Source organism: Coffea arabica, chromosome 6e (genome assembly GCF_036785885.1).
Source record: "Coffea arabica cultivar ET-39 chromosome 6e, Coffea Arabica ET-39 HiFi, whole genome shotgun sequence".
NCBI lineage: Eukaryota > Viridiplantae > Streptophyta > Magnoliopsida > Gentianales > Rubiaceae > Coffea > Coffea arabica.
In genome coordinates this window covers 40,273,913-40,346,001 of record NC_092321.1, presented here as the reverse complement: position 1 = coordinate 40,346,001, position 72,089 = coordinate 40,273,913, and positions in this window count along the sequence as shown.

The following is a 72,089-nucleotide window of genomic DNA, read 5'->3' as shown; positions in this document are numbered from 1 at the left end:
GAGTCGGTCAAATTCCAACCTAAAGTTGCTGCTTCACCCAGTAACAGACAGAACAGGTATACAGTTTCAGTCAACTTTGAAAAATCATAGATATTCATGGAAATTGAGAACAATACTGATACTCTGAATCTAGTTTCAAACATAATAAAACTCAATTTTGACTTTTCTACATCAAGATATAACAAATTCTGTAAAACCTTCCAAGGTTCCCTGCGGAAAAAATTTTCAGCGGCACATCCTTTGTGTTTACTAACTTTTCCTAGCCCATTCAAGGCTTCATTCTTCCCATGAAATAGCTTCAACTCAAGCATATAAATATCAAGCCCACAACTCACTACATCAAGCATATAACCGTCTCTACTCAAGTTTAGCAAAATGAAACCCGAAGCTGAAATTCTTAATCACAAGCTTGAATTTTCTTTAGGCAAGTCATAACAAAGCTATCAGACCATGGTCAGTACTTAAGCATGACGTGTGGTAGAAAATTCACCATAAAACCATAAATTACCATAACACTAGTTCAACCCATGAAATTTTCCATAAAGCTGCCAAAAGTACTACCTTAATCCACTAGTTTTCCTATATTGGTAGTAGAGGAAAATTGCTAGCCAAAGTTACCTTGTAACCTCAAGAAAGATGGAAATCCAGGGCTTCTTCCTCAAAAATCGCTCCACCAATACCTTGAAATCTTTCTTAGTTAACATTTCCATGGAGTAACTTCAGATTCAAGTACAAAATTGAGGTTGGAGTTGGAGGTCTCTCTTTGGTTTCTCTTCTCTCTTGGTTCGGCCAAGTAAGAGGGAAGATGAAGACAATTCGGTCAAATTGTTGATTTAGTCAAGGTGAAAAATGTGACGCAAACCTTAATCTCGATAGAAAGAAGAGTTACAACATGGTTACTATTCTTGCTAGCTCTTTAACCCATACACTCTGTACATTAAATCATTTCTTCCCTTCGAGCGACAAACGATAAATTTTTAACTCAAAGACCAAAGTAGGGCAATAAACTCAGGGATAAGGATCCAATATTGCACCACCACCAATATTTCATAGCACTTATTAAAACAGCAGGTACCAAGTCCACTGTTCCTAAGGGAATACATCTTGCTATATAAAAATGTCACTATGCATAGTCCAATGATTATAACTTATCCAGGCAAAAACCTCATTAATGGCTATTCAACTTGGCAAATGTACTGGTACAAACTTATTCTGTACCTCTTCTGGAACCCCTTCATATTTCCTTTCAATCGTATGTTCTGATGCAATAGTTCAATGTTCTCTAGGTATTTTGGTTCCCATCATCTTTCCCAGTACTCAGTTCATCTCTTTTGGAACTCTATTTCTTTTTTAATAACCTCTATTTTCTTATGCAGATCAGTCACATTTGTCATCTCACTAATTCACTTATCTCGATAGTAGCTTGCCAGTAAATCAAAGGAGCAAAGTAAGTAACTAATTACAATTGGAAACTCTAGTCATATAACTTTTAAATTCATTCTCCTCCGATCCTACCACAAGGAATTAAACGTAGCTATCCTCAAGTGAGATAGACAAGATAATAGAATACAGGTAGGCTAATAGCTCAGAATACAATGCCACTCATTCTTATTCGGGAATTTCAATACGAGAGTATCCTTATCACTTATGCACATAGCAACCCTAAAGCGTACTTTATGTGTCGGAACTTCTACCTCCTATCTCAATCTCTTGCATACAGGTATAGAATCCAATTCTTTTCTCAAATTCCCATGCATAATTCCAAAACTCACGATCTCGCCACGATCATAATCGAGTCAAGTCCATACTTAGACATTAGTGGATAGGTGTCAAGGAAGCATAGGAAAGAATGTCACAAGAGGAGTAGAAATATCCATATAGTTGTAATCAAACCGCCCCACATTCGAAATAAACACTTATCATGTCTTCACAGTCATGGGTGAAGGAAACAGATCTTCAGTGCAAATTTCTCGACGTACAGTATAATCTAGCCACCATCTATAGAAACCCTGTCAGACTATTTTGAGATTAGTCCATGATAGCTTCCGAGATTTATTCCCTCAATCAGTCCAATAACTAGGTCAAATATTAGGATCCTTCGCGCCTTGACTTTTGCCATTAAAACTTGTCTCAAGTGCAATCAAGATACAGGCCCTTATTCTAGGGCTCTCCACTTTTTGGTACTCAAGTACAAGAATCCACAATAAGGTAATTCACAACTCGAGCCGGCCGGTCCTAAGAGTAAATCACCCATATTACAGATTCGTACCCGACGTACATATCTATTCCTCCCAAGTATCCTGATAAAGGGTTTACGCTTATAACAGTCATCATTCATAGCTTACGCCCAAAAAGAGCACCTAGTCCTTTCCACTGACTCACATAATCGAAACATTAACACCACTTGGCCCCAAGCTCACTTCGCGCAGAGACCACGCGAAGCAGTAAAATATCTTCCATTCTTTCAAACCAGTTCTCGGCAATTTCGGGATCTAGTTCTCCAAGAAATTTAGGAGGTGTGAACTTTTGGAACTGATTTAGGACTCTATCTTCACTTACTTCAAGGTTCCTTTACTAGTTACCCGGTGTTTGACCTTGTTGGTCAACTGAATGGCCAGTAAACAGTAGATCCGTCATACGATTGATAGCTGTAGCTACCTGGTCCCCTACTCCACCTCCGGGTCCCTGGTTCTAATTGACTACAAACCTTTATTCCTCTTCTTGGTCCTGGACCTATTCTCCTTTATTACTCACTGGTCTAGGGTCCAAGTATTTTAACCAATGGGTAAGTACGTGTTGGTACATGATAGATGATTATTCCTTTTCAAAAGTCAAATAAAATGAAATCGGAGTCACAATAAGCGAGTGAAAATATAAAGCAATTAAATGCCAATGTCGTAATAAAGTCGAGGTCAAAGTCACCGTAACAGTCACAGTCCAATTCACAGTCACAGTCAAAGTCAAAGTATTATACATTCCAAGGCTCATAGTAGTTGTTTGTAAGATAACTAGACCAAAAGTATCAGGTACGAGACTCACAGATACAAATACAGTCATACAGTCATATCAAGGAAAAATCCAGTGCAAGTAGTCAAAAGAAAATTGTACAACCACCGAGTCACCACATCCCTTATCCTTTCTATGTATAGTAGTCAAAATCATCCAAAGTAGTAGCCTAGAGGTGTAGGCTTAGTTTGATGCGGGACTAGCTGACCCTCCTCCGGTCTAGGCAAGGTCAACACTTGCCTCGTCTCCAATGTTAGAGACTTCACCACTTAAGTCTACTGAAGTCCCCAAACAGGTCATCACAAACATTCAGGTTTGACTCGACTCTATTCCTCACTTTTATTGCCCCCTAAACGCGTTCCTGAGCTTCTCCAAGTTACATACAAAGATTTACCAATCCTTTGATGGCCTTCAACCATATCATACCTGTGCTCCTTAATTCGATCGGCTTGCATTTTAGTAGTTTCCTTTAGTTGATTGACTTCAGCTTTAAACCTAGCATTGTCCCGGGCAAGCAACTTTCGCTCCTTCACAACGGCCAACACTACTCCATTAGAATAGGTAAAATTTGCAGACACTCACACCACTTGTAGTGATTAGATAAGCCCCAATAGGCTCTAGGCCTCCGGGTCTGATTTGATACTTAATCATCGGTAAGTCCCCACGGGATGGCTCGCCAACCGGTCTATTACTAGGGCCGCCAGATTCATCCAGCCTACACAAAGTGTAGATAAACTTAAGTACTCTTAAGGGAAAATAATCAAATATAATCCTCAAGTCGAAAATTCCTAACTCGCCCAAACCAATTCAAACCTAGGCTCAAAATTTTTTTTTTCCTTCCAGTGATCACTTAACTTTCAAACCAATCCCACAGTCCAGCATCCTGAGCTTTTATGTCTAGGATACTCTACAAAGATCTGAAGCCTAAGCTCTGATACCAACTGTGACAGCCCCACCTCTCCCTAGGGCAAACCCCAGGGTGTCAACGGACTGCCTGCCCAACTCTCGCCAGGACTCAGTCGTTCAAAGTACTAATATCATCAATGAAACGAATGTAACATTTGACAATGCAGGGGATTGAAACACTAACTCAAACATAATCACTAATTCAACAATTCAGCTTAGTACATATATCATCGTATGCCAACTTACCACGCTTCACTCAAAATTACATAATATAAATCACCCTTAAGAATTTAAGCTTACAAGTCTGCTTAAACGAAAGTTACAACCTCAAAACGCAAGAACGGCAAAATAAAGCTAAGAAAGCCCTCGATCAAATCCCTTCCCGATCTGTTAAGGAAAACAAAGGGAATGGAGTGAGCTAAAGCCCAGTGAGGTTCCAGGTAAACAAGTAAACACATAGCCACATAAAATCACAAAATAGCCAACTAAACACCGTACAGTAAAATAACAGTTCAATTCAAGGATACGGGTGGCTTTCAAAAGCCAAAGGTCCACTTGAGCTTGATCATAATTGCCTCCTGTTGACACTCCGCCAACACTTGTAACAGTATATAGGTCCGTACAACACCACTTTCACCAGTCTCCGTCCACCAAACAACCCCCCACCGGGCCCGCACTCCATAAACAGTAGTTTGGTAATACTCGAGTATACCAGGAATCCGAGTTTCCAATGCTCAAGGATTCCAATGAAACAGTATCAAGCCGAGGATCACAACAAGCAAGCACAGCGGCTATGCTTCACCAGGGACCTCCAAGCAAGATTCAATTTCCAGTGAACAGTAAACAGTCCTCAAGGTTTATCGGCCTTCTTGACCAAGCCCTTGCTGGCTCGATACAACCGACTCACCTATGAGGTTGGGTACCCAAACAGTAACAGTAGTTGGTGGAATGTCATCCACGCAACTTAAGCACAGTCATGTATAGCAATATCTCATTTCATGTTAATTCATTCAGTAAGTAGAGCCTCAGTGAAAAGAAAAAATAAGAAAGGTCGAGTGCGATAAAGTACACACTCGCCTCAATTTTAATTAAAACAGTGTTTGGCTCAAACAATAACAATTCAATACTTTCAAGTACACGAATATTTCTCATAACAAGTAGCAGGTAGTGGAACACTCACCTGTCAAGCAAAAGTAATAATCGACGTCAAACGTCTCAGTTACGATCACCGTCGTTGCCCAAACCTAGGTCAACGAGTGAAAACATTAATAATTGGATTCGTTCCCTACTAAAGTATAGGTTCATTAAGAGGCCAAGTGAGTAGCTTAAGCTACTTAATCCGGCATGCAAATAGGGTCTAAACCACGGTGAAAGTTCATGGAAAACAAGTCTAGTATGTACATGAAAGTTTGGCAAAAGAAAAGTTTCACTACAGCTCAAAGGCTTCATTACGGGTTAAACTGTCTCGCCCGGCCAGCCTCGGGGAAACGGTCATTGCTCATTGTGGGAAAGTCAGAATTTGGTTCCGTCAGTTGCATTGGAAACTAGGTTCATAAGGCTAAATTTGTCTAGAAGAAACCATTTCCAAAATCCCAACATAAGTGGCTCAAAATTAAGAAACCAAATGAACTTTCTGGACTGTCTCGGATGAACAGTACTTCCCGGACAGCCAACTTTCCAGACTCGCCATGGATCGCTCGGGATGAACCAGAAAATGAGCTTTGTACCGTTTTAAAGCTCTAAGAGTCTACTTTCAATTGCCATAAACGGCACTCAATTCTGATCAGTGAGTAACACGTTATGACCTTAACAAGATGGCTGGACAGAAAATTTCTGGACCTAGTCCAGTTTTCCTCCTTTGTTTATAATTCAACCAAATTGGCTAATTTTTTTGTAGACAACCTCCACACACATAACCCAACATATAATACTCACATTTGTAGCCAAAATGTGCATGAAAATATCAAGGAAAAACCGGGCAGCAAGCTTAAAAAGTTTCGGTCAGCACACTTTAAAAAATTTCTAACTTCTACTCTTCTTGTTATTTTCATTCCTTGCACATACCAAGTATTAGATCCAACTAAATAGGGGTTTAAAACATATCAATACTTCATAAACACACATGAATAAGGGTTAGACATTTCATCAAACACTTGGTATGCATATTAGTAAACCTAACCATTACTTGATTAACTCAAGAAACTAACCCCAAATTCAACCATAACAAGTTGTTTTCACCATTTCAACCTCAAGTAGATGATATAACATCATAAACCCAAATTTTAAAGATTACATACCTTACTTACAAGTTGCTTTGGTCACCAAACAAACCACCACAATAGAAGCTTTAGGCTTGAAACAACCTCAAAGATTGAAGGAAATTTTCTCACAAACTCTAGATCTTTCTCTTTTGGTTTTTGTTCAAGATCAAGCTAAGGTTGTCATAGCAAGAAGATGGAGTTTTCTTCCTTCCCTTGGAAGCCCTTAAGGTGGACGAAATTTTGGAGGAAAATGAAGCAAAGTTGGTTTAAAATTCCTCTAATCCTTTGGTCAAACAAGATACATGGCTAGGGTTTTGCCACATGGCTCCATTATTGTCCTAACCTTTCTTAATCTTTGACTAATGCCATTCTTACCTTTCCAAATGCACCAATAATTATTCAACACCTCTAATCTCTCACATAAAGTCTCTACCACTAATAAAAGAACACTTGGACAATTACAAGTGGTGAATTATTTACAACCTAGCTCAAGGAAATATTTTACTTCAAGTAAAATGAATTGAAATGAAATGCATGGAAATTATTATAACACATAGAAAATAATTTGTAAGGGCATATATTAAATGGTCTAGATCTTATAATAAGGCATGTAAGTAAGAAAATTGTGTTTTAAAGTGAGGGTCAATACAAGGGATTTGTTGTAACACATTGTGAAATATAATGCCAGGGCATATAAGAGGTGGTTTAAATCTTGGTGCAAGGCATGTAGTTTGGGGAAATTGTATTTTAAAAATGAGGGTTCTCACACTCTCTCCCCCTTAAAGAATTTCGCCCTCGAGATTCTCAGCTTGATTACTGAGTAGTTCAAAATATTTTCGATGAATATCCTTTTTAACTCTCTCGAGTCCTGTGAGCGCATGCTTTAGTAAGACCAGCAATACAAAGCCATATTATGTAGGAATTGAAGCTACAAATCTTTATTTAGAACATGTTTCAATTTACAAGTTTCATAGTTGTATAACCTATCGAAATATAATACTAGCTTGTTCCCATCGAAGAATAATCCTTATGTCCTTACTAATCAATGTTGCAAAAGTCATTTAGAGCAGAAAAGTATCACTTATAGCCAAACGTTTAGAGAAAGTAGAAAAGACGTTCAAAATGCAAAGTTGTAAACTGTCCGACCTAAGGTGGTTTGAAGAACTCATTTTCCTTTCATTTAAGTCTCGTTTCTACTCATAAACCAACCTCAAAATAGTTTACCAACTCCAATCCTAAAGTTGGGAATGTAAGTAGGAATAATCCTAGGAAAAATAGAAATTTTTTTAGTTTTGCGTGATCTCATTTGAAAATCTTATCTCGAGCTTCTTATGTCCAAAACTTAAAAAACTTTATACCGTCGGAATATGGATTCAAATTGTTACAACTTTCTAGAAGGTACCATTGTAAGATCCAATCCACGAGTCGGTCAAATTCCAACCTAAAGTTGCTGCTTCACCCAGTAACAGACAGAACAGGTATACAGTTTCAGTCAACTTTGAAAAATCATAGATATTCATGGAAATTGAGAACAATACTGATACTCTGAATCTAGTTTCAAACATAATAAAACTCAATTTTGACTTTTCTACATCAAGATATAACAAATTCTGTAAAACCTTCCAAGGTTCCCTGCGGAAAAAATTTTCAGCGGCACATCCTTTGTGTTTACTAACTTTTCCTAGCCCATTCAAGGCTTCATTCTTCCCATGAAATAGCTTCAACTCAAGCATATAAATATCAAGCCCACAACTCACTACATCAAGCATATAACCGTCTCTACTCAAGTTTAGCAAAATGAAACCCGAAGCTGAAATTCTTAATCACAAGCTTGAATTTTCTTTAGGCAAGTCATAACAAAGCTATCAGACCATGGTCAGTACTTAAGCATGACGTGTGGTAGAAAATTCACCATAAAACCATAAATTACCATAACACTAGTTCAACCCATGAAATTTTCCATAAAGCTGCCAAAAGTACTACCTTAATCCACTAGTTTTCCTATATTGGTAGTAGAGGAAAATTGCTAGCCAAAGTTACCTTGTAACCTCAAGAAAGATGGAAATCCAGGGCTTCTTCCTCAAAAATCGCTCCACCAATACCTTGAAATCTTTCTTAGTTAACATTTCCATGGAGTAACTTCAGATTCAAGTACAAAATTGAGGTTGGAGTTGGAGGTCTCTCTTTGGTTTCTCTTCTCTCTTGGTTCGGCCAAGTAAGAGGGAAGATGAAGACAATTCGGTCAAATTGTTGATTTAGTCAAGGTGAAAAATGTGACGCAAACCTTAATCTCGATAGAAAGAAGAGTTACAACATGGTTACTATTCTTGCTAGCTCTTTAACCCATACACTCTGTACATTAAATCATTTCTTCCCTTCGAGCGACAAACGATAAATTTTTAACTCAAAGACCAAAGTAGGGCAATAAACTCAGGGATAAGGATCCAATATTGCACCACCACCAATATTTCATAGCACTTATTAAAACAGCAGGTACCAAGTCCACTGTTCCTAAGGGAATACATCTTGCTATATAAAAATGTCACTATGCATAGTCCAATGATTATAACTTATCCAGGCAAAAACCTCATTAATGGCTATTCAACTTGGCAAATGTACTGGTACAAACTTATTCTGTACCTCTTGTGGAACCCCTTCATATTTCCTTTCAATCGTATGTTCTGATGCAATAGTTCAATGTTCTCTAGGTATTTTGGTTCCCATCATCTTTCCCAGTACTCAGTTCATCTCTTTTGGAACTCTATTTCTTTTTTAATAACCTCTATTTTCTTATGCAGATCAGTCACATTTGTCATCTCACTAATTCACTTATCTCGATAGTAGCTTGCCAGTAAATCAAAGGAGCAAAGTAAGTAACTAATTACAATTGGAAACTCTAGTCATATAACTTTTAAATTCATTCTCCTCCGATCCTACCACAAGGAATTAAACGTAGCTATCCTCAAGTGAGATAGACAAGATAATAGAATACAGGTAGGCTAATAGCTCAGAATACAATGCCACTCATTCTTATTCGGGAATTTCAATACGAGAGTATCCTTATCACTTATGCACATAGCAACCCTAAAGCGTACTTTATGTGTCGGAACTTCTACCTCCTATCTCAATCTCTTGCATACAGGTATAGAATCCAATTCTTTTCTCAAATTCCCATGCATAATTCCAAAACTCACGATCTCGCCACGATCATAATCGAGTCAAGTCCATACTTAGACATTAGTGGATAGGTGTCAAGGAAGCATAGGAAAGAATGTCACAAGAGGAGTAGAAATATCCATATAGTTGTAATCAAACCGCCCCACATTCGAAATAAACACTTATCATGTCTTCACAGTCATGGGTGAAGGAAACAGATCTTCAGTGCAAATTTCTCGACGTACAGTATAATCTAGCCACCATCTATAGAAACCCTGTCAGACTATTTTGAGATTAGTCCATGATAGCTTCCGAGATTTATTCCCTCAATCAGTCCAATAACTAGGTCAAATATTAGGATCCTTCGCGCCTTGACTTTTGCCATTAAAACTTGTCTCAAGTGCAATCAAGATACAGGCCCTTATTCTAGGGCTCTCCACTTTTTGGTACTCAAGTACAAGAATCCACAATAAGGTAATTCACAACTCGAGCCGGCCGGTCCTAAGAGTAAATCACCCATATTACAGATTCGTACCCGACGTACATATCTATTCCTCCCAAGTATCCTGATAAAGGGTTTACGCTTATAACAGTCATCATTCATAGCTTACGCCCAAAAAGAGCACCTAGTCCTTTCCACTGACTCACATAATCGAAACATTAACACCACTTGGCCCCAAGCTCACTTCGCGCAGAGACCACGCGAAGCAGTAAAATATCTTCCATTCTTTCAAACCAGTTCTCGGCAATTTCGGGATCTAGTTCTCCAAGAAATTTAGGAGGTGTGAACTTTTGGAACTGATTTAGGACTCTATCTTCACTTACTTCAAGGTTCCTTTACTAGTTACCCGGTGTTTGACCTTGTTGGTCAACTGAATGGCCAGTAAACAGTAGATCAGTCATACGATTGATAGCTGTAGCTACCTGGTCCCCTACTCCACCTCCGGGTCCCTGGTTCTAATTGACTACAAACCTTTATTCCTCTTCTTGGTCCTGGACCTATTCTCCTTTATTACTCACTGGTCTAGGGTCCAAGTATTTTAACCAATGGGTAAGTACGTGTTGGTACATGATAGATGATTATTCCTTTTCAAAAGTCAAATAAAATGAAATCGGAGTCACAATAAGCGAGTGAAAATATAAAGCAATTAAATGCCAATGTCGTAATAAAGTCGAGGTCAAAGTTACGGTAACAGTCACAGTCCAATTCACAGTCACAGTCAAAGTCAAAGTATTATACATTCCAAGGCTCATAGTAGTTGTTTGTAAGATAACTAGACCAAAAGTATCAGGTACGAGACTCACAGATACAAATACAGTCATACAGTCATATCAAGGAAAAATCCAGTGCAAGTAGTCAAAAGAAAATTGTACAACCACCGAGTCACCACATCCCTTATCCTTTCTATGTATAGTAGTCAAAATCATCCAAAGTAGTAGCCTAGAGGTGTAGGCTTAGTTTGATGCGGGACTAGCTGACCCTCCTCCGGTCTAGGCAAGGTCAACACTTGCCTCGTCTCCAATGTTAGAGACTTCACCACTTAAGTCTACTGAAGTCCCCAAACAGGTCATCACAAACATTCAGGTTTGACTCGACTCTATTCCTCACTTTTATTGCCCCCTAAACGCGTTCCTGAGCTTCTCCAAGTTACATACAAAGATTTACCAATCCTTTGATGGCCTTCAACCATATCATACCTGTGCTCCTTAATTCGATCGGCTTGCATTTTAGTAGTTTCCTTTAGTTGATTGACTTCAGCTTTAAACCTAGCATTGTCCCGGGCAAGCAACTTTCGCTCCTTCACAACGGCCAACACTACTCCATTAGAATAGGTAAAATTTGCAGACACTCACACCACTTGTAGTGATTAGATAAGCCCCAATAGGCTCTAGGCCTCCGGGTCTGATTTGATACTTAATCATCGGTAAGTCCCCACGGGATGGCTCGCCAACCGGTCTATTACTAGGGCCGCCAGATTCATCCAGCCTACACAAAGTGTAGATAAACTTAAGTACTCTTAAGGGAAAATAATCAAATATAATCCTCAAGTCGAAAATTCCTAACTCGCCCAAACCAATTCAAACCTAGGCTCAAAATTTTTTTTTTCCTTCCAGTGATCACTTAACTTTCAAACCAATCCCACAGTCCAGCATCCTGAGCTTTTATGTCTAGGATACTCTACAAAGATCTGAAGCCTAAGCTCTGATACCAACTGTGACAGCCCCACCTCTCCCTAGGGCAAACCCCAGGGTGTCAACGGACTGCCTGCCCAACTCTCGCCAGGACTCAGTCGTTCAAAGTACTAATATCATCAATGAAACGAATGTAACATTTGACAATGCAGGGGATTGAAACACTAACTCAAACATAATCACTAATTCAACAATTCAGCTTAGTACATATATCATCGTATGCCAACTTACCACGCTTCACTCAAAATTACATAATATAAATCACCCTTAAGAATTTAAGCTTACAAGTCTGCTTAAACGAAAGTTACAACCTCAAAACGCAAGAACGGCAAAATAAAGCTAAGAAAGCCCTCGATCAAATCCCTTCCCGATCTGTTAAGGAAAACAAAGGGAATGGAGTGAGCTAAAGCCCAGTGAGGTTCCAGGTAAACAAGTAAACACATAGCCACATAAAATCACAAAATAGCCAACTAAACACCGTACAGTAAAATAACAGTTCAATTCAAGGATACGGGTGGCTTTCAAAAGCCAAAGGTCCACTTGAGCTTGATCATAATTGCCTCCTGTTGACACTCCGCCAACACTTGTAACAGTATATAGGTCCGTACAACACCACTTTCACCAGTCTCCGTCCACCAAACAACCCCCCACCGGGCCCGCACTCCATAAACAGTAGTTTGGTAATACTCGAGTATACCAGGAATCCGAGTTTCCAATGCTCAAGGATTCCAATGAAACAGTATCAAGCCGAGGATCACAACAAGCAAGCACAGCGGCTATGCTTCACCAGGGACCTCCAAGCAAGATTCAATTTCCAGTGAACAGTAAACAGTCCTCAAGGTTTATCGGCCTTCTTGACCAAGCCCTTGCTGGCTCGATACAACCGACTCACCTATGAGGTTGGGTACCCAAACAGTAACAGTAGTTGGTGGAATGTCATCCACGCAACTTAAGCACAGTCATGTATAGCAATATCTCATTTCATGTTAATTCATTCAGTAAGTAGAGCCTCAGTGAAAAGAAAAAATAAGAAAGGTCGAGTGCGATAAAGTACACACTCGCCTCAATTTTAATTAAAACAGTGTTTGGCTCAAACAATAACAATTCAATACTTTCAAGTACACGAATATTTCTCATAACAAGTAGCAGGTAGTGGAACACTCACCTGTCAAGCAAAAGTAATAATCGACGTCAAACGTCTCAGTTACGATCACCGTCGTTGCCCAAACCTAGGTCAACGAGTGAAAACATTAATAATTGGATTCGTTCCCTACTAAAGTATAGGTTCATTAAGAGGCCAAGTGAGTAGCTTAAGCTACTTAATCCGGCATGCAAATAGGGTCTAAACCACGGTGAAAGTTCATGGAAAACAAGTCTAGTATGTACATGAAAGTTTGGCAAAAGAAAAGTTTCACTACAGCTCAAAGGCTTCATTACGGGTTAAACTGTCTCGCCCGGCCAGCCTCGGGGAAACGGTCATTGCTCATTGTGGGAAAGTCAGAATTTGGTTCCGTCAGTTGCATTGGAAACTAGGTTCATAAGGCTAAATTTGTCTAGAAGAAACCATTTCCAAAATCCCAACATAAGTGGCTCAAAATTAAGAAACCAAATGAACTTTCTGGACTGTCTCGGATGAACAGTACTTCCCGGACAGCCAACTTTCCAGACTCGCCATGGATCGCTCGGGATGAACCAGAAAATGAGCTTTGTACCGTTTTAAAGCTCTAAGAGTCTACTTTCAATTGCCATAAACGGCACTCAATTCTGATCAGTGAGTAACACGTTATGACCTTAACAAGATGGCTGGACAGAAAATTTCTGGACCTAGTCCAGTTTTCCTCCTTTGTTTATAATTCAACCAAATTGGCTAATTTTTTTGTAGACAACCTCCACACACATAACCCAACATATAATACTCACATTTGTAGCCAAAATGTGCATGAAAATATCAAGGAAAAACCGGGCAGCAAGCTTAAAAAGTTTCGGTCAGCACACTTTAAAAAATTTCTAACTTCTACTCTTCTTGTTATTTTCATTCCTTGCACATACCAAGTATTAGATCCAACTAAATAGGGGTTTAAAACATATCAATACTTCATAAACACACATGAATAAGGGTTAGACATTTCATCAAACACTTGGTATGCATATTAGTAAACCTAACCATTACTTGATTAACTCAAGAAACTAACCCCAAATTCAACCATAACAAGTTGTTTTCACCATTTCAACCTCAAGTAGATGATATAACATCATAAACCCAAATTTTAAAGATTACATACCTTACTTACAAGTTGCTTTGGTCACCAAACAAACCACCACAATAGAAGCTTTAGGCTTGAAACAACCTCAAAGATTGAAGGAAATTTTCTCACAAACTCTAGATCTTTCTCTTTTGGTTTTTGTTCAAGATCAAGCTAAGGTTGTCATAGCAAGAAGATGGAGTTTTCTTCCTTCCCTTGGAAGCCCTTAAGGTGGACGAAATTTTGGAGGAAAATGAAGCAAAGTTGGTTTAAAATTCCTCTAATCCTTTGGTCAAACAAGATACATGGCTAGGGTTTTGCCACATGGCTCCATTATTGTCCTAACCTTTCTTAATCTTTGACTAATGCCATTCTTACCTTTCCAAATGCACCAATAATTATTCAACACCTCTAATCTCTCACATAAAGTCTCTACCACTAATAAAAGAACACTTGGACAATTACAAGTGGTGAATTATTTACAACCTAGCTCAAGGAAATATTTTACTTCAAGTAAAATGAATTGAAATGAAATGCATGGAAATTATTATAACACATAGAAAATAATTTGTAAGGGCATATATTAAATGGTCTAGATCTTATAATAAGGCATGTAAGTAAGAAAATTGTGTTTTAAAGTGAGGGTCAATACAAGGGATTTGTTGTAACACATTGTGAAATATAATGCCAGGGCATATAAGAGGTGGTTTAAATCTTGGTGCAAGGCATGTAGTTTGGGGAAATTGTATTTTAAAAATGAGGGTTCTCACACTCTCTCCCCCTTAAAGAATTTCGCCCTCGAGATTCTCAGCTTGATTACTGAGTAGTTCAAAATATTTTCGATGAATATCCTTTTTAACTCTCTCGAGTCCTGTGAGCGCATGCTTTAGTAAGACCAGCAATACAAAGCCATATTATGTAGGAATTGAAGCTACAAATCTTTATTTAGAACATGTTTCAATTTACAAGTTTCATAGTTGTATAACCTATCGAAATATAATACTAGCTTGTTCCCATCGAAGAATAATCCTTATGTCCTTACTAATCAATGTTGCAAAAGTCATTTAGAGCAGAAAAGTATCACTTATAGCCAAACGTTTAGAGAAAGTAGAAAAGACGTTCAAAATGCAAAGTTGTAAACTGTCCGACCTAAGGTGGTTTGAAGAACTCATTTTCCTTTCATTTAAGTCTCGTTTCTACTCATAAACCAACCTCAAAATAGTTTACCAACTCCAATCCTAAAGTTGGGAATGTAAGTAGGAATAATCCTAGGAAAAATAGAAATTTTTTTAGTTTTGCGTGATCTCATTTGAAAATCTTATCTCGAGCTTCTTATGTCCAAAACTTAAAAAACTTTATACCGTCGGAATATGGATTCAAATTGTTACAACTTTCTAGAAGGTACCATTGTAAGATCCAATCCACGAGTCGGTCAAATTCCAACCTAAAGTTGCTGCTTCACCCAGTAACAGACAGAACAGGTATACAGTTTCAGTCAACTTTGAAAAATCATAGATATTCATGGAAATTGAGAACAATACTGATACTCTGAATCTAGTTTCAAACATAATAAAACTCAATTTTGACTTTTCTACATCAAGATATAACAAATTCTGTAAAACCTTCCAAGGTTCCCTGCGGAAAAAATTTTCAGCGGCACATCCTTTGTGTTTACTAACTTTTCCTAGCCCATTCAAGGCTTCATTCTTCCCATGAAATAGCTTCAACTCAAGCATATAAATATCAAGCCCACAACTCACTACATCAAGCATATAACCGTCTCTACTCAAGTTTAGCAAAATGAAACCCGAAGCTGAAATTCTTAATCACAAGCTTGAATTTTCTTTAGGCAAGTCATAACAAAGCTATCAGACCATGGTCAGTACTTAAGCATGACGTGTGGTAGAAAATTCACCATAAAACCATAAATTACCATAACACTAGTTCAACCCATGAAATTTTCCATAAAGCTGCCAAAAGTACTACCTTAATCCACTAGTTTTCCTATATTGGTAGTAGAGGAAAATTGCTAGCCAAAGTTACCTTGTAACCTCAAGAAAGATGGAAATCCAGGGCTTCTTCCTCAAAAATCGCTCCACCAATACCTTGAAATCTTTCTTAGTTAACATTTCCATGGAGTAACTTCAGATTCAAGTACAAAATTGAGGTTGGAGTTGGAGGTCTCTCTTTGGTTTCTCTTCTCTCTTGGTTCGGCCAAGTAAGAGGGAAGATGAAGACAATTCGGTCAAATTGTTGATTTAGTCAAGGTGAAAAATGTGACGCAAACCTTAATCTCGATAGAAAGAAGAGTTACAACATGGTTACTATTCTTGCTAGCTCTTTAACCCATACACTCTGTACATTAAATCATTTCTTCCCTTCGAGCGACAAACGATAAATTTTTAACTCAAAGACCAAAGTAGGGCAATAAACTCAGGGATAAGGATCCAATATTGCACCACCACCAATATTTCATAGCACTTATTAAAACAGCAGGTACCAAGTCCACTGTTCCTAAGGGAATACATCTTGCTATATAAAAATGTCACTATGCATAGTCCAATGATTATAACTTATCCAGGCAAAAACCTCATTAATGGCTATTCAACTTGGCAAATGTACTGGTACAAACTTATTCTGTACCTCTTGTGGAACCCCTTCATATTTCCTTTCAATCGTATGTTCTGATGCAATAGTTCAATGTTCTCTAGGTATTTTGGTTCCCATCATCTTTCCCAGTACTCAGTTCATCTCTTTTGGAACTCTATTTCTTTTTTAATAACCTCTATTTTCTTATGCAGATCAGTCACATTTGTCATCTCACTAATTCACTTATCTCGATAGTAGCTTGCCAGTAAATCAAAGGAGCAAAGTAAGTAACTAATTACAATTGGAAACTCTAGTCATATAACTTTTAAATTCATTCTCCTCCGATCCTACCACAAGGAATTAAACGTAGCTATCCTCAAGTGAGATAGACAAGATAATAGAATACAGGTAGGCTAATAGCTCAGAATACAATGCCACTCATTCTTATTCGGGAATTTCAATACGAGAGTATCCTTATCACTTATGCACATAGCAACCCTAAAGCGTACTTTATGTGTCGGAACTTCTACCTCCTATCTCAATCTCTTGCATACAGGTATAGAATCCAATTCTTTTCTCAAATTCCCATGCATAATTCCAAAACTCACGATCTCGCCACGATCATAATCGAGTCAAGTCCATACTTAGACATTAGTGGATAGGTGTCAAGGAAGCATAGGAAAGAATGTCACAAGAGGAGTAGAAATATCCATATAGTTGTAATCAAACCGCCCCACATTCGAAATAAACACTTATCATGTCTTCACAGTCATGGGTGAAGGAAACAGATCTTCAGTGCAAATTTCTCGACGTACAGTATAATCTAGCCACCATCTATAGAAACCCTGTCAGACTATTTTGAGATTAGTCCATGATAGCTTCCGAGATTTATTCCCTCAATCAGTCCAATAACTAGGTCAAATATTAGGATCCTTCGCGCCTTGACTTTTGCCATTAAAACTTGTCTCAAGTGCAATCAAGATACAGGCCCTTATTCTAGGGCTCTCCACTTTTTGGTACTCAAGTACAAGAATCCACAATAAGGTAATTCACAACTCGAGCCGGCCGGTCCTAAGAGTAAATCACCCATATTACAGATTCGTACCCGACGTACATATCTATTCCTCCCAAGTATCCTGATAAAGGGTTTACGCTTATAACAGTCATCATTCATAGCTTACGCCCAAAAAGAGCACCTAGTCCTTTCCACTGACTCACATAATCGAAACATTAACACCACTTGGCCCCAAGCTCACTTCGCGCAGAGACCACGCGAAGCAGTAAAATATCTTCCATTCTTTCAAACCAGTTCTCGGCAATTTCGGGATCTAGTTCTCCAAGAAATTTAGGAGGTGTGAACTTTTGGAACTGATTTAGGACTCTATCTTCACTTACTTCAAGGTTCCTTTACTAGTTACCCGGTGTTTGACCTTGTTGGTCAACTGAATGGCCAGTAAACAGTAGATCAGTCATACGATTGATAGCTGTAGCTACCTGGTCCCCTACTCCACCTCCGGGTCCCTGGTTCTAATTGACTACAAACCTTTATTCCTCTTCTTGGTCCTGGACCTATTCTCCTTTATTACTCACTGGTCTAGGGTCCAAGTATTTTAACCAATGGGTAAGTACGTGTTGGTACATGATAGATGATTATTCCTTTTCAAAAGTCAAATAAAATGAAATCGGAGTCACAATAAGCGAGTGAAAATATAAAGCAATTAAATGCCAATGTCGTAATAAAGTCGAGGTCAAAGTTACGGTAACAGTCACAGTCCAATTCACAGTCACAGTCAAAGTCAAAGTATTATACATTCCAAGGCTCATAGTAGTTGTTTGTAAGATAACTAGACCAAAAGTATCAGGTACGAGACTCACAGATACAAATACAGTCATACAGTCATATCAAGGAAAAATCCAGTGCAAGTAGTCAAAAGAAAATTGTACAACCACCGAGTCACCACATCCCTTATCCTTTCTATGTATAGTAGTCAAAATCATCCAAAGTAGTAGCCTAGAGGTGTAGGCTTAGTTTGATGCGGGACTAGCTGACCCTCCTCCGGTCTAGGCAAGGTCAACACTTGCCTCGTCTCCAATGTTAGAGACTTCACCACTTAAGTCTACTGAAGTCCCCAAACAGGTCATCACAAACATTCAGGTTTGACTCGACTCTATTCCTCACTTTTATTGCCCCCTAAACGCGTTCCTGAGCTTCTCCAAGTTACATACAAAGATTTACCAATCCTTTGATGGCCTTCAACCATATCATACCTGTGCTCCTTAATTCGATCGGCTTGCATTTTAGTAGTTTCCTTTAGTTGATTGACTTCAGCTTTAAACCTAGCATTGTCCCGGGCAAGCAACTTTCGCTCCTTCACAACGGCCAACACTACTCCATTAGAATAGGTAAAATTTGCAGACACTCACACCACTTGTAGTGATTAGATAAGCCCCAATAGGCTCTAGGCCTCCGGGTCTGATTTGATACTTAATCATCGGTAAGTCCCCACGGGATGGCTCGCCAACCGGTCTATTACTAGGGCCGCCAGATTCATCCAGCCTACACAAAGTGTAGATAAACTTAAGTACTCTTAAGGGAAAATAATCAAATATAATCCTCAAGTCGAAAATTCCTAACTCGCCCAAACCAATTCAAACCTAGGCTCAAAATTTTTTTTTTCCTTCCAGTGATCACTTAACTTTCAAACCAATCCCACAGTCCAGCATCCTGAGCTTTTATGTCTAGGATACTCTACAAAGATCTGAAGCCTAAGCTCTGATACCAACTGTGACAGCCCCACCTCTCCCTAGGGCAAACCCCAGGGTGTCAACGGACTGCCTGCCCAACTCTCGCCAGGACTCAGTCGTTCAAAGTACTAATATCATCAATGAAACGAATGTAACATTTGACAATGCAGGGGATTGAAACACTAACTCAAACATAATCACTAATTCAACAATTCAGCTTAGTACATATATCATCGTATGCCAACTTACCACGCTTCACTCAAAATTACATAATATAAATCACCCTTAAGAATTTAAGCTTACAAGTCTGCTTAAACGAAAGTTACAACCTCAAAACGCAAGAACGGCAAAATAAAGCTAAGAAAGCCCTCGATCAAATCCCTTCCCGATCTATTAAGGAAAACAAAGGGAATGGAGTGAGCTAAAGCCCAGTGAGGTTCCAGGTAAACAAGTAAACACATAGCCACATAAAATCACAAAATAGCCAACTAAACACCGTACAGTAAAATAACAGTTCAATTCAAGGATACGGGTGGCTTTCAAAAGCCAAAGGTCCACTTGAGCTTGATCATAATTGCCTCCTGTTGACACTCCGCCAACACTTGTAACAGTATATAGGTCCGTACAACACCACTTTCACCAGTCTCCGTCCACCAAACAACCCCCCACCGGGCCCGCACTCCATAAACAGTAGTTTGGTAATACTCGAGTATACCAGGAATCCGAGTTTCCAATGCTCAAGGATTCCAATGAAACAGTATCAAGCCGAGGATCACAACAAGCAAGCACAGCGGCTATGCTTCACCAGGGACCTCCAAGCAAGATTCAATTTCCAGTGAACAGTAAACAGTCCTCAAGGTTTATCGGCCTTCTTGACCAAGCCCTTGCTGGCTCGATACAACCGACTCACCTATGAGGTTGGGTACCCAAACAGTAACAGTAGTTGGTGGAATGTCATCCACGCAACTTAAGCACAGTCATGTATAGCAATATCTCATTTCATGTTAATTCATTCAGTAAGTAGAGCCTCAGTGAAAAGAAAAAATAAGAAAGGTCGAGTGCGATAAAGTACACACTCGCCTCAATTTTAATTAAAACAGTGTTTGGCTCAAACAATAACAATTCAATACTTTCAAGTACACGAATATTTCTCATAACAAGTAGCAGGTAGTGGAACACTCACCTGTCAAGCAAAAGTAATAATCGACGTCAAACGTCTCAGTTACGATCACCGTCGTTGCCCAAACCTAGGTCAACGAGTGAAAACATTAATAATTGGATTCGTTCCCTACTAAAGTATAGGTTCATTAAGAGGCCAAGTGAGTAGCTTAAGCTACTTAATCCGGCATGCAAATAGGGTCTAAACCACGGTGAAAGTTCATGGAAAACAAGTCTAGTATGTACATGAAAGTTTGGCAAAAGAAAAGTTTCACTACAGCTCAAAGGCTTCATTACGGGTTAAACTGTCTCGCCCGGCCAGCCTCGGGGAAACGGTCATTGCTCATTGTGGGAAAGTCAGAATTTGGTTCCGTCAGTTGCATTGGAAACTAGGTTCATAAGGCTAAATTTGTCTAGAAGAAACCATTTCCAAAATCCCAACATAAGTGGCTCAAAATTAAGAAACCAAATGAACTTTCTGGACTGTCTCGGATGAACAGTACTTCCCGGACAGCCAACTTTCCAGACTCGCCATGGATCGCTCGGGATGAACCAGAAAATGAGCTTTGTACCGTTTTAAAGCTCTAAGAGTCTACTTTCAATTGCCATAAACGGCACTCAATTCTGATCAGTGAGTAACACGTTATGACCTTAACAAGATGGCTGGACAGAAAATTTCTGGACCTAGTCCAGTTTTCCTCCTTTGTTTATAATTCAACCAAATTGGCTAATTTTTTTGTAGACAACCTCCACACACATAACCCAACATATAATACTCACATTTGTAGCCAAAATGTGCATGAAAATATCAAGGAAAAACCGGGCAGCAAGCTTAAAAAGTTTCGGTCAGCACACTTTAAAAAATTTCTAACTTCTACTCTTCTTGTTATTTTCATTCCTTGCACATACCAAGTATTAGATCCAACTAAATAGGGGTTTAAAACATATCAATACTTCATAAACACACATGAATAAGGGTTAGACATTTCATCAAACACTTGGTATGCATATTAGTAAACCTAACCATTACTTGATTAACTCAAGAAACTAACCCCAAATTCAACCATAACAAGTTGTTTTCACCATTTCAACCTCAAGTAGATGATATAACATCATAAACCCAAATTTTAAAGATTACATACCTTACTTACAAGTTGCTTTGGTCACCAAACAAACCACCACAATAGAAGCTTTAGGCTTGAAACAACCTCAAAGATTGAAGGAAATTTTCTCACAAACTCTAGATCTTTCTCTTTTGGTTTTTGTTCAAGATCAAGCTAAGGTTGTCATAGCAAGAAGATGGAGTTTTCTTCCTTCCCTTGGAAGCCCTTAAGGTGGACGAAATTTTGGAGGAAAATGAAGCAAAGTTGGTTTAAAATTCCTCTAATCCTTTGGTCAAACAAGATACATGGCTAGGGTTTTGCCACATGGCTCCATTATTGTCCTAACCTTTCTTAATCTTTGACTAATGCCATTCTTACCTTTCCAAATGCACCAATAATTATTCAACACCTCTAATCTCTCACATAAAGTCTCTACCACTAATAAAAGAACACTTGGACAATTACAAGTGGTGAATTATTTACAACCTAGCTCAAGGAAATATTTTACTTCAAGTAAAATGAATTGAAATGAAATGCATGGAAATTATTATAACACATAGAAAATAATTTGTAAGGGCATATATTAAATGGTCTAGATCTTATAATAAGGCATGTAAGTAAGAAAATTGTGTTTTAAAGTGAGGGTCAATACAAGGGATTTGTTGTAACACATTGTGAAATATAATGCCAGGGCATATAAGAGGTGGTTTAAATCTTGGTGCAAGGCATGTAGTTTGGGGAAATTGTATTTTAAAAATGAGGGTTCTCACACTCTCTCCCCCTTAAAGAATTTCGCCCTCGAGATTCTCAGCTTGATTACTGAGTAGTTCAAAATATTTTCGATGAATATCCTTTTTAACTCTCTCGAGTCCTGTGAGCGCATGCTTTAGTAAGACCAGCAATACAAAGCCATATTATGTAGGAATTGAAGCTACAAATCTTTATTTAGAACATGTTTCAATTTACAAGTTTCATAGTTGTATAACCTATCGAAATATAATACTAGCTTGTTCCCATCGAAGAATAATCCTTATGTCCTTACTAATCAATGTTGCAAAAGTCATTTAGAGCAGAAAAGTATCACTTATAGCCAAACGTTTAGAGAAAGTAGAAAAGACGTTCAAAATGCAAAGTTGTAAACTGTCCGACCTAAGGTGGTTTGAAGAACTCATTTTCCTTTCATTTAAGTCTCGTTTCTACTCATAAACCAACCTCAAAATAGTTTACCAACTCCAATCCTAAAGTTGGGAATGTAAGTAGGAATAATCCTAGGAAAAATAGAAATTTTTTTAGTTTTGCGTGATCTCATTTGAAAATCTTATCTCGAGCTTCTTATGTCCAAAACTTAAAAAACTTTATACCGTCGGAATATGGATTCAAATTGTTACAACTTTCTAGAAGGTACCATTGTAAGATCCAATCCACGAGTCGGTCAAATTCCAACCTAAAGTTGCTGCTTCACCCAGTAACAGACAGAACAGGTATACAGTTTCAGTCAACTTTGAAAAATCATAGATATTCATGGAAATTGAGAACAATACTGATACTCTGAATCTAGTTTCAAACATAATAAAACTCAATTTTGACTTTTCTACATCAAGATATAACAAATTCTGTAAAACCTTCCAAGGTTCCCTGCGGAAAAAATTTTCAGCGGCACATCCTTTGTGTTTACTAACTTTTCCTAGCCCATTCAAGGCTTCATTCTTCCCATGAAATAGCTTCAACTCAAGCATATAAATATCAAGCCCACAACTCACTACATCAAGCATATAACCGTCTCTACTCAAGTTTAGCAAAATGAAACCCGAAGCTGAAATTCTTAATCACAAGCTTGAATTTTCTTTAGGCAAGTCATAACAAAGCTATCAGACCATGGTCAGTACTTAAGCATGACGTGTGGTAGAAAATTCACCATAAAACCATAAATTACCATAACACTAGTTCAACCCATGAAATTTTCCATAAAGCTGCCAAAAGTACTACCTTAATCCACTAGTTTTCCTATATTGGTAGTAGAGGAAAATTGCTAGCCAAAGTTACCTTGTAACCTCAAGAAAGATGGAAATCCAGGGCTTCTTCCTCAAAAATCGCTCCACCAATACCTTGAAATCTTTCTTAGTTAACATTTCCATGGAGTAACTTCAGATTCAAGTACAAAATTGAGGTTGGAGTTGGAGGTCTCTCTTTGGTTTCTCTTCTCTCTTGGTTCGGCCAAGTAAGAGGGAAGATGAAGACAATTCGGTCAAATTGTTGATTTAGTCAAGGTGAAAAATGTGACGCAAACCTTAATCTCGATAGAAAGAAGAGTTACAACATGGTTACTATTCTTGCTAGCTCTTTAACCCATACACTCTGTACATTAAATCATTTCTTCCCTTCGAGCGACAAACGATAAATTTTTAACTCAAAGACCAAAGTAGGGCAATAAACTCAGGGATAAGGATCCAATATTGCACCACCACCAATATTTCATAGCACTTATTAAAACAGCAGGTACCAAGTCCACTGTTCCTAAGGGAATACATCTTGCTATATAAAAATGTCACTATGCATAGTCCAATGATTATAACTTATCCAGGCAAAAACCTCATTAATGGCTATTCAACTTGGCAAATGTACTGGTACAAACTTATTCTGTACCTCTTGTGGAACCCCTTCATATTTCCTTTCAATCGTATGTTCTGATGCAATAGTTCAATGTTCTCTAGGTATTTTGGTTCCCATCATCTTTCCCAGTACTCAGTTCATCTCTTTTGGAACTCTATTTCTTTTTTAATAACCTCTATTTTCTTATGCAGATCAGTCACATTTGTCATCTCACTAATTCACTTATCTCGATAGTAGCTTGCCAGTAAATCAAAGGAGCAAAGTAAGTAACTAATTACAATTGGAAACTCTAGTCATATAACTTTTAAATTCATTCTCCTCCGATCCTACCACAAGGAATTAAACGTAGCTATCCTCAAGTGAGATAGACAAGATAATAGAATACAGGTAGGCTAATAGCTCAGAATACAATGCCACTCATTCTTATTCGGGAATTTCAATACGAGAGTATCCTTATCACTTATGCACATAGCAACCCTAAAGCGTACTTTATGTGTCGGAACTTCTACCTCCTATCTCAATCTCTTGCATACAGGTATAGAATCCAATTCTTTTCTCAAATTCCCATGCATAATTCCAAAACTCACGATCTCGCCACGATCATAATCGAGTCAAGTCCATACTTAGACATTAGTGGATAGGTGTCAAGGAAGCATAGGAAAGAATGTCACAAGAGGAGTAGAAATATCCATATAGTTGTAATCAAACCGCCCCACATTCGAAATAAACACTTATCATGTCTTCACAGTCATGGGTGAAGGAAACAGATCTTCAGTGCAAATTTCTCGACGTACAGTATAATCTAGCCACCATCTATAGAAACCCTGTCAGACTATTTTGAGATTAGTCCATGATAGCTTCCGAGATTTATTCCCTCAATCAGTCCAATAACTAGGTCAAATATTAGGATCCTTCGCGCCTTGACTTTTGCCATTAAAACTTGTCTCAAGTGCAATCAAGATACAGGCCCTTATTCTAGGGCTCTCCACTTTTTGGTACTCAAGTACAAGAATCCACAATAAGGTAATTCACAACTCGAGCCGGCCGGTCCTAAGAGTAAATCACCCATATTACAGATTCGTACCCGACGTACATATCTATTCCTCCCAAGTATCCTGATAAAGGGTTTACGCTTATAACAGTCATCATTCATAGCTTACGCCCAAAAAGAGCACCTAGTCCTTTCCACTGACTCACATAATCGAAACATTAACACCACTTGGCCCCAAGCTCACTTCGCGCAGAGACCACGCGAAGCAGTAAAATATCTTCCATTCTTTCAAACCAGTTCTCGGCAATTTCGGGATCTAGTTCTCCAAGAAATTTAGGAGGTGTGAACTTTTGGAACTGATTTAGGACTCTATCTTCACTTACTTCAAGGTTCCTTTACTAGTTACCCGGTGTTTGACCTTGTTGGTCAACTGAATGGCCAGTAAACAGTAGATCAGTCATACGATTGATAGCTGTAGCTACCTGGTCCCCTACTCCACCTCCGGGTCCCTGGTTCTAATTGACTACAAACCTTTATTCCTCTTCTTGGTCCTGGACCTATTCTCCTTTATTACTCACTGGTCTAGGGTCCAAGTATTTTAACCAATGGGTAAGTACGTGTTGGTACATGATAGATGATTATTCCTTTTCAAAAGTCAAATAAAATGAAATCGGAGTCACAATAAGCGAGTGAAAATATAAAGCAATTAAATGCCAATGTCGTAATAAAGTCGAGGTCAAAGTTACGGTAACAGTCACAGTCCAATTCACAGTCACAGTCAAAGTCAAAGTATTATACATTCCAAGGCTCATAGTAGTTGTTTGTAAGATAACTAGACCAAAAGTATCAGGTACGAGACTCACAGATACAAATACAGTCATACAGTCATATCAAGGAAAAATCCAGTGCAAGTAGTCAAAAGAAAATTGTACAACCACCGAGTCACCACATCCCTTATCCTTTCTATGTATAGTAGTCAAAATCATCCAAAGTAGTAGCCTAGAGGTGTAGGCTTAGTTTGATGCGGGACTAGCTGACCCTCCTCCGGTCTAGGCAAGGTCAACACTTGCCTCGTCTCCAATGTTAGAGACTTCACCACTTAAGTCTACTGAAGTCCCCAAACAGGTCATCACAAACATTCAGGTTTGACTCGACTCTATTCCTCACTTTTATTGCCCCCTAAACGCGTTCCTGAGCTTCTCCAAGTTACATACAAAGATTTACCAATCCTTTGATGGCCTTCAACCATATCATACCTGTGCTCCTTAATTCGATCGGCTTGCATTTTAGTAGTTTCCTTTAGTTGATTGACTTCAGCTTTAAACCTAGCATTGTCCCGGGCAAGCAACTTTCGCTCCTTCACAACGGCCAACACTACTCCATTAGAATAGGTAAAATTTGCAGACACTCACACCACTTGTAGTGATTAGATAAGCCCCAATAGGCTCTAGGCCTCCGGGTCTGATTTGATACTTAATCATCGGTAAGTCCCCACGGGATGGCTCGCCAACCGGTCTATTACTAGGGCCGCCAGATTCATCCAGCCTACACAAAGTGTAGATAAACTTAAGTACTCTTAAGGGAAAATAATCAAATATAATCCTCAAGTCGAAAATTCCTAACTCGCCCAAACCAATTCAAACCTAGGCTCAAAATTTTTTTTTTCCTTCCAGTGATCACTTAACTTTCAAACCAATCCCACAGTCCAGCATCCTGAGCTTTTATGTCTAGGATACTCTACAAAGATCTGAAGCCTAAGCTCTGATACCAACTGTGACAGCCCCACCTCTCCCTAGGGCAAACCCCAGGGTGTCAACGGACTGCCTGCCCAACTCTCGCCAGGACTCAGTCGTTCAAAGTACTAATATCATCAATGAAACGAATGTAACATTTGACAATGCAGGGGATTGAAACACTAACTCAAACATAATCACTAATTCAACAATTCAGCTTAGTACATATATCATCGTATGCCAACTTACCACGCTTCACTCAAAATTACATAATATAAATCACCCTTAAGAATTTAAGCTTACAAGTCTGCTTAAACGAAAGTTACAACCTCAAAACGCAAGAACGGCAAAATAAAGCTAAGAAAGCCCTCGATCAAATCCCTTCCCGATCTATTAAGGAAAACAAAGGGAATGGAGTGAGCTAAAGCCCAGTGAGGTTCCAGGTAAACAAGTAAACACATAGCCACATAAAATCACAAAATAGCCAACTAAACACCGTACAGTAAAATAACAGTTCAATTCAAGGATACGGGTGGCTTTCAAAAGCCAAAGGTCCACTTGAGCTTGATCATAATTGCCTCCTGTTGACACTCCGCCAACACTTGTAACAGTATATAGGTCCGTACAACACCACTTTCACCAGTCTCCGTCCACCAAACAACCCCCCACCGGGCCCGCACTCCATAAACAGTAGTTTGGTAATACTCGAGTATACCAGGAATCCGAGTTTCCAATGCTCAAGGATTCCAATGAAACAGTATCAAGCCGAGGATCACAACAAGCAAGCACAGCGGCTATGCTTCACCAGGGACCTCCAAGCAAGATTCAATTTCCAGTGAACAGTAAACAGTCCTCAAGGTTTATCGGCCTTCTTGACCAAGCCCTTGCTGGCTCGATACAACCGACTCACCTATGAGGTTGGGTACCCAAACAGTAACAGTAGTTGGTGGAATGTCATCCACGCAACTTAAGCACAGTCATGTATAGCAATATCTCATTTCATGTTAATTCATTCAGTAAGTAGAGCCTCAGTGAAAAGAAAAAATAAGAAAGGTCGAGTGCGATAAAGTACACACTCGCCTCAATTTTAATTAAAACAGTGTTTGGCTCAAACAATAACAATTCAATACTTTCAAGTACACGAATATTTCTCATAACAAGTAGCAGGTAGTGGAACACTCACCTGTCAAGCAAAAGTAATAATCGACGTCAAACGTCTCAGTTACGATCACCGTCGTTGCCCAAACCTAGGTCAACGAGTGAAAACATTAATAATTGGATTCGTTCCCTACTAAAGTATAGGTTCATTAAGAGGCCAAGTGAGTAGCTTAAGCTACTTAATCCGGCATGCAAATAGGGTCTAAACCACGGTGAAAGTTCATGGAAAACAAGTCTAGTATGTACATGAAAGTTTGGCAAAAGAAAAGTTTCACTACAGCTCAAAGGCTTCATTACGGGTTAAACTGTCTCGCCCGGCCAGCCTCGGGGAAACGGTCATTGCTCATTGTGGGAAAGTCAGAATTTGGTTCCGTCAGTTGCATTGGAAACTAGGTTCATAAGGCTAAATTTGTCTAGAAGAAACCATTTCCAAAATCCCAACATAAGTGGCTCAAAATTAAGAAACCAAATGAACTTTCTGGACTGTCTCGGATGAACAGTACTTCCCGGACAGCCAACTTTCCAGACTCGCCATGGATCGCTCGGGATGAACCAGAAAATGAGCTTTGTACCGTTTTAAAGCTCTAAGAGTCTACTTTCAATTGCCATAAACGGCACTCAATTCTGATCAGTGAGTAACACGTTATGACCTTAACAAGATGGCTGGACAGAAAATTTCTGGACCTAGTCCAGTTTTCCTCCTTTGTTTATAATTCAACCAAATTGGCTAATTTTTTTGTAGACAACCTCCACACACATAACCCAACATATAATACTCACATTTGTAGCCAAAATGTGCATGAAAATATCAAGGAAAAACCGGGCAGCAAGCTTAAAAAGTTTCGGTCAGCACACTTTAAAAAATTTCTAACTTCTACTCTTCTTGTTATTTTCATTCCTTGCACATACCAAGTATTAGATCCAACTAAATAGGGGTTTAAAACATATCAATACTTCATAAACACACATGAATAAGGGTTAGACATTTCATCAAACACTTGGTATGCATATTAGTAAACCTAACCATTACTTGATTAACTCAAGAAACTAACCCCAAATTCAACCATAACAAGTTGTTTTCACCATTTCAACCTCAAGTAGATGATATAACATCATAAACCCAAATTTTAAAGATTACATACCTTACTTACAAGTTGCTTTGGTCACCAAACAAACCACCACAATAGAAGCTTTAGGCTTGAAACAACCTCAAAGATTGAAGGAAATTTTCTCACAAACTCTAGATCTTTCTCTTTTGGTTTTTGTTCAAGATCAAGCTAAGGTTGTCATAGCAAGAAGATGGAGTTTTCTTCCTTCCCTTGGAAGCCCTTAAGGTGGACGAAATTTTGGAGGAAAATGAAGCAAAGTTGGTTTAAAATTCCTCTAATCCTTTGGTCAAACAAGATACATGGCTAGGGTTTTGCCACATGGCTCCATTATTGTCCTAACCTTTCTTAATCTTTGACTAATGCCATTCTTACCTTTCCAAATGCACCAATAATTATTCAACACCTCTAATCTCTCACATAAAGTCTCTACCACTAATAAAAGAACACTTGGACAATTACAAGTGGTGAATTATTTACAACCTAGCTCAAGGAAATATTTTACTTCAAGTAAAATGAATTGAAATGAAATGCATGGAAATTATTATAACACATAGAAAATAATTTGTAAGGGCATATATTAAATGGTCTAGATCTTATAATAAGGCATGTAAGTAAGAAAATTGTGTTTTAAAGTGAGGGTCAATACAAGGGATTTGTTGTAACACATTGTGAAATATAATGCCAGGGCATATAAGAGGTGGTTTAAATCTTGGTGCAAGGCATGTAGTTTGGGGAAATTGTATTTTAAAAATGAGGGTTCTCACACTCTCTCCCCCTTAAAGAATTTCGCCCTCGAGATTCTCAGCTTGATTACTGAGTAGTTCAAAATATTTTCGATGAATATCCTTTTTAACTCTCTCGAGTCCTGTGAGCGCATGCTTTAGTAAGACCAGCAATACAAAGCCATATTATGTAGGAATTGAAGCTACAAATCTTTATTTAGAACATGTTTCAATTTACAAGTTTCATAGTTGTATAACCTATCGAAATATAATACTAGCTTGTTCCCATCGAAGAATAATCCTTATGTCCTTACTAATCAATGTTGCAAAAGTCATTTAGAGCAGAAAAGTATCACTTATAGCCAAACGTTTAGAGAAAGTAGAAAAGACGTTCAAAATGCAAAGTTGTAAACTGTCCGACCTAAGGTGGTTTGAAGAACTCATTTTCCTTTCATTTAAGTCTCGTTTCTACTCATAAACCAACCTCAAAATAGTTTACCAACTCCAATCCTAAAGTTGGGAATGTAAGTAGGAATAATCCTAGGAAAAATAGAAATTTTTTTAGTTTTGCGTGATCTCATTTGAAAATCTTATCTCGAGCTTCTTATGTCCAAAACTTAAAAAACTTTATACCGTCGGAATATGGATTCAAATTGTTACAACTTTCTAGAAGGTACCATTGTAAGATCCAATCCACGAGTCGGTCAAATTCCAACCTAAAGTTGCTGCTTCACCCAGTAACAGACAGAACAGGTATACAGTTTCAGTCAACTTTGAAAAATCATAGATATTCATGGAAATTGAGAACAATACTGATACTCTGAATCTAGTTTCAAACATAATAAAACTCAATTTTGACTTTTCTACATCAAGATATAACAAATTCTGTAAAACCTTCCAAGGTTCCCTGCGGAAAAAATTTTCAGCGGCACATCCTTTGTGTTTACTAACTTTTCCTAGCCCATTCAAGGCTTCATTCTTCCCATGAAATAGCTTCAACTCAAGCATATAAATATCAAGCCCACAACTCACTACATCAAGCATATAACCGTCTCTACTCAAGTTTAGCAAAATGAAACCCGAAGCTGAAATTCTTAATCACAAGCTTGAATTTTCTTTAGGCAAGTCATAACAAAGCTATCAGACCATGGTCAGTACTTAAGCATGACGTGTGGTAGAAAATTCACCATAAAACCATAAATTACCATAACACTAGTTCAACCCATGAAATTTTCCATAAAGCTGCCAAAAGTACTACCTTAATCCACTAGTTTTCCTATATTGGTAGTAGAGGAAAATTGCTAGCCAAAGTTACCTTGTAACCTCAAGAAAGATGGAAATCCAGGGCTTCTTCCTCAAAAATCGCTCCACCAATACCTTGAAATCTTTCTTAGTTAACATTTCCATGGAGTAACTTCAGATTCAAGTACAAAATTGAGGTTGGAGTTGGAGGTCTCTCTTTGGTTTCTCTTCTCTCTTGGTTCGGCCAAGTAAGAGGGAAGATGAAGACAATTCGGTCAAATTGTTGATTTAGTCAAGGTGAAAAATGTGACGCAAACCTTAATCTCGATAGAAAGAAGAGTTACAACATGGTTACTATTCTTGCTAGCTCTTTAACCCATACACTCTGTACATTAAATCATTTCTTCCCTTCGAGCGACAAACGATAAATTTTTAACTCAAAGACCAAAGTAGGGCAATAAACTCAGGGATAAGGATCCAATATTGCACCACCACCAATATTTCATAGCACTTATTAAAACAGCAGGTACCAAGTCCACTGTTCCTAAGGGAATACATCTTGCTATATAAAAATGTCACTATGCATAGTCCAATGATTATAACTTATCCAGGCAAAAACCTCATTAATGGCTATTCAACTTGGCAAATGTACTGGTACAAACTTATTCTGTACCTCTTGTGGAACCCCTTCATATTTCCTTTCAATCGTATGTTCTGATGCAATAGTTCAATGTTCTCTAGGTATTTTGGTTCCCATCATCTTTCCCAGTACTCAGTTCATCTCTTTTGGAACTCTATTTCTTTTTTAATAACCTCTATTTTCTTATGCAGATCAGTCACATTTGTCATCTCACTAATTCACTTATCTCGATAGTAGCTTGCCAGTAAATCAAAGGAGCAAAGTAAGTAACTAATTACAATTGGAAACTCTAGTCATATAACTTTTAAATTCATTCTCCTCCGATCCTACCACAAGGAATTAAACGTAGCTATCCTCAAGTGAGATAGACAAGATAATAGAATACAGGTAGGCTAATAGCTCAGAATACAATGCCACTCATTCTTATTCGGGAATTTCAATACGAGAGTATCCTTATCACTTATGCACATAGCAACCCTAAAGCGTACTTTATGTGTCGGAACTTCTACCTCCTATCTCAATCTCTTGCATACAGGTATAGAATCCAATTCTTTTCTCAAATTCCCATGCATAATTCCAAAACTCACGATCTCGCCACGATCATAATCGAGTCAAGTCCATACTTAGACATTAGTGGATAGGTGTCAAGGAAGCATAGGAAAGAATGTCACAAGAGGAGTAGAAATATCCATATAGTTGTAATCAAACCGCCCCACATTCGAAATAAACACTTATCATGTCTTCACAGTCATGGGTGAAGGAAACAGATCTTCAGTGCAAATTTCTCGACGTACAGTATAATCTAGCCACCATCTATAGAAACCCTGTCAGACTATTTTGAGATTAGTCCATGATAGCTTCCGAGATTTATTCCCTCAATCAGTCCAATAACTAGGTCAAATATTAGGATCCTTCGCGCCTTGACTTTTGCCATTAAAACTTGTCTCAAGTGCAATCAAGATACAGGCCCTTATTCTAGGGCTCTCCACTTTTTGGTACTCAAGTACAAGAATCCACAATAAGGTAATTCACAACTCGAGCCGGCCGGTCCTAAGAGTAAATCACCCATATTACAGATTCGTACCCGACGTACATATCTATTCCTCCCAAGTATCCTGATAAAGGGTTTACGCTTATAACAGTCATCATTCATAGCTTACGCCCAAAAAGAGCACCTAGTCCTTTCCACTGACTCACATAATCGAAACATTAACACCACTTGGCCCCAAGCTCACTTCGCGCAGAGACCACGCGAAGCAGTAAAATATCTTCCATTCTTTCAAACCAGTTCTCGGCAATTTCGGGATCTAGTTCTCCAAGAAATTTAGGAGGTGTGAACTTTTGGAACTGATTTAGGACTCTATCTTCACTTACTTCAAGGTTCCTTTACTAGTTACCCGGTGTTTGACCTTGTTGGTCAACTGAATGGCCAGTAAACAGTAGATCAGTCATACGATTGATAGCTGTAGCTACCTGGTCCCCTACTCCACCTCCGGGTCCCTGGTTCTAATTGACTACAAACCTTTATTCCTCTTCTTGGTCCTGGACCTATTCTCCTTTATTACTCACTGGTCTAGGGTCCAAGTATTTTAACCAATGGGTAAGTACGTGTTGGTACATGATAGATGATTATTCCTTTTCAAAAGTCAAATAAAATGAAATCGGAGTCACAATAAGCGAGTGAAAATATAAAGCAATTAAATGCCAATGTCGTAATAAAGTCGAGGTCAAAGTTACGGTAACAGTCACAGTCCAATTCACAGTCACAGTCAAAGTCAAAGTATTATACATTCCAAGGCTCATAGTAGTTGTTTGTAAGATAACTAGACCAAAAGTATCAGGTACGAGACTCACAGATACAAATACAGTCATACAGTCATATCAAGGAAAAATCCAGTGCAAGTAGTCAAAAGAAAATTGTACAACCACCGAGTCACCACATCCCTTATCCTTTCTATGTATAGTAGTCAAAATCATCCAAAGTAGTAGCCTAGAGGTGTAGGCTTAGTTTGATGCGGGACTAGCTGACCCTCCTCCGGTCTAGGCAAGGTCAACACTTGCCTCGTCTCCAATGTTAGAGACTTCACCACTTAAGTCTACTGAAGTCCCCAAACAGGTCATCACAAACATTCAGGTTTGACTCGACTCTATTCCTCACTTTTATTGCCCCCTAAACGCGTTCCTGAGCTTCTCCAAGTTACATACAAAGATTTACCAATCCTTTGATGGCCTTCAACCATATCATACCTGTGCTCCTTAATTCGATCGGCTTGCATTTTAGTAGTTTCCTTTAGTTGATTGACTTCAGCTTTAAACCTAGCATTGTCCCGGGCAAGCAACTTTCGCTCCTTCACAACGGCCAACACTACTCCATTAGAATAGGTAAAATTTGCAGACACTCACACCACTTGTAGTGATTAGATAAGCCCCAATAGGCTCTAGGCCTCCGGGTCTGATTTGATACTTAATCATCGGTAAGTCCCCACGGGATGGCTCGCCAACCGGTCTATTACTAGGGCCGCCAGATTCATCCAGCCTACACAAAGTGTAGATAAACTTAAGTACTCTTAAGGGAAAATAATCAAATATAATCCTCAAGTCGAAAATTCCTAACTCGCCCAAACCAATTCAAACCTAGGCTCAAAATTTTTTTTTTCCTTCCAGTGATCACTTAACTTTCAAACCAATCCCACAGTCCAGCATCCTGAGCTTTTATGTCTAGGATACTCTACAAAGATCTGAAGCCTAAGCTCTGATACCAACTGTGACAGCCCCACCTCTCCCTAGGGCAAACCCCAGGGTGTCAACGGACTGCCTGCCCAACTCTCGCCAGGACTCAGTCGTTCAAAGTACTAATATCATCAATGAAACGAATGTAACATTTGACAATGCAGGGGATTGAAACACTAACTCAAACATAATCACTAATTCAACAATTCAGCTTAGTACATATATCATCGTATGCCAACTTACCACGCTTCACTCAAAATTACATAATATAAATCACCCTTAAGAATTTAAGCTTACAAGTCTGCTTAAACGAAAGTTACAACCTCAAAACGCAAGAACGGCAAAATAAAGCTAAGAAAGCCCTCGATCAAATCCCTTCCCGATCTATTAAGGAAAACAAAGGGAATGGAGTGAGCTAAAGCCCAGTGAGGTTCCAGGTAAACAAGTAAACACATAGCCACATAAAATCACAAAATAGCCAACTAAACACCGTACAGTAAAATAACAGTTCAATTCAAGGATACGGGTGGCTTTCAAAAGCCAAAGGTCCACTTGAGCTTGATCATAATTGCCTCCTGTTGACACTCCGCCAACACTTGTAACAGTATATAGGTCCGTACAACACCACTTTCACCAGTCTCCGTCCACCAAACAACCCCCCACCGGGCCCGCACTCCATAAACAGTAGTTTGGTAATACTCGAGTATACCAGGAATCCGAGTTTCCAATGCTCAAGGATTCCAATGAAACAGTATCAAGCCGAGGATCACAACAAGCAAGCACAGCGGCTATGCTTCACCAGGGACCTCCAAGCAAGATTCAATTTCCAGTGAACAGTAAACAGTCCTCAAGGTTTATCGGCCTTCTTGACCAAGCCCTTGCTGGCTCGATACAACCGACTCACCTATGAGGTTGGGTACCCAAACAGTAACAGTAGTTGGTGGAATGTCATCCACGCAACTTAAGCACAGTCATGTATAGCAATATCTCATTTCATGTTAATTCATTCAGTAAGTAGAGCCTCAGTGAAAAGAAAAAATAAGAAAGGTCGAGTGCGATAAAGTACACACTCGCCTCAATTTTAATTAAAACAGTGTTTGGCTCAAACAATAACAATTCAATACTTTCAAGTACACGAATATTTCTCATAACAAGTAGCAGGTAGTGGAACACTCACCTGTCAAGCAAAAGTAATAATCGACGTCAAACGTCTCAGTTACGATCACCGTCGTTGCCCAAACCTAGGTCAACGAGTGAAAACATTAATAATTGGATTCGTTCCCTACTAAAGTATAGGTTCATTAAGAGGCCAAGTGAGTAGCTTAAGCTACTTAATCCGGCATGCAAATAGGGTCTAAACCACGGTGAAAGTTCATGGAAAACAAGTCTAGTATGTACATGAAAGTTTGGCAAAAGAAAAGTTTCACTACAGCTCAAAGGCTTCATTACGGGTTAAACTGTCTCGCCCGGCCAGCCTCGGGGAAACGGTCATTGCTCATTGTGGGAAAGTCAGAATTTGGTTCCGTCAGTTGCATTGGAAACTAGGTTCATAAGGCTAAATTTGTCTAGAAGAAACCATTTCCAAAATCCCAACATAAGTGGCTCAAAATTAAGAAACCAAATGAACTTTCTGGACTGTCTCGGATGAACAGTACTTCCCGGACAGCCAACTTTCCAGACTCGCCATGGATCGCTCGGGATGAACCAGAAAATGAGCTTTGTACCGTTTTAAAGCTCTAAGAGTCTACTTTCAATTGCCATAAACGGCACTCAATTCTGATCAGTGAGTAACACGTTATGACCTTAACAAGATGGCTGGACAGAAAATTTCTGGACCTAGTCCAGTTTTCCTCCTTTGTTTATAATTCAACCAAATTGGCTAATTTTTTTGTAGACAACCTCCACACACATAACCCAACATATAATACTCACATTTGTAGCCAAAATGTGCATGAAAATATCAAGGAAAAACCGGGCAGCAAGCTTAAAAAGTTTCGGTCAGCACACTTTAAAAAATTTCTAACTTCTACTCTTCTTGTTATTTTCATTCCTTGCACATACCAAGTATTAGATCCAACTAAATAGGGGTTTAAAACATATCAATACTTCATAAACACACATGAATAAGGGTTAGACATTTCATCAAACACTTGGTATGCATATTAGTAAACCTAACCATTACTTGATTAACTCAAGAAACTAACCCCAAATTCAACCATAACAAGTTGTTTTCACCATTTCAACCTCAAGTAGATGATATAACATCATAAACCCAAATTTTAAAGATTACATACCTTACTTACAAGTTGCTTTGGTCACCAAACAAACCACCACAATAGAAGCTTTAGGCTTGAAACAACCTCAAAGATTGAAGGAAATTTTCTCACAAACTCTAGATCTTTCTCTTTTGGTTTTTGTTCAAGATCAAGCTAAGGTTGTCATAGCAAGAAGATGGAGTTTTCTTCCTTCCCTTGGAAGCCCTTAAGGTGGACGAAATTTTGGAGGAAAATGAAGCAAAGTTGGTTTAAAATTCCTCTAATCCTTTGGTCAAACAAGATACATGGCTAGGGTTTTGCCACATGGCTCCATTATTGTCCTAACCTTTCTTAATCTTTGACTAATGCCATTCTTACCTTTCCAAATGCACCAATAATTATTCAACACCTCTAATCTCTCACATAAAGTCTCTACCACTAATAAAAGAACACTTGGACAATTACAAGTGGTGAATTATTTACAACCTAGCTCAAGGAAATATTTTACTTCAAGTAAAATGAATTGAAATGAAATGCATGGAAATTATTATAACACATAGAAAATAATTTGTAAGGGCATATATTAAATGGTCTAGATCTTATAATAAGGCATGTAAGTAAGAAAATTGTGTTTTAAAGTGAGGGTCAATACAAGGGATTTGTTGTAACACATTGTGAAATATAATGCCAGGGCATATAAGAGGTGGTTTAAATCTTGGTGCAAGGCATGTAGTTTGGGGAAATTGTATTTTAAAAATGAGGGTTCTCACACTCTCTCCCCCTTAAAGAATTTCGCCCTCGAGATTCTCAGCTTGATTACTGAGTAGTTCAAAATATTTTCGATGAATATCCTTTTTAACTCTCTCGAGTCCTGTGAGCGCATGCTTTAGTAAGACCAGCAATACAAAGCCATATTATGTAGGAATTGAAGCTACAAATCTTTATTTAGAACATGTTTCAATTTACAAGTTTCATAGTTGTATAACCTATCGAAATATAATACTAGCTTGTTCCCATCGAAGAATAATCCTTATGTCCTTACTAATCAATGTTGCAAAAGTCATTTAGAGCAGAAAAGTATCACTTATAGCCAAACGTTTAGAGAAAGTAGAAAAGACGTTCAAAATGCAAAGTTGTAAACTGTCCGACCTAAGGTGGTTTGAAGAACTCATTTTCCTTTCATTTAAGTCTCGTTTCTACTCATAAACCAACCTCAAAATAGTTTACCAACTCCAATCCTAAAGTTGGGAATGTAAGTAGGAATAATCCTAGGAAAAATAGAAATTTTTTTAGTTTTGCGTGATCTCATTTGAAAATCTTATCTCGAGCTTCTTATGTCCAAAACTTAAAAAACTTTATACCGTCGGAATATGGATTCAAATTGTTACAACTTTCTAGAAGGTACCATTGTAAGATCCAATCCACGAGTCGGTCAAATTCCAACCTAAAGTTGCTGCTTCACCCAGTAACAGACAGAACAGGTATACAGTTTCAGTCAACTTTGAAAAATCATAGATATTCATGGAAATTGAGAACAATACTGATACTCTGAATCTAGTTTCAAACATAATAAAACTCAATTTTGACTTTTCTACATCAAGATATAACAAATTCTGTAAAACCTTCCAAGGTTCCCTGCGGAAAAAATTTTCAGCGGCACATCCTTTGTGTTTACTAACTTTTCCTAGCCCATTCAAGGCTTCATTCTTCCCATGAAATAGCTTCAACTCAAGCATATAAATATCAAGCCCACAACTCACTACATCAAGCATATAACCGTCTCTACTCAAGTTTAGCAAAATGAAACCCGAAGCTGAAATTCTTAATCACAAGCTTGAATTTTCTTTAGGCAAGTCATAACAAAGCTATCAGACCATGGTCAGTACTTAAGCATGACGTGTGGTAGAAAATTCACCATAAAACCATAAATTACCATAACACTAGTTCAACCCATGAAATTTTCCATAAAGCTGCCAAAAGTACTACCTTAATCCACTAGTTTTCCTATATTGGTAGTAGAGGAAAATTGCTAGCCAAAGTTACCTTGTAACCTCAAGAAAGATGGAAATCCAGGGCTTCTTCCTCAAAAATCGCTCCACCAATACCTTGAAATCTTTCTTAGTTAACATTTCCATGGAGTAACTTCAGATTCAAGTACAAAATTGAGGTTGGAGTTGGAGGTCTCTCTTTGGTTTCTCTTCTCTCTTGGTTCGGCCAAGTAAGAGGGAAGATGAAGACAATTCGGTCAAATTGTTGATTTAGTCAAGGTGAAAAATGTGACGCAAACCTTAATCTCGATAGAAAGAAGAGTTACAACATGGTTACTATTCTTGCTAGCTCTTTAACCCATACACTCTGTACATTAAATCATTTCTTCCCTTCGAGCGACAAACGATAAATTTTTAACTCAAAGACCAAAGTAGGGCAATAAACTCAGGGATAAGGATCCAATATTGCACCACCACCAATATTTCATAGCACTTATTAAAACAGCAGGTACCAAGTCCACTGTTCCTAAGGGAATACATCTTGCTATATAAAAATGTCACTATGCATAGTCCAATGATTATAACTTATCCAGGCAAAAACCTCATTAATGGCTATTCAACTTGGCAAATGTACTGGTACAAACTTATTCTGTACCTCTTGTGGAACCCCTTCATATTTCCTTTCAATCGTATGTTCTGATGCAATAGTTCAATGTTCTCTAGGTATTTTGGTTCCCATCATCTTTCCCAGTACTCAGTTCATCTCTTTTGGAACTCTATTTCTTTTTTAATAACCTCTATTTTCTTATGCAGATCAGTCACATTTGTCATCTCACTAATTCACTTATCTCGATAGTAGCTTGCCAGTAAATCAAAGGAGCAAAGTAAGTAACTAATTACAATTGGAAACTCTAGTCATATAACTTTTAAATTCATTCTCCTCCGATCCTACCACAAGGAATTAAACGTAGCTATCCTCAAGTGAGATAGACAAGATAATAGAATACAGGTAGGCTAATAGCTCAGAATACAATGCCACTCATTCTTATTCGGGAATTTCAATACGAGAGTATCCTTATCACTTATGCACATAGCAACCCTAAAGCGTACTTTATGTGTCGGAACTTCTACCTCCTATCTCAATCTCTTGCATACAGGTATAGAATCCAATTCTTTTCTCAAATTCCCATGCATAATTCCAAAACTCACGATCTCGCCACGATCATAATCGAGTCAAGTCCATACTTAGACATTAGTGGATAGGTGTCAAGGAAGCATAGGAAAGAATGTCACAAGAGGAGTAGAAATATCCATATAGTTGTAATCAAACCGCCCCACATTCGAAATAAACACTTATCATGTCTTCACAGTCATGGGTGAAGGAAACAGATCTTCAGTGCAAATTTCTCGACGTACAGTATAATCTAGCCACCATCTATAGAAACCCTGTCAGACTATTTTGAGATTAGTCCATGATAGCTTCCGAGATTTATTCCCTCAATCAGTCCAATAACTAGGTCAAATATTAGGATCCTTCGCGCCTTGACTTTTGCCATTAAAACTTGTCTCAAGTGCAATCAAGATACAGGCCCTTATTCTAGGGCTCTCCACTTTTTGGTACTCAAGTACAAGAATCCACAATAAGGTAATTCACAACTCGAGCCGGCCGGTCCTAAGAGTAAATCACCCATATTACAGATTCGTACCCGACGTACATATCTATTCCTCCCAAGTATCCTGATAAAGGGTTTACGCTTATAACAGTCATCATTCATAGCTTACGCCCAAAAAGAGCACCTAGTCCTTTCCACTGACTCACATAATCGAAACATTAACACCACTTGGCCCCAAGCTCACTTCGCGCAGAGACCACGCGAAGCAGTAAAATATCTTCCATTCTTTCAAACCAGTTCTCGGCAATTTCGGGATCTAGTTCTCCAAGAAATTTAGGAGGTGTGAACTTTTGGAACTGATTTAGGACTCTATCTTCACTTACTTCAAGGTTCCTTTACTAGTTACCCGGTGTTTGACCTTGTTGGTCAACTGAATGGCCAGTAAACAGTAGATCAGTCATACGATTGATAGCTGTAGCTACCTGGTCCCCTACTCCACCTCCGGGTCCCTGGTTCTAATTGACTACAAACCTTTATTCCTCTTCTTGGTCCTGGACCTATTCTCCTTTATTACTCACTGGTCTAGGGTCCAAGTATTTTAACCAATGGGTAAGTACGTGTTGGTACATGATAGATGATTATTCCTTTTCAAAAGTCAAATAAAATGAAATCGGAGTCACAATAAGCGAGTGAAAATATAAAGCAATTAAATGCCAATGTCGTAATAAAGTCGAGGTCAAAGTTACGGTAACAGTCACAGTCCAATTCACAGTCACAGTCAAAGTCAAAGTATTATACATTCCAAGGCTCATAGTAGTTGTTTGTAAGATAACTAGACCAAAAGTATCAGGTACGAGACTCACAGATACAAATACAGTCATACAGTCATATCAAGGAAAAATCCAGTGCAAGTAGTCAAAAGAAAATTGTACAACCACCGAGTCACCACATCCCTTATCCTTTCTATGTATAGTAGTCAAAATCATCCAAAGTAGTAGCCTAGAGGTGTAGGCTTAGTTTGATGCGGGACTAGCTGACCCTCCTCCGGTCTAGGCAAGGTCAACACTTGCCTCGTCTCCAATGTTAGAGACTTCACCACTTAAGTCTACTGAAGTCCCCAAACAGGTCATCACAAACATTCAGGTTTGACTCGACTCTATTCCTCACTTTTATTGCCCCCTAAACGCGTTCCTGAGCTTCTCCAAGTTACATACAAAGATTTACCAATCCTTTGATGGCCTTCAACCATATCATACCTGTGCTCCTTAATTCGATCGGCTTGCATTTTAGTAGTTTCCTTTAGTTGATTGACTTCAGCTTTAAACCTAGCATTGTCCCGGGCAAGCAACTTTCGCTCCTTCACAACGGCCAACACTACTCCATTAGAATAGGTAAAATTTGCAGACACTCACACCACTTGTAGTGATTAGATAAGCCCCAATAGGCTCTAGGCCTCCGGGTCTGATTTGATACTTAATCATCGGTAAGTCCCCACGGGATGGCTCGCCAACCGGTCTATTACTAGGGCCGCCAGATTCATCCAGCCTACACAAAGTGTAGATAAACTTAAGTACTCTTAAGGGAAAATAATCAAATATAATCCTCAAGTCGAAAATTCCTAACTCGCCCAAACCAATTCAAACCTAGGCTCAAAATTTTTTTTTTCCTTCCAGTGATCACTTAACTTTCAAACCAATCCCACAGTCCAGCATCCTGAGCTTTTATGTCTAGGATACTCTACAAAGATCTGAAGCCTAAGCTCTGATACCAACTGTGACAGCCCCACCTCTCCCTAGGGCAAACCCCAGGGTGTCAACGGACTGCCTGCCCAACTCTCGCCAGGACTCAGTCGTTCAAAGTACTAATATCATCAATGAAACGAATGTAACATTTGACAATGCAGGGGATTGAAACACTAACTCAAACATAATCACTAATTCAACAATTCAGCTTAGTACATATATCATCGTATGCCAACTTACCACGCTTCACTCAAAATTACATAATATAAATCACCCTTAAGAATTTAAGCTTACAAGTCTGCTTAAACGAAAGTTACAACCTCAAAACGCAAGAACGGCAAAATAAAGCTAAGAAAGCCCTCGATCAAATCCCTTCCCGATCTATTAAGGAAAACAAAGGGAATGGAGTGAGCTAAAGCCCAGTGAGGTTCCAGGTAAACAAGTAAACACATAGCCACATAAAATCACAAAATAGCCAACTAAACACCGTACAGTAAAATAACAGTTCAATTCAAGGATACGGGTGGCTTTCAAAAGCCAAAGGTCCACTTGAGCTTGATCATAATTGCCTCCTGTTGACACTCCGCCAACACTTGTAACAGTATATAGGTCCGTACAACACCACTTTCACCAGTCTCCGTCCACCAAACAACCCCCCACCGGGCCCGCACTCCATAAACAGTAGTTTGGTAATACTCGAGTATACCAGGAATCCGAGTTTCCAATGCTCAAGGATTCCAATGAAACAGTATCAAGCCGAGGATCACAACAAGCAAGCACAGCGGCTATGCTTCACCAGGGACCTCCAAGCAAGATTCAATTTCCAGTGAACAGTAAACAGTCCTCAAGGTTTATCGGCCTTCTTGACCAAGCCCTTGCTGGCTCGATACAACCGACTCACCTATGAGGTTGGGTACCCAAACAGTAACAGTAGTTGGTGGAATGTCATCCACGCAACTTAAGCACAGTCATGTATAGCAATATCTCATTTCATGTTAATTCATTCAGTAAGTAGAGCCTCAGTGAAAAGAAAAAATAAGAAAGGTCGAGTGCGATAAAGTACACACTCGCCTCAATTTTAATTAAAACAGTGTTTGGCTCAAACAATAACAATTCAATACTTTCAAGTACACGAATATTTCTCATAACAAGTAGCAGGTAGTGGAACACTCACCTGTCAAGCAAAAGTAATAATCGACGTCAAACGTCTCAGTTACGATCACCGTCGTTGCCCAAACCTAGGTCAACGAGTGAAAACATTAATAATTGGATTCGTTCCCTACTAAAGTATAGGTTCATTAAGAGGCCAAGTGAGTAGCTTAAGCTACTTAATCCGGCATGCAAATAGGGTCTAAACCACGGTGAAAGTTCATGGAAAACAAGTCTAGTATGTACATGAAAGTTTGGCAAAAGAAAAGTTTCACTACAGCTCAAAGGCTTCATTACGGGTTAAACTGTCTCGCCCGGCCAGCCTCGGGGAAACGGTCATTGCTCATTGTGGGAAAGTCAGAATTTGGTTCCGTCAGTTGCATTGGAAACTAGGTTCATAAGGCTAAATTTGTCTAGAAGAAACCATTTCCAAAATCCCAACATAAGTGGCTCAAAATTAAGAAACCAAATGAACTTTCTGGACTGTCTCGGATGAACAGTACTTCCCGGACAGCCAACTTTCCAGACTCGCCATGGATCGCTCGGGATGAACCAGAAAATGAGCTTTGTACCGTTTTAAAGCTCTAAGAGTCTACTTTCAATTGCCATAAACGGCACTCAATTCTGATCAGTGAGTAACACGTTATGACCTTAACAAGATGGCTGGACAGAAAATTTCTGGACCTAGTCCAGTTTTCCTCCTTTGTTTATAATTCAACCAAATTGGCTAATTTTTTTGTAGACAACCTCCACACACATAACCCAACATATAATACTCACATTTGTAGCCAAAATGTGCATGAAAATATCAAGGAAAAACCGGGCAGCAAGCTTAAAAAGTTTCGGTCAGCACACTTTAAAAAATTTCTAACTTCTACTCTTCTTGTTATTTTCATTCCTTGCACATACCAAGTATTAGATCCAACTAAATAGGGGTTTAAAACATATCAATACTTCATAAACACACATGAATAAGGGTTAGACATTTCATCAAACACTTGGTATGCATATTAGTAAACCTAACCATTACTTGATTAACTCAAGAAACTAACCCCAAATTCAACCATAACAAGTTGTTTTCACCATTTCAACCTCAAGTAGATGATATAACATCATAAACCCAAATTTTAAAGATTACATACCTTACTTACAAGTTGCTTTGGTCACCAAACAAACCACCACAATAGAAGCTTTAGGCTTGAAACAACCTCAAAGATTGAAGGAAATTTTCTCACAAACTCTAGATCTTTCTCTTTTGGTTTTTGTTCAAGATCAAGCTAAGGTTGTCATAGCAAGAAGATGGAGTTTTCTTCCTTCCCTTGGAAGCCCTTAAGGTGGACGAAATTTTGGAGGAAAATGAAGCAAAGTTGGTTTAAAATTCCTCTAATCCTTTGGTCAAACAAGATACATGGCTAGGGTTTTGCCACATGGCTCCATTATTGTCCTAACCTTTCTTAATCTTTGACTAATGCCATTCTTACCTTTCCAAATGCACCAATAATTATTCAACACCTCTAATCTCTCACATAAAGTCTCTACCACTAATAAAAGAACACTTGGACAATTACAAGTGGTGAATTATTTACAACCTAGCTCAAGGAAATATTTTACTTCAAGTAAAATGAATTGAAATGAAATGCATGGAAATTATTATAACACATAGAAAATAATTTGTAAGGGCATATATTAAATGGTCTAGATCTTATAATAAGGCATGTAAGTAAGAAAATTGTGTTTTAAAGTGAGGGTCAATACAAGGGATTTGTTGTAACACATTGTGAAATATAATGCCAGGGCATATAAGAGGTGGTTTAAATCTTGGTGCAAGGCATGTAGTTTGGGGAAATTGTATTTTAAAAATGAGGGTTCTCACACTCTCTCCCCCTTAAAGAATTTCGCCCTCGAGATTCTCAGCTTGATTACTGAGTAGTTCAAAATATTTTCGATGAATATCCTTTTTAACTCTCTCGAGTCCTGTGAGCGCATGCTTTAGTAAGACCAGCAATACAAAGCCATATTATGTAGGAATTGAAGCTACAAATCTTTATTTAGAACATGTTTCAATTTACAAGTTTCATAGTTGTATAACCTATCGAAATATAATACTAGCTTGTTCCCATCGAAGAATAATCCTTATGTCCTTACTAATCAATGTTGCAAAAGTCATTTAGAGCAGAAAAGTATCACTTATAGCCAAACGTTTAGAGAAAGTAGAAAAGACGTTCAAAATGCAAAGTTGTAAACTGTCCGACCTAAGGTGGTTTGAAGAACTCATTTTCCTTTCATTTAAGTCTCGTTTCTACTCATAAACCAACCTCAAAATAGTTTACCAACTCCAATCCCATGACGTGTGGTAGAAAATTCACCATAAAACCATAAATTACCATAACACTAGTTCAACCCATGAAATTTTCCATAAAGCTGCCAAAAGTACTACCTTAATCCACTAGTTTTCCTATATTGGTAGTAGAGGAAAATTGCTAGCCAAAGTTACCTTGTAACCTCAAGAAAGATGGAAATCCAGGGCTTCTTCCTCAAAAATCGCTCCACCAATACCTTGAAATCTTTCTTAGTTAACATTTCCATGGAGTAACTTCAGATTCAAGTACAAAATTGAGGTTGGAGTTGGAGGTCTCTCTTTGGTTTCTCTTCTCTCTTGGTTCGGCCAAGTAAGAGGGAAGATGAAGACAATTCGGTCAAATTGTTGATTTAGTCAAGGTGAAAAATGTGACGCAAACCTTAATCTCGATAGAAAGAAGAGTTACAACATGGTTACTATTCTTGCTAGCTCTTTAACCCATACACTCTGTACATTAAATCATTTCTTCCCTTCGAGCGACAAACGATAAATTTTTAACTCAAAGACCAAAGTAGGGCAATAAACTCAGGGATAAGGATCCAATATTGCACCACCACCAATATTTCATAGCACTTATTAAAACAGCAGGTACCAAGTCCACTGTTCCTAAGGGAATACATCTTGCTATATAAAAATGTCACTATGCATAGTCCAATGATTATAACTTATCCAGGCAAAAACCTCATTAATGGCTATTCAACTTGGCAAATGTACTGGTACAAACTTATTCTGTACCTCTTGTGGAACCCCTTCATATTTCCTTTCAATCGTATGTTCTGATGCAATAGTTCAATGTTCTCTAGGTATTTTGGTTCCCATCATCTTTCCCAGTACTCAGTTCATCTCTTTTGGAACTCTATTTCTTTTTTAATAACCTCTATTTTCTTATGCAGATCAGTCACATTTGTCATCTCACTAATTCACTTATCTCGATAGTATGCCTTGCACCAAGATTTAAACCACCTCTTATATGCCCTAGCATTATATTTCACAATGTGTTACAACAAATCCCTTGTATTGACCCTCACTTTAAAACACAATTTTCTTACTTACATGCCTTATTATAAGATCTAGACCATTTAATATATGCCCTTACAAATTATTTTCTATGTGTTATAATAATTTCCATGCATTTCATTTCAATTCATTTTACTTGAAGTAAAATATTTCCTTGAGCTAGGTTGTAAATAATTCACCACTTGTAATTGTCCAAGTGTTCTTTTATTAGTGGTAGAGACTTTATGTGAGAGATTAGAGGTGTTGAATAATTATTGGTGCATTTGGAAAGGTAAGAATGGCATTAGTCAAAGATTAAGAAAGGTTAGGGCAATAATGGAGCCATGTGGCAAAACCCTAGCCATGTATCTTGTTTGACCAAAGGATTAGAGGAATTTTAAACCAACTTTGCTTCATTTTCCTCCAAAATTTCGTCCACCTTAAGGGCTTCCAAGGGAAGGAAGAAAACTCCATCTTCTTGCTATGACAACCTTAGTTTGATCTTGAACAAAAACCAAAAGAGAAAGATCTAGAGTTTGTGAGAAAATTTCCTTCAATCTCTGAGGTTGTTTCAAGCCTAAAGCTTCTATTGTGGTGGTTTGTTTGGTGACCAAAGCAACTTGTAAGTAAGGTATGGAATCTTTAAAATTTGGGTTTATGATTTTATATCATCTACTTGAGGTTGAAATGGTGAAAACAACTTGTTATGGTTGAATTTGGGGTTAGTTTCTTGAGTTAATCAAGTAATGGTTAGGTTTACCAATATGCATACCAAGTGTTTGATGAAATGTCTAACCCTTATTCATGTGTGTTTATGAAGTATTGATATGTTTTAAACCCCTATTTAGTTGGATCTAATACTTGTTATGTGCAAGGAATGAAAATAACAAGAAGAGTAGAAGTTAGAAATTTTTTAAAGTGTGCTGACCGAAACTTTTTAAGCTTGCTGCCCGGTTTTACCTTGATATTTTCATGCACATTTTGGCTACAAATGTGAGTATTATATGTTGGGTTATGTGTGTGGAGGTTGTCTACAAAAAAATTAGCCAATTTGGTTGAATAAATTTTGAGTTATAAACAAAGGAGGAAAACTGGACTAGGTCCAGAAATTTTCTGTCCAGCCATCTTGTTAAGGTCATAACGTGTTACTCACTGATCAGAATTGAGTGCCGTTTATGGCAATTGAAAGTTGACTCTTAGAGCTTTAAAACGGTACAAAGCTCATTTTCTGGTTCATCCCGAGCGATCCGTGGCGAGTCTGGAAAGTTGGCTGTCCGGGAAGTACTGTTCATCCGAGACAGTCCAGAAAGTTCATTTGGTTTCTTAATTTTGAGCCACTTATGTTGGGATTTTGGAAATGGTTTCTTCTAGACAAATTTAGCCTTATGAACCTAGTTTCCAATGCAACTGACGGAACCAAATTATGACTTTCCCACAATGAGCAATGACCGTTTTCCCGAGGCTGGCCGGGCGAGACAGTTTAACCCGTAATGAAGCCTTTGAGCTGTAGTGAAACTTTTCTTTTGCCAAACTTTCATGTACATACTAGACTTGTTTTCCATGAACTTTCACCGTGGTTTAGACCCTATTTGCATGCCGGATTAAGTAGCTTAAGCTACTCACTTGGCCTCTTAATGAACTTATACTTTAGTAGGGAACGAATCCAATTATTAATGTTTTCACTCGTTGACCTAGGTTTGGGCAACGACGGTGACCGTAACTGAGACGTTTGACGTCGATTATTACTTTTGCTTGACAGGTGAGTGTTCCACTACCTGCTACTTGTTATGAGAAACATTCGTGTACTTGAAAGTATTGAATTGTTATTGTTTGAGCCAAACACTGTTTTAATTAAAATTGAGGCGAGTGTGTACTTTATCGCACTCGACCTCACTTATTTTTTCTTTTCACTGAGGCTCTACTTACTGAATGAATTAACATGAAATGAGATATTGCTATACATGACTGTGCTTAAGTTGCGTGGATGACATTCCACCAACTACTGTTACTGTTTGGGTACCCAACCTCATAGGTGAGTCGGTTGTATCGAGCCAGCAAGGGCTTGGTCGAGAAGGCCGATAAACCTTGAGGACTGTTTACTGTTCACTGAAAATTGAATCTTGCTTGGAGGTCCCTGGTGAAGCATAGCCGTTGCGCTTGCTTGTTGTGTTGTCCAGCACCACCAGTGATAAAATCCTCGGCTTGATACTGTTTCATTGGAATCCTTGAGCATTGGAAACTCGGATTCCTGGTATACTCGAGTATTACCAAACTGCTGTTTATGGAGTGCGGGCCCGGTAGGGGGTTGTTTGGTGGACGGAGACTGGTGAAAGTTGTGTTCTACGGACCTATATACTGTTACAAGTGTTGACGGAGTGTCAACAGGAGGCAATTATGATCAAGCTCAAGTGGACCTTTGGCTTTTGAAAGCCACCCGTATCCTGGAATTGAACTGTTATTTTACTGTACGGTGTTTAGTTGGCTATTTTGTGATTTTATGTGGCTATGTGTTTACTTGTTTACCTGGAACCTCACTGGGCTTTAACTCACCCCATTCTCTTTGTTTTCCTTAACAGATCGGGAAGGGATTTGATCGAGGGCTTTCTTAGCTTTATTTTGCCGTTCTTGCGTTTTGAGGTTGTAACTTTCGTTTAAGCAGACTTGTAAGCTTAAATTCTTAAGGGTGATTTATATTATGTAATTTTGAGTGAAGCGTGGTAAGTTGGCATGCGATGATATATGTACTAAGCTGAATTGTTGAATTAGTGATTATGTTTGAGTTAGTGTTTCAATCCCCTGCATTGTCAAATGTTACATTCGTTTCATTGATGATATTAGTACTTTGAACGACTGAGTCCTGGCGAGAGTTGGGCAGGCAGTCCGTTGATACCCTAGGGTTTGCCCTAGGGAGAGGTGGGGCTGTCACAGTTGGTATCAGAGCTTAGGCTTCAGATCTTTGTAGAGTATCCTAGACATAAAAGCTTAGGATGCTGGACTGTGGGATTGGTTTAAAAGTTAAGTGATCACTGGAAGGAAAAAAAAATTTTGAGCCTAGGTTTGAATTGGTTTGGGCGAGTTAGGAATTTTCGACTTGAGGATTATATTTGATTATTTTCCCTTAAGAGTACTTAAGTTTATCTACACTTTGTGTAGGCTGGATGAATCTGGCGGCCCTAGTAATAGACCGGTTGGCGAGCCATCCCGTGGGGACTTACCGATGATTAAGTATCAAATCAGACCCGGAGGCCTAGAGCCTATTGGGGCTTATCTAATCACTACAAGTGGTGTGAGTGTCTGCAAATTTTACCTATTCTAATGGAGTAGTGTTGGCCGTTGTGAAGGAGCGAAAGTTGCTCGCCCGGGACAATGCTAGGTTTAAAGCTGAAGTCAATCAACTAAAGGAAACTACTAAAATGCAAGCCGATCGAATTAAGGAGCACAGGTATGATATGGTTGAAGGCCATCAAAGGATTGGTAAATCTTTGTATGTAACTTGGAGAAGCTCAGGAACGCGTTTAGGGGGCAATAAAAGTGAGGAATAGAGTCGAGTCAAACCTGAATGTTTGTGATGACCTGTTTGGGGACTTCAGTAGTCTTAAGTGGTGAAGTCTCTAACATTGGAGACGAGGCAAGTGTTGACCTTGCCTAGACCGGAGGAGGGTCAGCTAGTCCCGCATCAAACTAAGCCTACACCTCTAGGCTACTACTTTGGATGATTTTGACTACTATACATAGAAAGGATAAGGGATGTGGTGACTCGGTGGTTGTACAATTTTCTTTTGACTACTTGCACTGGATTTTTCCTTGATATGACTGTATGACTGTATTTGTATCTGTGAGTCTCGTACCTGATACTTTTGGTCTAGTTATCTTACAAACAACTACTATGAGCCTTGGAATGTATAATACTTTGACTTTGACTGTGACTGTGAATTGGACTGTGACTGTTACGGTGACTTTGACCTCGACTTTATTACGACATTGGCATTTAATTGCTTTATATTTTCACTCGCTTATTGTGACTCCGATTTCATTTTATTTGACTTTTGAAAAGGAATAATCATCTATCATGTACCAACACGTACTTACCCATTGGTTAAAATACTTGGACCCTAGACCAGTGAGTAATAAAGGAGAATAGGTCCAGGACCAAGAAGAGGAATAAAGGTTTGTAGTCAATTAGAACCAGGGACCCGGAGGTGGAGTAGGGGACCAGGTAGCTACAGCTATCAATCGTATGACTGATCTACTGTTTACTGGCCATTCGGTTGGCCAACAAGGTCAAACACCGGGTAACTAGTAAAGGAACCTTGAAGTAAGTGAAGATAGAGTCCTAAATCAGTTCCAAAAGTTCACACCTCCTAAATTTCTTGGAGAACTAGATCCCGAAATTGCGGAGAACTGGTTTGAAAGAATGGAAGATATTTTACTGCTTCGCGTGGTCTCTGCGCGAAGTGAGCTTGGGGCCAAGTGGTGTTATTGTTTCGATTATGTGAGTCAGTGGAAAGGACTAGGTGCTCTTTTTGGGCGTAAGCTATGAATCATGACTGTTATAAGCGTAAACCCTTTATCAGGATACTTGGGAGGAATAGATATGTACGTCGGGTAGGAATCTGTAATATGGGTGATTTACTCTTAGGACCGGCGTGCTCGAGTTGTGAATTACCTTATTGTGGATTCTTGTACTTGAGTACCAAAAAGTGGAGAGCCCTAGAATAAGGGTCTGTATCTTGATTGCACTTGAGACAAGTTTTAATGGCAAAAGTCAAGGCGCGAAAGATCCTAATATTTGACCTAGTTATTGGACTGATTGAGGGAATAAATCTCGGAAGCTATCATGGACTAATCTCAAAATAGTCTGACAGGGTTTCTATAGATGGTGGCTAGATTATACTGTACGTCGAGAAATTTGCACTGAAGATCTGTTTCCTTCACCCATGACTGTGAAGACATGATAAGTGTTTATTTCGAATGTGGGGCGGTTTGATTACAACTATATGGATATTTCTACTCCTCTTGTGACATTCTTTCCTATGCTTCCTTGACACCTATCCACTAATGTCTAAGTATGGACTTGACTCGATTATGATCGTGGCGAGATCGTGAGTTTTGGAATTATGCATGGGAATTTGAGAAAAGAATTGGATTCTATACCTGTATGCAAGAGATTGAGATAGGAGGTAGAAGTTCCGACACATAAAGTACGCTTTAGGGTTGCTATGTGCATAAGTGATAAGGATACTCTCGTATTGAAATTCCCGAATAAGAATGAGTGGCATTGTATTCTGAGCTATTAGCCTACCTGTATTCTATTATCTTGTCTATCTCACTTGAGGATAGCTACGTTTAATTCCTTGTGGTAGGATCGGAGGAGAATGAATTTAAAAGTTATATGACTAGAGTTTCCAATTGTAATTAGTTACTTACTTTGCTCCTTTGATTTACTGGCAAGCTACTATCGAGATAAGTGAATTAGTGAGATGACAAATGTGACTGATCTGCATAAGAAAATAGAGGTTATTCAAAAAGAAATAGAGTTCCAAAAGAGATGAACTGAGTACTGGGAAAGATGATGGGAACCAAAATACCTAGAGAACATTGAACTATTGCATCAGAACATACGATTGAAAGGAAATATGAAGGGGTTCCAGAAGAGGTACAGAATAAGTTTGTACCAGTACATTTGCCAAGTTGAATAGCCATTAATGAGGTTGTTGCCTGGATAAGTTATAATCATTGGACTATGCATAGTGACATTTTTATATAGCAAGATGTATTCCCTTAGGAACAGTGGACTTGGTACCTGCTGTTTTAATAAGTGCTATGAAATATTGGTGGTGGTGCAATATTGGATCCTTGTCCCTGAGTTTATTGCCCTACTTTTTGGTCTTTGAGTTAAAAATTTATCGTTTGTCACGCTCGAAGGGAAGAAATGATTTAATGTACAGAGTGTATGGGTTAAAGAGCTAGCAAGAATAGTAACCATGTTGTAACTCTTCTTTCTATCGAGATTAAGGTTTGCGTCACATTTTTCACCTTGACTAAATCAACAATTTGACCGAATTGTCTTCATCTTCCCTCTTACTTGGCCGAACCAAGAGAGAAGAGAAACCAAAGAGAGACCTCCAACTCCAACCTCAATTTTGTACTTGAATCTGAAGTTACTCCATGGAAATGTTAACTAAGAAAGATTTCAAGGTATTGGTGGAGCGATTTTTGAGGAAGAAGCCCTGGATTTCCATCTTTCTTGAGGTTACAAGGTAACTTTGGCTAGCAATTTTCCTCTACTACCAATATAGGAAAACTAGTGGATTAAGGTAGTACTTTTGGCAGCTTTATGGAAAATTTCATGGGTTGAACTAGTGTTATGGTAATTTATGGTTTTATGGTGAATTTTCTACCACACGTCATGCTTAAGTACTGACCATGGTCTGATAGCTTTGTTATGACTTGCCTAAAGAAAATTCAAGCTTGTGATTAAGAATTTCAGCTTCGGGTTTCATTTTGCTAAACTTGAGTAGAGACGGTTATATGCTTGATGTAGTGAGTTGTGGGCTTGATATTTATATGCTTGAGTTGAAGCTATTTCATGGGAAGAATGAAGCCTTGAATGGGCTAGGAAAAGTTAGTAAACACAAAGGATGTGCCGCTGAAAATTTTTTCCGCAGGGAACCTTGGAAGGTTTTACAGAATTTGTTATATCTTGATGTAGAAAAGTCAAAATTGAGTTTTATTATGTTTGAAACTAGATTCAGAGTATCAGTATTGTTCTCAATTTCCATGAATATCTATGATTTTTCAAAGTTGACTGAAACTGTATACCTGTTCTGTCTGTTACTGGGTGAAGCAGCAACTTTAGGTTGGAATTTGACCGACTCGTGGATTGGATCTTACAATGGTACCTTCTAGAAAGTTGTAACAATTTGAATCCATATTCCGACGGTATAAAGTTTTTTAAGTTTTGGACATAAGAAGCTCGAGATAAGATTTTCAAATGAGATCACGCAAAACTAAAAAAATTTCTATTTTTCCTAGGATTATTCCTACTTACATTCCCAACTTTAGGATTGGAGTTGGTAAACTATTTTGAGGTTGGTTTATGAGTAGAAACGAGACTTAAATGAAAGGAAAATGAGTTCTTCAAACCACCTTAGGTCGGACAGTTTACAACTTTGCATTTTGAACGTCTTTTCTACTTTCTCTAAACGTTTGGCTATAAGTGATACTTTTCTGCTCTAAATGACTTTTGCAACATTGATTAGTAAGGACATAAGGATTATTCTTCGATGGGAACAAGCTAGTATTATATTTCGATAGGTTATACAACTATGAAACTTGTAAATTGAAACATGTTCTAAATAAAGATTTGTAGCTTCAATTCCTACATAATATGGCTTTGTATTGCTGGTCTTACTAAAGCATGCGCTCACAGGACTCGAGAGAGTTAAAAAGGATATTCATCGAAAATATTTTGAACTACTCAGTAATCAAGCTGAGAATCTCGAGGGCGAAATTCTTTAAGGGGGAGAGAGTGTGAGAACCCTCATTTTTAAAATACAATTTCCCCAAACTACATGCCTTGCACCAAGATTTAAACCACCTCTTATATGCCCTAGCATTATATTTCACAATGTGTTACAACAAATCCCTTGTATTGACCCTCACTTTAAAACACAATTTTCTTACTTACATGCCTTATTATAAGATCTAGACCATTTAATATATGCCCTTACAAATTATTTTCTATGTGTTATAATAATTTCCATGCATTTCATTTCAATTCATTTTACTTGAAGTAAAATATTTCCTTGAGCTAGGTTGTAAATAATTCACCACTTGTAATTGTCCAAGTGTTCTTTTATTAGTGGTAGAGACTTTATGTGAGAGATTAGAGGTGTTGAATAATTATTGGTGCATTTGGAAAGGTAAGAATGGCATTAGTCAAAGATTAAGAAAGGTTAGGACAATAATGGAGCCATGTGGCAAAACCCTAGCCATGTATCTTGTTTGACCAAAGGATTAGAGGAATTTTAAACCAACTTTGCTTCATTTTCCTCCAAAATTTCGTCCACCTTAAGGGCTTCCAAGGGAAGGAAGAAAACTCCATCTTCTTGCTATGACAACCTTAGCTTGATCTTGAACAAAAACCAAAAGAGAAAGATCTAGAGTTTGTGAGAAAATTTCCTTCAATCTTTGAGGTTGTTTCAAGCCTAAAGCTTCTATTGTGGTGGTTTGTTTGGTGACCAAAGCAACTTGTAAGTAAGGTATGTAATCTTTAAAATTTGGGTTTATGATGTTATATCATCTACTTGAGGTTGAAATGGTGAAAACAACTTGTTATGGTTGAATTTGGGGTTAGTTTCTTGAGTTAATCAAGTAATGGTTAGGTTTACTAATATGCATACCAAGTGTTTGATGAAATGTCTAACCCTTATTCATGTGTGTTTATGAAGTATTGATATGTTTTAAACCCCTATTTAGTTGGATCTAATACTTGGTATGTGCAAGGAATGAAAATAACAAGAAGAGTAGAAGTTAGAAATTTTTTAAAGTGTGCTGACCGAAACTTTTTAAGCTTGCTGCCCGGTTTTTCCTTGATATTTTCATGCACATTTTGGCTACAAATGTGAGTATTATATGTTGGGTTATGTGTGTGGAGGTTGTCTACAAAAAAATTAGCCAATTTGGTTGAATTATAAACAAAGGAGGAAAACTGGACTAGGTCCAGAAATTTTCTGTCCAGCCATCTTGTTAAGGTCATAACGTGTTACTCACTGATCAGAATTGAGTGCCGTTTATGGCAATTGAAAGTAGACTCTTAGAGCTTTAAAACGGTACAAAGCTCATTTTCTGGTTCATCCCGAGCGATCCATGGCGAGTCTGGAAAGTTGGCTGTCCGGGAAGTACTGTTCATCCGAGACAGTCCAGAAAGTTCATTTGGTTTCTTAATTTTGAGCCACTTATGTTGGGATTTTGGAAATGGTTTCTTCTAGACAAATTTAGCCTTATGAACCTAGTTTCCAATGCAACTGACGGAACCAAATTCTGACTTTCCCACAATGAGCAATGACCGTTTCCCCGAGGCTGGCCGGGCGAGACAGTTTAACCCGTAATGAAGCCTTTGAGCTGTAGTGAAACTTTTCTTTTGCCAAACTTTCATGTACATACTAGACTTGTTTTCCATGAACTTTCACCGTGGTTTAGACCCTATTTGCATGCCGGATTAAGTAGCTTAAGCTACTCACTTGGCCTCTTAATGAACCTATACTTTAGTAGGGAACGAATCCAATTATTAATGTTTTCACTCGTTGACCTAGGTTTGGGCAACGACGGTGATCGTAACTGAGACGTTTGACGTCGATTATTACTTTTGCTTGACAGGTGAGTGTTCCACTACCTGCTACTTGTTATGAGAAATATTCGTGTACTTGAAAGTATTGAATTGTTATTGTTTGAGCCAAACACTGTTTTAATTAAAATTGAGGCGAGTGTGTACTTTATCGCACTCGACCTTTCTTATTTTTTCTTTTCACTGAGGCTCTACTTACTGAATGAATTAACATGAAATGAGATATTGCTATACATGACTGTGCTTAAGTTGCGTGGATGACATTCCACCAACTACTGTTACTGTTTGGGTACCCAACCTCATAGGTGAGTCGGTTGTATCGAGCCAGCAAGGGCTTGGTCGAGAAGGCCGATAAACCTTGAGGACTGTTTACTGTTCACTGGAAATTGAATCTTGCTTGGAGGTCCCTGGTGAAGCATAGCCGTTGCTTGCTTGTTGTGTTGTCCAGCACCACCAGTGATAAAATCCTCGGCTTGATACTGTTTCATTGGAATCCTTGAGCATTGGAAACTCGGATTCCTGGTATACTCGAGTATTACCAAACTACTGTTTATGGAGTGCGGGCCCGGTGGGGGGTTGTTTGGTGGACGGAGACTGGTGAAAGTGGTGTTGTACGGACCTATATACTGTTACAAGTGTTGGCGGAGTGTCAACAGGAGGCAATTATGATCAAGCTCAAGTGGACCTTTGGCTTTTGAAAGCCACCCGTATCCTTGAATTGAACTGTTATTTTACTGTACGGTGTTTAGTTGGCTATTTTGTGATTTTATGTGGCTATGTGTTTACTTGTTTACCTGGAACCTCACTGGGCTTTAGCTCACTCCATTCCCTTTGTTTTCCTTAACAGATCGGGAAGGGATTTGATCGAGGGCTTTCTTAGCTTTATTTTGCCGTTCTTGCGTTTTGAGGTTGTAACTTTCGTTTAAGCAGACTTGTAAGCTTAAATTCTTAAGGGTGATTTATATTATGTAATTTTGGGTGAAGCGTGGTAAGTTGGCATACGATGATATATGTACTAAGCTGAATTGTTGAATTAGTGATTATGTTTGAGTTAGTGTTTCAATCCCCTGCATTGTCAAATGTTACATTCGTTTCATTGATGATATTAGTACTTTGAACGACTGAGTCCTGGCGAGAGTTGGGCAGGCAGTCCGTTGATACCCTAGGGTTTGCCCTAGGGAGAGGTGGGGCTGTCACAGTTGGTATCAGAGCTTAGGCTTCAGATCTTTGTAGAGTATCCTAGACATAAAAGCTCAGGATGCTGGACTGTGGGATTGGTTTGAAAGTTAAGTGATCACTGGAAGGAAAAAAAAATTTTGAGCCTAGGTTTGAATTGGTTTGGGCGAGTTAGGAATTTTCGACTTGAGGATTATATTTGATTATTTTCCCTTAAGAGTACTTAAGTTTATCTACACTTTGTGTAGGCTGGATGAATCTGGCGGCCCTAGTAATAGACCGGTTGGCGAGCCATCCCGTGGGGACTTACCGATGATTAAGTATCAAATCAGACCCGGAGGCCTAGAGCCTATTGGGGCTTATCTAATCACTACAAGTGGTGTGAGTGTCTGCAAATTTTACCTATTCTAATGGAGTAGTGTTGGCCGTTGTGAAGGAGCGAAAGTTGCTTGCCCGGGACAATGCTAGGTTTAAAGCTGAAGTCAATCAACTAAAGGAAACTACTAAAATGCAAGCCGATCGAATTAAGGAGCACTGGTATGATATGGTTGAAGGCCATCAAAGGATTGGTAAATCTTTGTATGTAACTTGGAGAAGCTCAGGAACGCGTTTAGGGGGCAATAAAAGTGAGGAATAGAGTCGAGTCAAACCTGAATGTTTGTGATGACCTGTTTGGGGACTTCAGTAGACTTAAGTGGTGAAGTCTCTAACATTGGAGACGAGGCAAGTGTTGACCTTGCCTAGACCGGAGGAGGGTCAGCTAGTCCCGCATCAAACTAAGCCTACACCTCTAGGCTACTACTTTGGATGATTTTGACTACTATACATAGAAAGGATAAGGGATGTGGTGACTCGGTGGTTGTACAATTTTCTTTTGACTACTTGCACTGGATTTTTCCTTGATATGACTGTATGACTGTATTTGTATCTGTGAGTCTCGTACCTGATACTTTTGGTCTAGTTATCTTACAAACAACTACTATGAGCCTTGGAATGTATAATACTTTGACTTTGACTGTGACTGTGAATTGGACTGTGACTGTTACGGTGACTTTGACCTCGACTTTATTACGACATTGGCATTTAATTGCTTTATATTTTCACTCGCTTATTGTGACTCCGATTTCATTTTATTTGACTTTTGTAAAGGAATAATCATCTATCATGTACCAACACGTACTTACCCATTGGTTAAAATACTTGGACCCTAGACCAGTGAGTAATAAAGGAGAATAGGTCCAGGACCAAGAAGAGGAATAAAGGTTTGTAGTCAATTAGAACCAGGGACCCGGAGGTGGAGTAGGGGATCAGGTAGCTACAGCTATCAATCGTATGACCGATCTACTGTTTACTGGCCATTCGGTTGACCAACAAGGTCAAACAACGGGTAACTAGTAAAGGAACCTTGAAGTAAGTTAAGATAGAGTCCTAAATCAGTTCCAAAAGTTCACACCTCCTAAATTTCTTGGAGAACTAGATCCCGAAATTGCCGAGAACTGGTTTGAAAGAATGGAAGATATTTTACTGCTTCGCGTGGTCTCTGCGCGAAGTGAGCTTGGGGCCAAGTGGTGTTATTGTTTCGATTATGTGAGTCAGTGGAAAGGACTAGGTGCTCTTTTTGGGCGTAAGCTATGAATCATGACTGTTATAAGCGTAAACCCTTTATCAGGATACTTGGGAGGAATAGATATGTACGTCGGGTAGGAATCTGTAATATGGGTGATTTACTCTTAGGACCGGCCGGCTCGAGTTGTGAATTACCTTATTGTGGATTCTTGTACTTGAGTACCAAAAAGTGGAGAGCCCTAGAATAAGGGTCTGTATCTTGATTGCACTTGAGACAAGTTTTAATGGCAAAAGTCAAGGCGCGAAAGATCCTAATATTTGACCTAGTTATTGGACTGATTGAGGGAATAAATCTCGGAAGCTATCATGGACTAATCTCAAAATAGTCTGACAGGGTTTCTATAGATGGTGGCTAGATTATACTGTACGTCGAGAAATTTGCACTGAAGATCTGTTTCCTTCACCCATGACTGTGAAGACATGATAAGTGTTTATTTCGAATGTGGGGCGGTTTGATTACAACTATATGGATATTTCTACTCCTCTTGTGACATTCTTTCCTATGCTTCCTTGACACCTATCCACTAATGTCTAAGTATGGACTTGACTCGATTATGATCGTGGCGAGATCGTGAGTTTTGGAATTATGCATGGGATTTTGAGAAAAGAATTGGATTCTATACCTGTATGCAAGAGATTGAGATAGGAGGTAGAAGTTCCGACACATAAAGTACGCTTTAGGGTTGCTATGTGAATAAGTGATAAGGATACTCTCGTATTGAAATTCCCGAATAAGAATGAGTGGCATTGTATTCTGAGCTATTACCCTACCTGTATTCTATTATCTTGTCTATCTCACTTGAGGATAGCTACGTTTAATTCCTTGTGGTAGGATCGGAGGAGAATGAATTTAAAAGTTATATGACTAGAGTTTCCAATTGTAATTAGTTACTTACTTTGCTCCTTTGATTTACTGGCAAGCTACTATCGAGATAAGCGAATTAGTGAGATGACAAATGTGACTGATCTGCATAAGAAAATAGAGGTTATTCAAAAAGAAATAGAGTTCCAAAAGAGATGAACTGAGTACTGGGAAAGATGATGGGAACCGAAATACCTAGAGAACATTGAACTATTGCATCAGAACATACGATTGAAAGGAAATATGAAGGGGTTCCAGAAGAGGTACAGAATAAGTTTGTACCAGTACATTTGCCAAGTTGAATAGCCATTAATGAGGTTTTTGCCTGGATAAGTTATAATCATTGGACTATGCATAGTGACATTTTTATATAGCAAGATGTATTCCCTTAGGAACAGTGGACTTGGTACCTGCTGTTTTAATAAGTGCTATGAAATATTGGTGGTGGTGCAATATTGGATCCTTATCCCTGAGTTTATTGCCCTACTTTGGTCTTTGAGTTAAAAATTTATCGTTTGTCGCTCGAAGGGAAGAAATGATTTAATGTACAGAGTGTATGGGTTAAAGAGCTAGCAAGAATAGTAACCATGTTGTAACTCTTCTTTCTATCGAGATTAAGGTTTGCGTCACATTTTTCACCTTGACTAAATCAACAATTTGACCGAATTGTCTTCATCTTCCCTCTTACTTGGCCGAACCAAGAGAGAAGAGAAACCAAAGAGAGACCTCCAACTCCAACCTCAATTTTGTACTTGAATCTGAAGTTACTCCATGGAAATGTTAACTAAGAAAGATTTCAAGGTATTGGTGGAGCGATTTTTGAGGAAGAAGCCCTGGATTTCCATCTTTCTTGAGGTTACAAGGTAACTTTGGCTAGCAATTTTCCTCTACTACCAATATAGGAAAACTAGTGGATTAAGGTAGTACTTTTGGCAGCTTTATGGAAAATTTCATGGGTTGAACTAGTGTTATGGTAATTTATGGTTTTATGGTGAATTTTCTACCACACGTCATGCTTAAGTACTGACCATGGTCTGATAGCTTTGTTATGACTTGCCTAAAGAAAATTCAAGCTTGTGATTAAGAATTTCAGCTTCGGGTTTCATTTTGCTAAACTTGAGTAGAGACGGTTATATGCTTGATGTAGTGAGTTGTGGGCTTGATATTTATATGCTTGAGTTGAAGCTATTTCATGGGAAGAATGAAGCCTTGAATGGGCTAGGAAAAGTTAGTAAACACAAAGGATGTGCCGCTGAAAATTTTTTCCGCAGGGAACCTTGGAAGGTTTTACAGAATTTGTTATATCTTGATGTAGAAAAGTCAAAATTGAGTTTTATTATGTTTGAAACTAGATTCAGAGTATCAGTATTGTTCTCAATTTCCATGAATATCTATGATTTTTCAAAGTTGACTGAAACTGTATACCTGTTCTGTCTGTTACTGGGTGAAGCAGCAACTTTAGGTTGGAATTTGACCGACTCGTGGATTGGATCTTACAATGGTACCTTCTAGAAAGTTGTAACAATTTGAATCCATATTCCGACGGTATAAAGTTTTTTAAGTTTTGGACATAAGAAGCTCGAGATAAGATTTTCAAATGAGATCACGCAAAACTAAAAAAATTTCTATTTTTCCTAGGATTATTCCTACTTACATTCCCAACTTTAGGATTGGAGTTGGTAAACTATTTTGAGGTTGGTTTATGAGTAGAAACGAGACTTAAATGAAAGGAAAATGAGTTCTTCAAACCACCTTAGGTCGGACAGTTTACAACTTTGCATTTTGAACGTCTTTTCTACTTTCTCTAAACGTTTGGCTATAAGTGATACTTTTCTGCTCTAAATGACTTTTGCAACATTGATTAGTAAGGACATAAGGATTATTCTTCGATGGGAACAAGCTAGTATTATATTTCGATAGGTTATACAACTATGAAACTTGTAAATTGAAACATGTTCTAAATAAAGATTTGTAGCTTCAATTCCTACATAATATGGCTTTGTATTGCTGGTCTTACTAAAGCATGCGCTCACAGGACTCGAGAGAGTTAAAAAGGATATTCATCGAAAATATTTTGAACTACTCAGTAATCAAGCTGAGAATCTCGAGGGCGAAATTCTTTAAGGGGGAGAGAGTGTGAGAACCCTCATTTTTAAAATACAATTTCCCCAAACTACATGCCTTGCACCAAGATTTAAACCACCTCTTATATGCCCTAGCATTATATTTCACAATGTGTTACAACAAATCCCTTGTATTGACCCTCACTTTAAAACACAATTTTCTTACTTACATGCCTTATTATAAGATCTAGACCATTTAATATATGCCCTTACAAATTATTTTCTATGTGTTATAATAATTTCCATGCATTTCATTTCAATTCATTTTACTTGAAGTAAAATATTTCCTTGAGCTAGGTTGTAAATAATTCACCACTTGTAATTGTCCAAGTGTTCTTTTATTAGTGGTAGAGACTTTATGTGAGAGATTAGAGGTGTTGAATAATTATTGGTGCATTTGGAAAGGTAAGAATGGCATTAGTCAAAGATTAAGAAAGGTTAGGACAATAATGGAGCCATGTGGCAAAACCCTAGCCATGTATCTTGTTTGACCAAAGGATTAGAGGAATTTTAAACCAACTTTGCTTCATTTTCCTCCAAAATTTCGTCCACCTTAAGGGCTTCCAAGGGAAGGAAGAAAACTCCATCTTCTTGCTATGACAACCTTAGTTTGATCTTGAACAAAAACCAAAAGAGAAAGATCTAGAGTTTGTGAGAAAATTTCCTGCAATCTTTGAGGTTGTTTCAAGCCTAAAGCTTCTATTGTGGTGGTTTGTTTGGTGACCAAAGCAACTTGTAAGTAAGGTATGTAATCTTTAAAATTTGGGTTTATGATGTTATATCATCTACTTGAGGTTGAAATGGTGAAAACAACTTGTTATGGTTGAATTTGGGGTTAGTTTCTTGAGTTAATCAAGTAATGGTTAGGTTTACTAATATGCATACCAAGTGTTTGATGAAATGTCTAACCCTTATTCATGTGTGTTTATGAAGTATTGATATGTTTTAAACCCCTATTTAGTTGGATCTAATACTTGTTATGTGCAAGGAATGAAAATAACAAGAAGAGTAGAAGTTAGAAATTTTTTAAAGTGTGCTGACCGAAACTTTTTAAGCTTGCTGCCCGGTTTTACCTTGATATTTTCATGCACATTTTGGCTACAAATGTGAGTATTATATGTTGGGTTATGTGTGTGGAGGTTGTCTACAAAAAAATTAGCCAATTTGGTTGAATAAATTTTGAGTTATAAACAAAGGAGGAAAACTGGACTAGGTCCAGAAATTTTCTGTCCAGCCATCTTGTTAAGGTCATAACGTGTTACTCACTGATCAGAATTGAGTGCCGTTTATGGCAATTGAAAGTAGACTCTTAGAGCTTTAAAACGGTACAAAGCTCATTTTCTGGTTCATCCCGAGCGATCCGTGGCGAGTCTGGAAAGTTGGCTGTCCGGGAAGTACTGTTCATCCGAGACAGTCCAGAAAGTTCATTTGGTTTCTTAATTTTGAGCCACTTATGTTGGGATTTTGGAAATGGTTTCTTCTAGACAAATTTAGCCTTATGAACCTAGTTTCCAATGCAACTGACGGAACCAAATTCTGACTTTCCCACAATGAGCAATGACCGTTTCCCCGAGGCTGGCCGGGCGAGACAGTTTAACCCGTAATGAAGCCTTTGAGCTGTAGTGAAACTTTTCTTTTGCCAAACTTTCATGTACATACTAGACTTGTTTTCCATGAACTTTCTGATACGAACGTCGCCAACCTTGTGACGAAACACGTAAAAGATTAGCTTCAGGATCGACAAGAGGACACCAAGTTTGGAGCGGATGACCTCAACCCGTTAATCACGTGGTTAACGAACCTTGGTATAATGGTAGAAGACGCCACAACCTAGTGCGATTCTAGATTGATAAGTCACGAACACCTAGAGAAATTCTAAGGTATTCAAGAAGCCTTGGAGAAACCAAGAAAACTCTCAAAATCTGATTTATTCATTGAATGCCTAAAACCATTGGAAGTGTGGGCTATTTATAGCCTTACATAGAGATGAACAACTAAATGTGGAACTAGTCTAGAGTTGTGGTCTTGACTAAGACTAACAATTGTAGGCTTGACTATTTCCATAAGACTAAGAATTGTGGGCTTGACCACACCTTATGAGGTCATCCCTTAGGTAAACAACCTTATGAGGTCATCGCTTAGGTAAATAACCTTATGAGGTCATCGCTTAGGTAATTAAAGCAAGACTATGGACCATTAAGCCCTTATTACAATGACTTAACTAAAACAGCAAATGTGACTAGAGAAGGGTCACACATGGTTCTCTTTGACGTACACTACATGGATGACTTTCATTCCTTCATGCTCAAGACTCTCAATGACCTTGGGGACAATTTCTTGGCCTTGTATCTCATGAACAAGTCCTTGGAGTTCCTCCCTCATCTTGTTAGCTCGTGCTCGAGTTACCAGTCCTAGTGGGACTTGAACCTTATCCGATGGCATAGCTTGACTCGTATCATTCCCCTTCTCTTGAAAGCAATTTGCCCACAAATTGAAGCATGAATGATGATAAGAAGAGTTACATGCCGTCGAGTCAATTTTGTTATGATTACCACAATTTTCATCCAATGCATAAACCACTTGCTAAGCTGGAAAGTAAACATTGTTGAACCTTGAATCTCACGAACCAGTTTCAATGTATGCCCAACTTGATCGCTTGTGATCATGAGGTAAGGATCCTCAACGTGATGCGATGTAGATCCTATGAAATCATACTCCTCAAACTTGAATAAGCTTGCAAAGTATGGAAGCTGACTTGGTGAAGTTGGAGCTTCAAGTGGACTAGGTGCAAGATGAGCATAGGTATTGTAGTGACCATTGAAGACCTCGCTCCTTGTGTAAACTCGTGGAACATGGTCGGTTCTAAGGTCTTGAGGGTACACATAGTTTGATCCTCCAAAGACGTGAACAGCATTGAAATTATCTGATTCCATGAATGGGAACCAAATTGATCTAACTCCTAGAAGACAAACTCCATGGAAACTCGCAAATTGCACAAGCGTCTTTGGGATGGAACATTGTAAGATCAAAACGATTGCACTTTGCTTAACCTGCACAAAACAAGGAACACTAGACAGAGCAATGTTAAGGTTGTTAGAATGGCAATAAGTCCCCTCACTCTCATTTTTGTTGAAACTTAAAATCAGTGCATTATCCCTTCTTTCTTTCGCTTCCTCAGTCAACACTTTGGATTTTTCAATCTCTTTCTCATGCTCAATAGCTGTCTTTTTCCTCTCATTATTCTCAGCCTCTTTCTCCTTTTCAACTCCCTCAGATTTTACCTCATCAGTCACAATTCCCTCATCTAGCTCTTTCTTCATACTATAACGCTCATGTTCACTTCTCATGTATGCTAGATCAATACAAATTTGGTCATAAATAAGTGGTACAAGTGCAGAACGACGACCATTAAATAAGAAGGAATACTTATTAGTATGTCTATCATATTTAACTTCTCGCCTCAACATCCACGCTTTACCTAGCAACACATGTGTCACTTGAATTGGGACTACATCACACAACACCTCATCCACATATTTGCCAATTTGAATAGGTACAAGTGTGTGTTTAGTAACCCAAACATCACCATGAGCACTCGACAACTTATACGGTTGAAGATGATCAATGGTTGGAAGATTTAATTTGTGAACCATGATAGCGCTTGCAAGATTGACTTCACAACTCCTATCAATGGCCAAGCTGCATGTTTTATCTTTGACACCACAACGAGTATAAAACCAACAATGCAACTGAGATTTGACGATGTCCAACTGCTCATTTACACCACGTAATGCCACTTCTTCGACTCCCTTAGGATCAGGAAGAAGATGTTGTAAGCTAGCTTTTAAATGCCTCGTATTCGCCATGATGTATTGAGGAAACCTGCAAAAATTTAGTGAAACAAAAGATATTTTTCCTTACCACACAAGCTCACATGTTTACACTCGTCACTCGTGTATCACTCAAGTGTTTAAAACACTCTAATGTTCTCAAGGTTCTGCTTGCTTCCCTTGAAGAAAGTAGAAAATTTCCCTGAAAAGTTCAACTAGCTTCGCACAAGAATCTACTCAAATGTGGCTCGTTATAAGCTGGAAATTTGAGGAGGTATAAGACAAAAATGACTCAAAAGAACTGGAAAAAATAATCTGCTGGAATTTGTTGGAAAAAATGCGTAGATGCACGACAAAAGGACTACTAGTTATGCAACACAAAAACTTGGCAAATGACTCTATACAAGAGCTGGAAATTTGGACACTACTCTGGCTGGAAATTACTGGAAAAAATAAGCAGAACAACTGATTCAAGAAAGCTATAAAGATTTGACTCAATAACAACTGCCTAAAGAGTGCACCAACACTTGCTCTTGTTGCAGCAATTTAGGAAATAATGGATAGTGGAAATTTTTGGATTATTCCGGAACTAATCCCTTTTTCCTATCCCAAAAAGGATTTAACAGGCTGTAAAAACGAAATTGAAGTAAATCTGGACAGCCTTATTCAAGTTGGACTAAACTAATCAAATCCAACTTGGAATTGGAGTAGGGTTGCTGGTTGTTTTGGTGCTCTTCTTTTTTTTTTTGATGGTCAGCTTTTAGGAAGGCATTTATCACAATCAATGGTCAAATTTGGAAGCTTTCAAGAGTCAAATTTCGTGGCTTAGGGAGGCTGGCTTTCAAGAGTCAAATTTCATGGCTGAACATTCTTCTTCTTATCAATGGTCAATTCTGGAGGCTTTCAAGAGTCAAATTTTGTGGCTTAAATGTTCTTGATCAAGAAAAAAGATTGTTGTGGTGATCAATAAAGAAGATTGATCAAGAAAGAAAGAACGACAAGGATTTTGGCAGCTGGAATTTTGCAGCCTTGTTGTTTACCAAGATTTGGTTCCCAAAACCCAGAAACTTCAAGATTCTTTCAAGAATTCAAGATGTTAATTTCCAGAATTCAAGAAACACAAAATTGAAGATGATTTCCTCCCAAAACAATCCAAGATTTCTCGATTTGATCAAGACAGATTTTGGTTGGCTTCAAGAATCCCAACTAAAGTTCCAAGAACTTCAAGATTGTGGTTTTAAACAATCAAGAACTTCAAGAAACCCAAGTTTTGATCAAGACAGATTTTCAAGAATTTTGTAAGGTCAGCCAGCTATATTTTTTTTTTCGGATGAACAGTAACCTCGGATGATCAAATAGAACAAAAGACTGGAATTAAATGGATATAACAGGATAGAAACAAGACACAAACACAAACAAAGAATCAAGAATAAGACACAAAAAAAAAAGGCTGGACCAAACAAGGCTAACCACAGCAATTAACAACAACTAGACGCAAGTTTACGATGCAACAAATCTGGAAAAATAACGCAAGAACACGATGCAACAAATCTGGAAATTGCGGACAGCAAACTTGGAACATGAAAACAGAATTTTGGACAACTTGACTCGAAAGGAAATAAATAAAGGGATATAACGTGATACCTCTTAACTAGCTCTGATACCAACTGATACGAACGTCGCCAACCTTGTGACGAAACCCGTAAAAGATTAGCTTCAGGATCGACAAGAGGACACCAAGTTTGGAGCGGATGACCTCAACCCGTTAATCACGTGGTTAACGAACCTTGGTATAATGGTAGAAGACGCCACAACCTAGTGCGATTCTAGATTGATAAGTCACGAACACCTAGAGAAATTCTAAGGTATTCAAGAAGCCTTGGAGAAACCAAGAAAACTCTCAAAATCTGATTTATTCATTGAATGCCTAAAACCATTGGAAGTGTGGGCTATTTATAGCCTTACATAGAGATGAACAACTGAATGTGGAACTAGTCTAGAGTTGTGGTCTTGACTAAGACTAACAATTGTAGGCTTGACTATTTCCATAAGACTAAGAATTGTGGGCTTGACCACACCTTATGAGGTCATCCCTTAGGTAAACAACCTTATGAGGTCATCGCTTAGGTAAATAACCTTATGAGGTCATCGCTTAGGTAATTAAAGCAAGACTATGGACCATTAAGCCCTTATTACAATGACTTAACTAAAACAGCAAATGTGACTAGAGAAGGGTCACACATGGTTCTCTTTGACGTACACTACATGGATGACTTTCATTCCTTCATGCTCAAGACTCTCAATGACCTTGGGGACAATTTCTTGGCCTTGTATCTCATGAACAAGTCCTTGGAGTTCCTCCCTCATCTTGTTAGCTCGTGCTCGAGTTACCAGTCCTAGTGGGACTTGAACCTTATCCGATGGCATAGCTTGACTCGTATCATTACACGAAAACAGAATTTTGGACAACTTGACTCGAAAGGAAATAAATAAAGGGATATAACGTGATACCTCTTAACTAGCTCTGATTACCAACTGATACGAACGTCGCCAACCTTGTGATGAAACCCGTAAAAGATTAGTTTCAGGATCGACAAGAGGACACCAAGTTTGGAGCGGATGACCTCAACCCGTTAATCACGTGGTTAACGAACCTTGGTATAATGGTAGAAGACGCCACAACCTAGTGCGATTCTAGATTGATAAGTCACGAACACCTAGAGAAATTCTAAGGTATTCAAGAAGCCTTGGAGAAACCAAGAAAACTCTCAAAATCTGATTTATTCATTGAATGCCTAAAACCATTGGAAGTGTGGGCTATTTATAGCCTTACATAGAGATGAACAACTAAATGTGGAACTAGTCTAGAGTTGTGGTCTTGACTAAGACTAACAATTGTAGGCTTGACTATTTCCATAAGACTAAGAATTGTGGGCTTGACCAAACCTTATGAGGTCATCCCTTAGGTAAACAACCTTATGAGGTCATCGCTTAGGTAAATAACCGTATGAGGTCATCGCTTAGGTAATTAAAGCAAGACTATGGACCATTAATCCCTTATTACAATGACTTAACTAAAACAGCAAATGTGACTAGAGAAGGGTCACACATGGTTCTCTTTGACGTGCACTACATGGATACCAACTGATACGAACGTCGCCAACCTTGTGACGAAACCCGTAAAAGATTAGCTTCAGGATCGACAAGAGGACACCAAGTTTGGAGCGGATGACCTCAACCCGTTAATCACGTGGTTAACGAACCTTGGTATAATGGTAGAAGACGCCACAACCTAGTGCGATTCTAGATTGATAAGTCACGAACACCTAGAGAAATTCTAAGGTATTCAAGAAGCCTTGGAGAAACCAAGAAAACTCTCAAAATCTGATTTATTCATTGAATGCCTAAAACCATTGGAAGTGTGGGCTATTTATAGCCTTACATAGAGATGAACAACTAAATGTGGAACTAGTCTAGAGTTGTGGTCTTGACTAAGACTAACAATTGTAGGCTTGACTATTTCCATAAGACTAAGAATTGTGGGCTTGACCACACCTTATGAGGTCATCCCTTAGGTAAACAACCTTATGAGGTCATCGCTTAGGTAAATAACCTTATGAGGTCATCGCTTAGGTAATTAAAGCAAGACTATGGACCATTAAGCCCTTATTACAATGACTTAACTAAAACAGCAAATGTGACTAGAGAAGGGTCACACATGGTTCTCTTTGACGTACACTACATGGATGACTTTCATTCCTTCATGCTCAAGACTCTCAATGACCTTGGGGACAATTTCTTGGCCTTGTATCTCATGAACAAGTCCTTGGAGTTCCTCCCTCATCTTGTTAGCTCGTGCTCGAGTTACCAGTCCTAGTGGGACTTGAACCTTATCCGATGGCATAGCTTGACTCGTATCACTTTCACCGTGGTTTAGACCCTATTTGCATGCCGGATTAAGTAGCTTAAGCTACTCACTTGGCCTCTTAATGAACCTATACTTTAGTAGGGAACGAATCCAATTATTAATGTTTTCACTCGTTGACCTAGGTTTGGGCAACGACGGTGATCGTAACTGAGACGTTTGACGTCGATTATTACTTTTGCTTGACAGGTGAGTGTTCCACTACCTGCTACTTGTTATGAGAAATGTTCGTGTACTTGAAAGTATTGAATTGTTATTGTTTGAGCCAAACACTGTTTTAATTAAAATTGAGGCGAGTGTGTACTTTATCGCACTCGACCTTTCTTATTTTTTCTTTTCACTGAGGCTCTACTTACTGAATGAATTAACATGAAATGAGATATTGCTATACATGACTGTGCTTAAGTTGCGTGGATGACATTCCACCAACTACTGTTACTGTTTGGGTACCCAACCTCATAGGTGAGTCGGTTGTATCGAGCCAGCAAGGGCTTGGTCGATAAGGCCGATAAACCTTGAGGACTGTTTACTGTTCACTGGAAATTGAATCTTGCTTGGAGGTCCCTGGTGAAGCATAGCCGTTGTGCTTGCTTGTTGTGTTGTCCAGCACCACCAGTGATAAAATCCTCGGCTTGATACTGTTTCATTGGAATCCTTGAGCATTGGAAACTCGGATTCCTGGTATACTCGAGTATTACCAAACTACTGTTTATGGAGTGCGGGCCCGGTGGGGGGTTGTTTGGTGGACGGAGACTGGTGAAAGTGGTGTTGTACGGACCTATATACTGTTACAAGTGTTGACGGAGTGTCAACAGGAGGCAATTATGATCAAGCTCAAGTGGACCTTTGGCTTTTGAAAGCCACCCGTATCCTTGAATTGAACTGTTATTTTACTGTACGGTGTTTAGTTGGCTATTTTGTGATTTTATGTGGCTATGTGTTTACTTGTTTACCTGGAACCTCACTGGGCTTTAGCTCACTCCATTCCCTTTGTTTTCCTTAACAGATCGGGAAGGGATTTGATCGAGGGCTTTCTTAGCTTTATTTTGCCGTTCTTGCGTTTTGAGGTTGTAACTTTCGTTTAAGCAGACTTGTAAGCTTAAATTCTTAAGGGTGATTTATATTATGTAATTTTGGGTGAAGCGTGGTAAGTTGGCATACGATGATATATGTACTAAGCTGAATTGTTGAATTAGTGATTATGTTTGAGTTAGTGTTTCAATCCCCTGCATTGTCAAATGTTACATTCGTTTCATTGATGATATTAGTACTTTGAACGACTGAGTCCTGGCGAGAGTTGGGCAGGCAGTCCGTTGATACCCTAGGGTTTGCCCTAGGGAGAGGTGGGGCTGTCACAGTTGGTATCAAAGCTTAGGCTTCAGATCTTTGTAGAGTATCCTAGACATAAAAGCTCAGGATGCTGGACTGTGGGATTGGTTTGAAAGTTAAGTGATCACTGGAAGGAAAAAAAAATTTTGAGCCTAGGTTTGAATTGGTTTGGGCGAGTTAGGAATTTTCGACTTGAGGATTATATTTGATTATTTTCCCTTAAGAGTACTTAAGTTTATCTACACTTTGTGTAGGCTGGATGAATCTGGCGGCCCTAGTAATAGACCGGTTGGCGAGCCATCCCGTGGGGACTTACCCGATGATTAAGTATCAAATCAGACCCGGAGGCCTAGAGCCTATTGGGGCTTATCTAATCACTACAAGTGGTGTGAGTGTCTGCAAATTTTACCTATTCTAATGGAGTAGTGTTGGCCGTTGTGAAGGAGCGAAAGTTGCTTGCCCGGGACAATGCTAGGTTTAAAGCTGAAGTCAATCAACTAAAGGAAACTACTAAAATGCAAGCCGATCGAATTAAGGAGCACTGGTATGATATGGTTGAAGGCCATCAAAGGATTGGTAAATCTTTGTATGTAACTTGGAGAAGCTCAGGAACGCGTTTAGGGGGCAATAAAAGTGAGGAATAGAGTCGAGTCAAACCTGAATGTTTGTGATGACCTGTTTGGGGACTTCAGTAGACTTAAGTGGTGAAGTCTCTAACATTGGAGACGAGGCAAGTGTTGACCTTGCCTAGACCGGAGGAGGGTCAGCTAGTCCCGCATCAAACTAAGCCTACACCTCTAGGCTACTACTTTGGATGATTTTGACTACTATACATAGAAAGGATAAGGGATGTGGTGACTCGGTGGTTGTACAATTTTCTTTTGACTACTTGCACTGGATTTTTCCTTGATATGACTGTATGACTGTATTTGTATCTGTGAGTCTCGTACCTGATACTTTTGGTCTAGTTATCTTACAAACAACTACTATGAGCCTTGGAATGTATAATACTTTGACTTTGACTGTGACTGTGAATTGGACTGTGACTGTTACGGTGACTTTGACCTCGACTTTATTACGACATTGGCATTTAATTGCTTTATATTTTCACTCGCTTATTGTGACTCCGATTTCATTTTATTTGACTTTTGTAAAGGAATAATCATCTATCATGTACCAACACGTACTTACCCATTGGTTAAAATACTTGGACCCTAGACCAGTGAGTAATAAAGGAGAATAGGTCCAGGACCAAGAAGAGGAATAAAGGTTTGTAGTCAATTAGAACCAGGGACCCGGAGGTGGAGTAGGGGATCAGGTAGCTACAGCTATCAATCGTATGACCGATCTACTGTTTACTGGCCATTCGGTTGACCAACAAGGTCAAACAACGGGTAACTAGTAAAGGAACCTTGAAGTAAGTTAAGATAGAGTCCTAAATCAGTTCCAAAAGTTCACACCTCCTAAATTTC